Source organism: Primulina tabacum, chromosome 14, assembly GCF_025594145.1.
Source record: "Primulina tabacum isolate GXHZ01 chromosome 14, ASM2559414v2, whole genome shotgun sequence".
Classification (NCBI taxonomy): domain Eukaryota; kingdom Viridiplantae; phylum Streptophyta; class Magnoliopsida; order Lamiales; family Gesneriaceae; genus Primulina; species Primulina tabacum.
In genome coordinates, this window is record NC_134563.1 from 7,648,706 (window position 1) to 7,709,653 (window position 60,948).

General features: G+C 35.5%; 1 protein-coding gene across 1 annotated transcript; it reads left to right on the top strand.

Annotated features, from left to right (window-relative positions):
- The first annotated feature begins 24,983 nt into the window (after nucleotides 1–24,983).
- On the top strand, nucleotides 24,984–60,457 carry LOC142524668 (agamous-like MADS-box protein AP1). Its single transcript, XM_075628723.1, has 8 exons — nucleotides 24,984–25,379; nucleotides 37,553–37,631; nucleotides 38,063–38,127; nucleotides 38,311–38,410; nucleotides 38,537–38,578; nucleotides 38,756–38,797; nucleotides 59,769–59,896; nucleotides 60,099–60,457. Exons 1-8 carry the CDS (start codon nucleotides 25,195–25,197, stop codon nucleotides 60,196–60,198), a joined length of 741 nt encoding a protein of 246 aa, XP_075484838.1. The 5' UTR covers nucleotides 24,984–25,194; the 3' UTR covers nucleotides 60,199–60,457.
- Nucleotides 60,458–60,948: the final 491 nt, after the last annotated feature.

Genomic DNA, 60,948 nt, shown 5'->3' on the forward strand with positions numbered 1-60,948 from the left:
CGGTTTTGGTGAAGAGTTTGATGATTTCCTTCCAAATAACCAAGCAATTAATCCTTACAAAATATTGGCATTTAACCTAAGAGATTTCGAAAATATCTAGCTTTATTCATGCCTTAACTCTTTTAATTGTGTGATATTCAATTCTTGAAAAAAATTCCTTCCCAAATTTCGAAATTTGCTTGTATAGTATCTTGACATTGAGGACTTTCCATTCAGACAATTCCAATAATAAGATTAACAATATAATTGTCATTTATCCCAAGAATCCAATCCTAATAATTCCCTTGAAACAATGATTTAGATTGCTTAAAAGATCTGGTTCTCACATCCCTCCCTCCTTATGAGAAGTTTCGTCCTCGAAACTTGAGTTGGCTTGGTCACCAAATAGGTAAGAATATTTCTTGCGCATATTCTCTTCCACTTCCCAAGTTGCTTCTTGCTCAGTATGGTTAGACCACTGCACTTTGACGTAGGGAATGATGCGTCGCCTGAGGACTTGTTCCTTGGTATCCACGATTCTGATAGGAACTTCTTCGTATTTCAATCCTTCTCCCAAGTTTCCTTCGGTCAAGAGTGGTTCTATTTCTAAAACGTGACTTGGGTCTGGAATGTATCTCCTCAGTTGGGAAACATGGAACACGTTGTGGATCCTTGACATGTTCGGTGGCAGTGCCAGTCTGCATGCTAGCGTGCCCACTTTTTCTAAGATTTCAAATGGTCCAACGTATCGAGGGTTCAATTTCCCGGCCTTACTGAATCAGACAACTCCTCTCATAGGCGAGACTTTCACGTAAGCCTTCTCGCCCACGTTGAACTCTACAGGCCTTCTCTTAAGATCTGCCCAACTCTTCTGTCGATCTTGAGCTGCCTTGAGCTTTTCTCGGACAATTTTAACTTTGTCCACAGTCATTTGTACTAGCTCGGGTCCCACTAAGGCTTTCACTCCCACTTCGTCCCAATAAAGTGGTGATCGAAATTTTCTTCCATAAAGAGCTTCGTATGGAGCCATGGCGATACTGCTGTGATAGCTGTTGTTGTAAGTAAACTCAATTAAGGGTAGATGAGTGCTCCAGTTGCTACTAAATTCCAGGGCGCATGCTCTCAGCATATCTTCTAAGGTCTGTATGGTTCTCTCAGTTTGTCCATCGGTTTGCGGATGATAGGCTGTACTTAGGGTCACTTTCGTTCCCATGGCTTCTTGAAAGCTCTTCCAAAAGCGCGAGACGAACCTTGGATCCCTATCAGATAATATGCTAACTGGTACTCCATGCAGTTTCACGATGTTGTCCATGTACAGTGAAGCCAACTTGTCGAGATTGTATTTCATGCGGACGGGTACGAAGTGTGCAGTCTTCGTGAGTCTGTCTACTATCACCCATATACCGTCGTGGCTTTGCCTAGACTTTGGCAATCCTACCACAAAGTCCATGGAAATATGATCCCACTTCCATTCAGGAATTTCCAAAGGTTGCAGTAATCCTCCAGGTCGCTGGTGTTCTGCTTTGACCTGCTGGCATACCTGACATCTGGAGATGAATTCCGCTACATCTCTTTTCATGCCATTCCACCAGAAACTATTCTTGAGATCTCTGTACATTTTTGTACTGCCTGGATGGACTGAGAATTTTGACTTGTGCGCCTCTGCCATTATCTCTCGGCGAAGGTTATTACTGTCGGGCACACACAGTCTTCCTTTCATCCACAATATTCCTTTGTCATCAATCTGGTGGTCTTGAGATTTTCCTTCTCTGACTTGATCTTTAAGTTTGATCAGTACCGGGTCTTGATCTTGGTTTAACTTGACGGTCTCCCGTAGGCATGGTTGGGCCGAGAGGGAGGCTAGAGTCACCTTGCCTGGGCCCTTCCTACTTAGCGCATCAGCCACCCTGTTTGCTTTACCCGGATGGTAGCTTATGGTCAAGTCATAATCTTTCAGAAGTTCGATCCATCGCATTTGCCTCATATTAAGTTCCTTTTGGGTGAACAAGTACTTGAGGCTCTGATGGTCTGTGAAGATTTCACATTTAGCACCATAGAGGTAGTGCCTCCAAATCTTTAAGGCGAAGACAACCGTTGCTAGTTCCAGATCATGAGTAGGATAGTTCTGCTCGTGCGGTTTCAACTTTCTTGATGCGTAGGCGATCACTCTTCCTTCCTGCATGAGCACGCATCCTAAACCTTCCTTAGATGCGTCACTGTAGTTGGTAAAATCCTTATTCTCTGCAGGCAATATTAACACTGGTGTGGATGCGAGTTTCCCTTTCAATGTCTGGAAACTCTTCTCGCAATTTTCATTCCAGATGAACTTAGAATTCTTCCGAGTGAGCTTCGTCAGTGGTACGGCTATGGAGGAGAACCCTTCGACAAACTTCCGATAGTAGCCTGCCAATCCAAGAAAGCTTCTGATATCGGTGGCGTTCTTCGGTCTCGGCCATTCTGTGATTGCTTGTACTTTCTTTGGATCCACTGACACTCCTGCTTTCGAAATTACACGTCCCAGGAAGGACACACTCTTTAGCCAGAATTCACACTTGCTGAACTTAGCATAAAGCTTATTCTCTCTCAAAGTTTGCAACGCAAGGTGAAGGTGTTCTTCATGGCTCGTCTCGTCAGGAGAATAGATGAGGATATCGTCGATGAATACCACTATGAACTGATCCAGGAATGGCTTGAATACTCTGTTCATCAGATCCATGAACGCTGTTGGTGCGTTGGTCAGACCAAAAGGCATCACGGTGAATTCATAATGCCCATACCTGGTTCGAAAGGCTGTCTTGGGGATATCTTCAGCCCCGACCTTCAACTGATGGTAACCTGTCCTCAGATCCAGTTTAGAAAAGACGGCGGCTCCTCCTCCGGCTCTTCCTCTTGCAGTAGCTCCACCATGTGGGTGAGCTGGGCATTCTCTGCATTAAGCTGGGCCACCTGCGTCTTCCACCCCTGAACATCTGCCTCTGCCTCGTCCAACAGATCTATGGTACACTGGTGGCGCAGTTCGTACCCCCTTTTATTCTCCTTGATCTTGTTCTTCAGCGCTTCACCCTATTGAGTCAGTTCATGGTTCACCTTGGCAATGCAGCTTATAGCCTCACTCAAATTTTCCAGTCTCTTTTTGCTCCTGTCATTCAGCTGTTTTTCTTCCTCCAATTCTTTTAGGTACCGGTCGATATCTTCTTGCAGCTTTTTCTCTCGATACAAGCCATGCTCTATGCCATCCCTCAAATCCATGTTATCGCCTCTCACTAACTCACCCTGATAGATCGATTGGTTAAGGCAGACCTGAATCTCCTCTTTCTCAGCGGCTAAGGTTTCGACCTCACTCCTCCTCTCACTCAATCTGGCTCTAAGTCGTCGAATCTGACGGGACTGATAGTGAAGGGCAAGCTCCTTCAGACGAATGGCAGCTTGGGCACGGGTGTGGGGTCGCATAGGGGTAGATGGAGCCATTTCCTGAAATAAAAAAAAAAATGGAAAATGCTCAGAATCCGAAATAGACAGTATATAACAAGTGAGAATATGCAATATATATGAAATTCTCGAAATTTAAATAAATATATAATTTTTTCCAAAAATGGAAAGTTTGGAATTTGACATATGGGTTCGAAGCATATGTCGAGAGGATTCCGGAACAATTGACGGAATCGAATTCGGAATTTCCTACGAGAAGTTATAGGGTCTACGAATATTTCCTAAAACGGCAAAAACGACGCTTCGGAGGCCTAAACGGAGGAATTTCGCGATTTCAGCCCCTGCCTCACGACTTTAGAGTGGTGAGTCTCGATCGTTGGGCCGTTTCGGAGGGGATAGAGTTGGCCTCGAGTCAAAATTCGTCCGAAAATTTTTCGTTTTTTTTTCTTCGAAAATCGATTTTTTTCCACTCGGATTATGAACCTGACGGCTCTGATACCACTTAAATGTCACGCCCCGAAACTCGGGATTGACACCGGCGTTGTTTAACAATCACACAATCGAAACAACAAGCTTTTCGTAGTACAGTATAAACCGAACCAGTTTATATATCATAATTTCCACGAAATAAACATTGTCTTTACAATAACGAAATCCAACGAAATAGTAAATAATGCGGAAGCGTCTTACAATTCTTTAAATCAGAAAAATTCGAAATAAAGCCTATTACTAATCTGGCAAATCACCAACCCCAAAATTTTTCCGACTCTTCGTCCTCACTCTGCTCTTCGGACTTATCTGGGAGGGAGAGTAAGGAGGGTGAGTATTTTGGGAATACTCAGTAAATGGAGGACTTTGAACACAACATAACCAATTTAATAACATTTTCGAAACATATCATAAACGTACATCATGCTTTTCATAATCGTAACGTAAATATCATAACTTAATGACACTGCGATTTTTCACCTTTAACGGTTTATTGACGTCAGTCCCTAAGTTTTAATCCTCTAAGGGGGCGAGGCCATAAAACGGTTCTATCCCACCGTTGAGGGCCATATGTTGGAATTCCACCAATTTTCAGGGAATCCTCACAGTGTCAAACATAAACGTACCAAAATTTCGTAAAACGTATAGACAAAACGACGGTACTCGACCGTATTTTTAAACCAAAAAAAAAAACGAAAATCACATATGCATAGAACCGAATTTATAAGCAATTAAAACAGCCCACTTACGGTGTTTGGATGTACAAAAAAAACGTGGAGTGTACGGCTTGGTTTGGATCACTTCGCGTTCCTCGTCCGGGTAGCGCTCCGGCTCGATTTCTAGCTTATACTTGGGACGATTTTTGGGCAGAGTTTCGGCTAGGGAATGCTGCTGAATTTCGTGGCTTTCAGCTCTAGGATTTCGAATTTTAGGGGTGGAGAATGAGTAGGGATGGTGTGGTATTTATAGGTGGAGGAGATGGATCTAAATTTGGTACAAGAATCCTATCAAAATCATGCCAAATCTCTCAAAATTGGCTCCAATTCTCTTGCTGATTTTCGAAAATATTGCTACTAAAGTTGGGAGATTCATTCTCTAATCCAATGCTCTTGATTAATTCAGAATTTAGTATTGCTAGATCCAACGGTTTTGGTGAAGAGTTTGATGATTTCCTTCCAAATAACCAAGCAATTAATCCTTACAAAATATTGGCATTTAACCTAAGAGAATTTCGAAAATATCTAGCTTTATTCATGCCTTAACTCTTTTAATTGTGTGATATTCAATTCTTGAAAAAAAATCCTTCCCAAATTTCGAAATTCGCTTGTATAGTATCTTGACATTGAGGACTTTCCATTCAGACAATTCCAATAACAAGATTAACAATATAATTGTCATTTATCCCAAGAATCCAATCCTAATAATTCCCTTGAAACAATGATTTAGATTGCTTAAAAGATCCGGTTCTCACAAGTTTTGTCCATAACTGAACTGATATAAGCCAGAACTGATCCATGTAATTTTCAGTTATGGACAACCTTGCTAATTGTACATTGAATAAAAATTAATATATAAAAATAAATTATTTTTTTGGGCCACTCGGGCTACAGTCTAGTGTGCTGATGCCTTCACCATGAAAATTTCACGTTTGAGATCGACATTTATAATTGTTGTCACGTTTTTTTTAAAATAAAATATATAAAACAAAACACCGATTATGTTAAATTAATTGAGAAAATATGAATGGAATCTCTACTTTCTTTCCTCTCTCGACTATTCTTATTCTCCCAAATCTCACTCCATTACCAGAAAAAAAAATGCTAATGTAGTGCCAAGAAAATTTAATTACACTAGTTATTTTATACACGCAATACATGTATGTACAGTCTTTTTTATCACTATCGATGGACTAAAGTGAAATTTGACAAATTATGGAGGGACTAATTAATATTTGAATCGTTGAAATAAAAAAAAAATAAAAGTGTGTGTTGAAATTAAAAAAAAACAAAAGTGTAATATTATTATCAAGGGTAAAGTTGGTGTCCTTCCTAAGTGGTTACTATCATGTTCTCAACTTTAATAAAATAGAATAGATAATACCACTATTTGGCCAATTAGATGACCACAATCAAAATTAATCCAACTGACATTAACATTAAAAAAATTATTTTACCATGTTTCAATATTCTTTTATCATAAACAATCAAGCAGAAATAACTTATTTTAAATAAAAACTTATTAATGCATACATTAATTTACATAATAATATAATATCCCAATATCATTTAAAACACACAATTTATGCGGCGGCATCCATAACTTATGCGTTGATGCATTTATTATTTATGCAACCATACATGTAGTAAGAACCATTTACTGATATTTAAAATATATAAAAAAAAATTGATATTTTATATATAGAAAAAGTTTCAACATTAATCATGTAAATTTGTTTATGATATATTTAATCATTTATGTTGTCAATGCTCAATTTCAGTCTTTTATCTTCATTTTATGGTAAATTGACGTATTTAATGGGTAACAGTGATGTGGTAATGAAAGTATCAGTGTTAGATACGCATCAGTGTCACATTAACCTTGGGCAGAAAAAAATAATTAAAATTACACACATAAAAAGAAAAATAACATTCTAAAACTGAAATTTGACAATATAAATGATTAGAATAACAAAGATATAAATATACAAAAGTAAAATGGCAATTTTACATGCTCCACACACTGGATGGATATTACAGAAGCAGCTATCTTCACTATTAAAAATTAATGAGACACCTCACACATGCTCGATTAAAGTTAATATACAGGGACCTCCTCTTAATTGATTTAAAATTACTTGGAAAATAATAGTTTCTAAACACGAGAAAATAACTTTTTTTGTCTACTAAATTTGTTTATTTTGGGTTTTGGTTCACTTAGTTTTTAAAATTTGGTTTTGATATATTAACTTTGAATATTTTTTTGGCTTGATTGTCGATGTAACACCAGAAAATATTGACGTGAAATCAGAAAATGTTGGCTGAAGTGACATGAAAAATTATTGGCTTGTCTAAGGTTACGTCAACAGTTAAACCATAAAAAATTAAAAGTTTATATATATAACTAATTGTCAGATTTGTCCCCTACCCCTTTTATTTTATGGGTTTCATGTCCGCGGCCATATCTTTCACTTCGCTTTCGTTCGAAATTAGATCGAAGTACCCATCGATATTCAAAATATGGAACTGAGATTAATTCCTCAACGGAAAAGTTTGTAAAATGAAAATTGATTTGATCCTATAAACCATTATCGCGGAAAATGAAAGCTTGTGCGATTAAGTCTATTTTAATATAATGTAATAAGATTGGAAATTATATCGATGCATTTAAGACAATGTATACTATTTCGATTTCGATTTTGATTTCGATTTAATAATTACTGATTTTCATATATGTCATGAATAGTCTCCATCCACTCTTAGGTACATGCATGTGCATGCGGGTGAATTGCCATTTACGTCCCCAAATATCACGCAGGGTGGTATGGGTACAAAGCACCCTGTTTTTTTAAAAAAATTATTATTATTATTTAAAAAATTTATAATAATTATTTGCATTCATCTTGTATAACAATATTGACTCCAACTACTAGATAACTTGATAGTATGCCATTCTAATTTCTTGCAAGATTTTTCTACGTTATTGTGAAGTTTGTTTGACTCATTATGATCGAAGGGCTTAGATTGCACAAGGATGCAATGTATTCATCCAACGGTTGTAACTAAAACCTGGGAAGTCAATAGATTAAAGAGGGATGAGTTTGTGAAGAGTGGTTAACTCTGACAATGGGAAAGTAATCTTCTTCTTCTTCGTTGAGAACTCTCTGGATTGCGGTGAACTTTTTCTTAACTCCTGTTTCCTGCAATCTTTCTTTCATCTTTATGATTCTTATTCCAGATTGTAGAATCAAGGAAGGTCGAGTACTACATATATACAATCTTGATACATGTATATAGGTTGTTTTTCAGAACTCGGTGGAGTGATTTTCAGATAGTTGTAATCTCGTTTAACAATTCGTTTTTAGTGAATTCATAAAGGGGTGTTCCCAAAACCTTGGATGTAGGATTGTTCTTAATCCGAACCAAGTAAATCGTTGTTGTTGTGCTTGATTATTGCTCTCCAATTTTCTTTGAGTCATCCATAAATCTCAACAAATTGGTATCAGAGCCAGATTCATTCCTTACTCTTGGATCTTGACTGATAGAGAAGCTGTTGAACAAACTGCCCGACCGAAATTCTTGAGTTGATTTCTTATGGATAGTCTACTGGCCAGGAGCAAATCTTCAATATGTCGACATCAAGATTCGAGGTGGAGAAATTCGATGGCAGGAACGACTTTAACTTGTGGAGGGAGAAAATGATTGCACACCTGGGAAACTTAGGGCTGGATGAGGCTCTCAATGGTGAATCGAAAATGCCCGACACAATACATAACAAAGCCGAGATCCTTAAGAAAGCCAGAAATACAATTGTTCTGAGTCTAAGCGATCAAATCCTCAGAAAAGTGGTGAAAGAAAAGTCTGCTTGTGAGATATGGACCAAATTGGAGCAACTATATATGACGAAAGCACTCCCCAACAGAATTTATCTGAAACAACGATTCTGTGGATTCAAGATGGAGGAAAATAAGTCCATAGATGAAGACATCAATGATTTCACCAAGTTACACTCTGATCTTGAAAACATAGAAGTAACGATTGATGAAGGAGATCAAGCCATTTTCTTGTTGAACTCCTTGCCGAAGCAGTACGATCAATTGAGAGATACTTTGAAGTATGGAAGGGATACTCTCACTCTTGAAGAAGTCACAGGTGCTGCCTACTCGAAGGAATTGGATCTCAGGGCTGCAGGAAAGCAATACAAATCATCTGGTGAAGGCTTAAATGTAAGAGGCAGATTAATTGAAAGAAGAAACTATGGGAACAAACAAAGACCTCAAACCAGATCGAGATCAAGAACCAAGAAGACCTGCTGGACCTGCAAAAAAGAAGGTCATTTTAGGAGAAATTGTCCTCAAAGAAAGTCCAATCAAAGGACTGAACTAATTCCTGGAACCGAAGAAGTAAATGTACTCCATGGATATCAAAATGCTGAAGTTCTAACTCAATACAAGAATTTTTTGATCAACAACACACATACAACAACGGTTTTAACTAAAACCGTTGTTCTTTTGAAGGAAAAAGGAAAATGGTTCTATAAAACCGTTGTCTTTGAGCATTTATGACAATGGTTCTGTGAACTATTGTCTATTAGCGTGTTTTTGGACAAACGACAACGGTTTGTGTAAGTTGTTGTCATATTTAGCGACGGTTTGCGAAACCGTCACTAAATTTGGCGACGGTTTGACTTACAACCGTTGCTATATTTAGCGACGGTTTGCGAAACCGTCACTAAATTTGGCGACGGTTTGACTTACAACCGTTGCTATATTTAGCGACGGTTTTACTAAACCATCACTACATTTAGCGACGGGTAAAGGCAAACTGTCACATGTTTTCACTTAGCGACGGTTTTACTAAACCCGTCACTAATATTAGCGACGGTTATAGCTTTATAAGATAAACCATCGCAAAATTTAAATTTTGAAATACCGCCATAATTAGTGACGAATAGCGACGGTTTAAGCAATAACCTTCGCAAAATTTTCTATAAATACCGCCACTTTCGATCCATTTTCTTACACCTACCTCACAACACTTAAAAATTTTCTCTCACCACTTCACAACACTTAAAATTTTCATTTTTTACACGATTTTAGTTTCGATTTAATGTAAATTTTTTCCTTTTAATTTTTGGTAAATTTTTAAGTGTTAGTTAAGATCAGGAATTATGTTATCATAGTGATATTTTAAGTTTTTTTAGATTTATTAAATTATTAAAAGTAAATTTTTTTTTATTTTACCGAAAATATTAGCGACGGAAATTATGATACAACCGTCTCTAATGGTAGCGACGGAATGCATGAGCAAACTGTCGCTAATTTTAGCGACGGTTACTTAATTCCGTCGCTATATTTGTAGGCGACGGTTTTTTCAATCCGTCGCTAAATAGCGACGGTTTTACATAAATCCGTCGCTAATTTTGTAGGCGCCTGTTTCTCACAAACCGTCGTAAATTGTAGCTACAACAAAGGAAAAAAATCGTTGTCTTTGAGCGCATCCTTTAACAACAGGGGCTTTAATAACAGTTTTAAAAGACCTACGACAATGGTGAAAAACCGTTGTCATAGGCCTTTTTTTCTTGTAGTGACTATATCAACTGATGATCCAAAAGAACAATGGATCATGGATTTAGGGTGCACCAACCATATGTCTCCCATAAGAGATTGGTTCTTTGACTTCGAGGACCTAGATTCTGGGCAAGTGCTAATGGGAAACAATCAATCATGTAAAATTCATGGTGTCGGCTCAGTAAAGTTGAAAATGTGGGATGGACAGTGAAAGTGATCACTGAAGTCCGATTCATCCCTGACCTAAAAAGGAACCTAATATCTTTAGGGACACTTGATCAAAAAAAGGGGTTCAGTTATAAAGCACAAGGTGGTGTCCTGAAAGTCACAAATGGATCCTTGGTGATCATGAAAGGAAATCTGAAGCAGGGGCTGTATGTTTTACAAGCAAGCACCATCATTTCAGAGACAAATGTTATTGTACCTGAAAGGGATAAAACAACTCTGTGGCACAAAAGACTCGGGCATATGAGTCTAAAAGGAATTCATGAATTAAGCAAGCAAGGTCTTCTGGATTCAAAACAGATCAACAATATGGAATTTTGTGAGAGCTGTGTGTTAGGGAGGAAGGCTCATAGACTGAAGTTTAACACGAAAACTCACAACACAAAATCAACCCTTGACTACATCCATTATGATCTTTGGGGATCTTCTAAGGTATCATTCTCACTCTCTGAATCTCAATACTTTATTTCTTTCATTGATGATTATTCAAGAAAAGTGTGGATTTACTTTCTGAAAACAAAGGCTGAGGCATTTAATAAATTTGTTGAATAGAAAACCTTGATTGAAAATCAAGCAGGGAATAAAATAAAGAGACTAAGAACAGATAATGGGTTAGAATTCTGTAATCAGCAACTTGACAATATGTGTGCAAAATCTGGAATTGTTAGACATAGAACATGCACATACACACCACAACAAAATGGTGTGGCAGAACGAATGAATAGAACCATTTTGGACAAAGTAAGATGCAAGTTAAATGAAAGTGGCTTACCAAACAAGTTCTGGGCCGAAGCTGCCTCAACAGCTTGCTACCTAATAAATAGGTCTCTCCATCTTCTGCCATAGAGTTCCTAGTTCCCGAGTTGAAATGGTCTACAATAAAACCTGAATATGATCACATTAGAATCTTTGGCTGTGTAGTATATGTTCATGTTAGTCAAGGTAAACTCAACCCTAGAGTGAAGAAGGGAACATTCCTTGGATACCCGAGTGGTGTAAAAGGTTACAAAGTATGGGTATTAGATGATCTCAAGTGTGTGATAAGCAGAGATGTAATTTTTAATGAAATTGAGTTTTATAAACCTAACATGAGCATTCCAGAAATTTCCAGCTCCAAACAAGCTGAGCAGGACTTGCAAAAACAGGTGAATCCTCAAAATCTGGAAGAAAAAACTGAAGCAGTAAGCACTAGAAACCAAAATCCATCTTGTTGGAACTATACTCAGCCTGAAAACACCTATAACATATGTCAAAATCAGACTCAAGTGGATCCTCATATTAATGACCAAGAAGTCCAGAATGATGAGGAGGCTCAGATTGATAATGATAATGCTCAAAGGCTAGAAGGCTATGTTTTGTCAAGAGATCGCATTAGAAGACAGATACGAATTCCACCAAGATTTGCAAATGCTGATCTCAAAGCATTTTCTTTGAATGTGGCTGATCTATTTGAGCTTGAGGAACCAACCAACTATAATGAAGCCAGAATGAGCAAGGATTGGCCTAAATGGAGGAAAGCCATGAATGAGGAACTCGAGTCATTGCATAAAAATCACACTTGGACTCTTGTTGATAGACCAAAAGAAAAAAGGGTCATTGGCAGTAAGTGGGTATTCAAAAAAAAAAACCAGGGTTTCCAGGGGTAGAAGCAGCTAGATTTAAGGCCAGATTAGTGGCAAAAGGGTTCTCCCAAGTCGAAGGCGTGGACTACCATGAAGTTTTCTCTCCTGCAGTTAAGTACACTTCAATTAGAATTTTATTGTCGATTACTGCTGTGTTTAACCTGAAATTAAAACAATTGGATGTCAAGACTGCCTTCTTATATGGCAACTTAGAAGAGGAGATTCTAATGTCATAACCCGAGGGCTTTGTACAACAAGATGAGGCTGGAAAAGTCTGCTTACTACAGAAGTCTCTTTATGGACTCAAGCAATCTCCTCGGCAGTGGTATAAGCGGTTCGATGACTTTATGCTAAACCAAGGGTTCCATAGATAAAAATTCGATAGTTGTGTTTACCACTCTACATTACCAGATAAGTCATACATATATATTCTAATCTATGTTGATGATATGCTCATTGCCTGTAAGGACTTAAGGGAAATACAGAGATTGAAGGACCTGCTCAATTCTGAATTCGAAATAAAGGATCTTGGCCCAGCCAAGCGTATCTTAGGCATGGATATCATCAGGAACAGACCTTCAAGAACCTTAAGCCTGTCCCAAGAAGGATACATATGTAAGCTGTTGGACAATTTCGGTATGAAAGATGCTAGGAGTGTTAACACTCCCATTGGTGCACACTTCAAGCTAAAGTCAGTTAAGAAGGAAGATACTGAATTAGAACATGCTTATATGAAGGCTGTAGGAAGCAGTATGTACACTATGGTATCAACAAGACTTGACATAGCATACGTATTGGGTTTAATTAGTAGGTTCATGAACAAGCCAAGTAGGGAACATTGGCGGGCTGTGAAGTGGCTGCTAAGATACTTAAAAGAGACCAAGAAGCTGAAATTAGTTTACTCTAGATCTCAACAATCAACTTGTGGAGTCATAGGATATTGTGACTCAGATTATGCTGCTCACCTTGATAAAAGAAGGTCACTGTCCGGGTATGTCTTTATGGTTGGAGGAAATTTTGTAAGCTGGAAATCAAGTTTGCAACATGTGATAGCCTTGTCAACAACCGAAGCCGAATATATATCTCTCACTGAAGCTGTAAAGGAAGCCTTGTAGATTAAGGGCTTGGTCACTGAACTAGGATATGAACAGAATTCTGTTACGGTCTTATGTGATTCACAGAGTGCTATTCACCTATCTAAGAATGCTGATTCCATGAAAGAACAAAGCACATTGATGTTAGGTTACACTTTGTAAGGGATATCATTTCAAGGGGAATAATTTGTGTAAAGAAGATCAACACAAAGATTAACCCTGCAGATATGTTAACAAAAGTGATACCAGTGAACAAGCTCAAGGATGCATTGGGCCTGCTCAACATGGCGGAATGACTGTCAGGTCTTGTCCCTGGGAACATCCTTTTGGAATCACTGAAAGGAGCCAAAAAGGTGAAGAATTGTGAAGTTTGTTTGACTCATTATGATCAAAGGGCTTAGATTGCACAAGGATGCAATGTATTCATCCAACGACTGTAACTAAAACCTTGAAAGTCAATGGATTAAAGAGGGATGAGTTTATTAAGAGTGGTTAACTCTGACAACAGAAAGTAATCTTCTTCTTCTTCGTTGAGAACTCTCTGGATTGCGGTGAACTTTTTCTTAACTCCTGCTTCCTGCAATCTTTCTTTCATCTTTATGATTCTTATTCCATGTTGTAGAATCAAGGAAGGTCGAGTACTGCATACAATCTTGATACATGTATATAGGTTGTTTTTCAGAACTCGGTGGAGTGATTTTCAGAGAGTTGTAATCTCGTTTAACAATTCGTTTTTAGTGAATTCATAAAGGGGTGTTCCCAGAACCTTGGATGCAGGATTGTTCTTAATCCGAACCAAGTAAATCGTTGTTGTTGTGGTTGATTATTGCTCTCCAATTTACTTTGAGTCATCCATAAATCTCAATAGTTATATGCAGGGATGGAGTCAGAAAAAGAGATTGAGGGATTTTTTTATTTTTTTATTTAATTTTTTTTAGGGAAGGCAAAAGCAAATATTAGGGAGAAAAGTGAAAATATATAATTTTTTTGACGCCTATTCGATAAAATTTAGGGAGGACGATTGCACCCATCTACCTCTATTAATGGCTCAGTCCCTGGGTATACGATGTTGCATTGGGACAAGGAACTAGTGTTAGGTCGGAGGTGGTCGGTAATTCGAAAATTTTAAATCGGATATAGACATGATTGAAACTTAAAAAGTTGCACAATAAAATTGAATTTGATTTAATTAAGCTCTGTTTTTTTTTGTTAGCAAACTCTCAGTTCTTTCTCTTCTTTCTTTTTAAATTTAAGTTTGTATAGTTTGAAAAGTTTAGTTAATGATTATTTTTTACAAAATTAAGTTTCCAAAAAACTTTCATGTACGAGTCCAAATCTCTTAAAATCGGTTAAATTCTTTACAATATAATATAAATTTAGAATTAATTTGAAAATGAGACCCAAATCGGGCATGGATCTAGAACCTCAAGCTACGGTTTGAACTGAAAAATCCGGATCCTTCGACCCACCCGATTCCTACTGGGAAATCAATTTCGTTCTACATATTCAAGATATGTATATGATCTTGTATATGTCAGAGTAGGTGTCAATGGCTTGGGCTTTCATTGATTCTAATATAAAACGATATTTATTTTAATAATATATTACGATTTTATCTAATTATGACATTATGATTTATCTGTATACTCATGCAAACTACATAAATAAAGTCTTTGAATATATAATAGGTATCATAAGATTTGTCTCTTAACGTAAGATCATGAAACTCATTAAGAAGTATACCGTATATTCTAAACAAGTTTCTAGTCAAATCAGTCGCCTAAAATAAGGATAAAGTTCGCTTGAGCTCGAGACTGGTATATGTGATAGTAAACATCATGTTTCATTGATAAGGGAGTGGAGATGTGCATTCATATAGATGAGTAATCATAGGATGATGCATTGAACAACCCTCCCTCGGACTATCCAATTGATTCCCAGTTATCGAGTGAAATAGCCCGCAGTTATGGTTGTACACCATTAGTCATTTGACCCGAGACAGTGTAGGGGCTATGTGTACTAGCATGCAATTTGATTCGTTTACTAACTCTATTGAGGGTCATCAGGTGGCAAGGTTGGGTGTAGTTTCTAAATACGTATGAGCAAATGCATTGTAATCGGGGGCTTACAGATGAAGATATCCTATCTAATCTAATGAGTTAATAGTGCAAAGCTTATTTGGCCAGAGCAAGAAATGAGCTTTAGGAAAATGTGTTTTCTTAGTTGCGCATATCATACCACTATTAATACTCAAAGATAAATCATATCATTATTGAATTCATACACAACTCTAGATACTAATGGTTGCAGATTGATAGAGATATACGTATTGAAGGGATCGTACTGTACACTAACCATAGCTTAAAGTTCTTGCAGGCACTATAAGCAATACCTAGGGAATCATGATGTTAGAGTACGTGCCCGTCGAGCCAAGTGTTGGTCGAGGGTTCATGTTGAAACTCTATGTATAAACAATCTTTATTTTAATAATATTTGAAATTATTTTTTTGGCACATCTTTATCTGTATACCCATGCTAGTTGCATAGATAAAGTCCTTGAATATACAAATAGTAGAAAGAATATGAGATGCTCATACGATGAGTATCATGAAACTCATATTTGTAATACTGTATATTCTAAACAGTTCCTAGTCGATTCAGCCACCACTAAGAAGGATATAGGCCGCTCGAGTTTGAGACTAGTATCTGCGATGTGAGTACCATGTTTCATTGGTAGGGGACATTGTGATGTCCGAACATGCAGATAGGTGCTCCTTGTAGAGTGCACTGAACAACCCTCCATAAAGGACTTTCCAAGTGGTTGTTCTCACTTATCGAGTGGAGACGTCCTAGTTTATGGTTGTCCACCATTAGTCCTTATGACCCGAGACAACATTGAGACTCTATATGCTAGCATTGCACTTTGACTTATTTACCGACTCTCATGGGGTCATCAGGTGGAAAGATTGGGTGTTTTGTCGAAACATATAGGAGTCGATGCATTGTAGTCGGGGAGTCACTGCTTACCTTCGGGTATGGATATCCTATGTGTATGTAGTTTGAAATCTCTTATCAGAGTATGGTTGTTATTAAGAAAGTGGTTTCTTAGATTACACCATTGATGAAACTACGACATGACACATAGTATCGATTTTTTGACAGCTCTCGATATACCAATAGTTGTCGAATCGGTCGGGATATATGAGATGAAGGGACCGTACTGTACGCTAACCATAATTGAATGGTTCTTGCAGGCACTATCATTTGATACCTATGAAATCATGTAAGCGATGCTGCTAAGCGTTTAACATGATTGATTGGGTACTATCAAACTTGAGTTCTGACGTTCTTATTATCAAGGAGTTGATAATTAAGAATGGAGCAATTGGGGTATGCTCATATAAGGACATGTTTAGTCTCGAATCTCATTAAGATGTGAACCCACAGCTAGTTGTATCAATGAACTATTGAGGGTCACACAAGTGCTAACTTTCTAGATCCCGTTGAGAAGGAAATTAGTTCAATGTGTTGAACGGCTCATAAAGGAATTTATAAGCACAAGGAAAAATTAGAAGTATGACTTCTATAATGGGAATGTAACTTTTAATTTGTGGAAGTGTTCCTAAATTAAAAGTTGGCCAAGTGAATAATGTATTTGAAAATTGTGATTTTCATAAACATTGTTATGGACTAAATTAAATTAATTCAAGTGTTGAATTAATTAAACACTAGTGGACCTAGTAGAGTCCAAATAATTAAATTAATTCAAGTGTTGAATTAATTAAATAACATTGGGTCTTGTAGAGCCCAATTAGAGATAATTATTAAACTAGTGAGCTTGAGTAAAATCAAGTAAAGTTTAATTAGTCTCAAATATGTTTGAGACATTTAAATAAAAGTCCATGGGCCTTATAATTGTTACAAGCCCAAATAGAATTGCATGCATGTGACATGAAGGGTTGGAGACTACTTTTTCAACATCCAAGGCATGACATGCATATGCTCACTTTTACTTTTTCATACACCAAGAAAAACACTCCTCCCTCTCTCCTAAAAAGGCTTGGCCGAAATTTTAGAGTAATTCTCCTTCATTTTTGCTTCTTCACTTGTTGATAAATGGCACCATCTTCTCAAAGAAAAATTCTCCAATTTTTCTAGTGCAAAATTGGAGGGGATCTTCCTTGTTGAGGTTGGCTTAATTTTTTAGCAATGTGTGCTCTTGGAAGCTTGAAGATTTGTCTTGCCATTGAAGAGCTTAGTTGTTTGACAAATAAGTTGGAGTCATCATCAATCTTTTAAGATTGATAGGTAATATTTCTTAAAACACTCTATGAATGTCATTTTGTGTTTTATTGTATTTGCTACACACTATAGTTTAGGGTGCTCAATTTTCTTGCTTGAAAAATAATTTTGAAACTTCTGTTGCGCAAGCAAGCACCTTAATCGATCCCCTTTCATATGAGATATTGCTACTAGACTCTCTTACTATGATCCGATGGGTACAATGAGAAATGAGTTCTGATATTCTTGATCAAGGAGTTGATTAAAAGAATGAGGCTAATTAAGATAAGCCCAAATAAAAATTAATGTTATTATGAATCACATGAAGATGTGAACCCACGGCTAGCTGTATCCTTGAACCATTGAAGGTCATAAAGTATCGAATTTTGTGTTCCCGTTGAGAAAGTCAAAGTTCAAGGAATTGAATTTGGCGACTATATTTTGATTGAAATAAAACAGAATACTTATAAAGGAGTTTAAAAGTTGATTACATAAGCTGAAAGAAATGAAAGTTAACTTAATTGCTAATTGGGGAAGGAGAGTGAAACTGCCTATTTTGGTGAAGAAGTTCACTAAACTGGTATCTGCTCAATATGGCAAGTGAAAATTTTGATTTTCAAAACTTTTGATTTTCATTATATGAACAAGACTTGTATTCTTATACATCGTCGGTGCCAGATAGTCGATCGGGGTTATAATGAGTTCAAAATCATTTATTTGGTGAATTTAGAATTTAGTAATTAAATGATGCTACTAGTAGTGAGAACTACTAATATGTACAAATTCTCATAAAATATTCTAGAGGAGTCTATAATTAATTAAATAATTATTTACTTTAATTAAATGTCTATGCATGTATTAAATGTGTACGTATAAATGTATTAATGTTTATATATATACATTTTATATAGAGATATAAAGATATGTGTACATATATATATATATATTATTAATATATTATGTATTATCAAAAGTTGATAAATACATGATATAATAATAATTTGAGAATTTTATTTAATGAATATTAAGAGTTTTGGTGAGACAATGATTAGGAATTCTGATGGAAGAGTGATTGCTGATGAGATCATAAATCATGCTCTATAAATATACCATAAGGGGGCAAAAACATATCCCGAGTTTTTGCAAACAAAAATTATCCAAAATCATTCCTCCTCATCCAACAAATTTTCGGCCATCTGGTGAAAAAAATTTCGGTCAACTTCTTCCATTGCCGGCCGAGCCCCTCACAGCTGCACCGACTCCGGATTTTGGAAATTCGGACGATCCAGTCTCAATGCACAAATCATTTGACTTCTCTATTCCGATTCAAGCGTGGAACACATTATGTCAAAACAAAATTTTTTAAATCTTCTCAAGACGCGAAAAAACGATGCCCCAACAATATCACCATGTCCCACACAGAATTAGTTTAGTTTCAAATAATTTAATTATATTGCCATCTATAATATATTATTTTGTTTCCGGGCAGGTGTTTAATTAGGTATAAATTTTGCATACTTAAAATAAATGAAATAACACAATCAACGGAATTTATTTATTTTAAAGATATATATATATATTTGTTACACAACAAATTCGGACCTTAGATTTTTTATACATGAGGCGAGAATGGTTCCCTTAAAAGCTTAATATTCATATATTTTGTCATCGATAAACATGATAATATAAATAACATAAACTCTAAAAAGAAAATATAAACAGAATATATCATCCAAAAACAATATGTCATAAACAAATATTAATAAAGTCATGACCATCGAAACAAAATATCAAATTAATGTTTCGAACCACTACATAGTCATTTGAATAATCTCGCAGTTTTGAAACGGATAGATAGACTGATAAACTGAGTGATAGTGAGCTTGTTTGTCGTAGAATAATGAATGATTTATTTTTTGGCGGATACTCACGAGGTATGTATATTGGATTGATTATCGATTTTTGTTGAATATTTATGAGCAAGATTAAAATAAATGAATAGATGGTGAGACTTCAAGTTTTCATCATAAACCTGTGTCTATTAATAATTATTTATGAGATGAGCTCATGAGTTAACTATATTATATTATACTCGTAATTTTTTTTTAGATTTGGGGGCTCGAAACACTTGCCTCAAATTACACAATAATTGTCTTGTAGCAAATTAGTTACATCACAAACAGTACGTACTTCAAAACCAAAAAAAATAGTTACAACACAAGTGGTCCATGCCATTAGTTGCATTCACTATGTGTACTCATTTTTTTTATAAGATCTCACAAATAATTATAATGTAATTTAATTTCATAGGTTTCAAAATAATGATAAAATTATTTAAGACACTTTGATTACATGCCGCTCAATAAATGTATAAATGTGGACACAGTTGTCGCGTAACCATAACAAATGAAATTTGCAAAACAAGGAATTTTTGGTAGAGATAAATATTATTGCATCCCAATATTTTGTGTATACAAATTTCTCACAAAAAATTGTTTATTCGAAAATTAAGGTTTGATAAAATAAAATAGCTATCTTAAATGATTCCCAATACATTAGATCATCACTCAAACTTCCCAGATCTTTAAGTCAAATTCGATAAAAACTAATTCGAAGCCAATATAGGTCAGACTATTATACATGTATCCTGAGGTGCTCTCACAATACTTTATTTCTCAATTCTCTGGACTCAAATGTGATATCGTAGATAAGAGGAAGCAAGCTCTTTATCAACCGTAACAAAACATTTTTCGTTATGTTTTCATTCGATTCACGGCTATATATAGTCTACTAATTTGTACATTTTTTTCAATTTTAGTCATTTTTTTAACAGAATAATGACGTGACATCGGACATTGCTTGAAAGTCGGACATGTAGCAATGTCCGAAGTCACTTCAACAATTTTCAATGACATAATCATTTTTTGACTCACGTCAACATTTTGATGAAAAACTAAAATTTAAAAAACGTGCAAGTTAATAGCGAAGATCGTAAATTGATCGAAAATAAAGCCAAAATGAAAAATGTGCCAGTTATAAAACAAAAAATATATTCCCTCTAAGTTGTATAATTGTTTAGACTTGGTATCAGTCCCAAATCAAGCCTAAATATGCAACCACCCTACATATGACATTTATTGATAATCAAATAATAAGTACTTAGAAGTTAGAACTGAAACCTCTATCATTAGCGTACGATATCTTCTGATGTGTAGAACAATATTTAATTTAATCGATTGTGAAAACAATTAATTATCATGCATTTATGAGTTTAGATAGTAAAATTAAATCACATTTTTGACTTAAAATTCCATTTTTGGACTTTCTTAGAATTCTATTATAGATAAATAGTATTTGAATATATATTGATAAATATTTGACATTATAAAATAGAGAATCTGTGATACAAATATTGACACTAAATAGGGAGAAGTCATTTTGGCTTAATATTATAAGGAAAATATCAAAATATTGCCCACATTTATCCTTGACTTGGTAGAAAAATTTAGTTTAAAATTGATAATAAATGAAATTTAATTTACATATTTTTTAAATTTTATCACGGGAATAACTACAAACTTAAATGCAAGACGTAACGTTGTGTTTCAATTAAACTTTATAAAATGTAAACTAATAAATCAATCCAGAACAATTTTCACGGCTACAAATTAACTTTAATGCAAGACGTAGTGTAGTATTTCAAATTTTAAAGTGTCATTACATATAAAAGGACAGTTAATGAAAAATTAAGCTGCTACTTAAGTCAAGCTAAATGTGCAAAAAAAATTAATAAAACCAACTTATTGCAGTGAAACTAAATTTCGACCAATTCGACAACCAAAATTCCATGTAGTTAATAAATTTACAAAATTATTTTTCAAAGTGTAAAACTTGTGTGAGATTGTCTCACAGGTCGTATTTTGTGAGACGAATCTCTTATTTGGGTCATCTATGACAAAATATTACTTTTTATGCTGAGAGTATTACTTTTTATTGTGAATATTGGTAGGATTGACCCGTCTCACAGATAAAAATTCGTGAGACCGTCTCATAAGAGACCTACTCATGTATGTATGTGTGTCATAATTAAGATGTGAAATAATTGGGAAATTTAAATTGGGCAATGTAATTATTGTATATATTTTATTGCTTGAGACATATATATTGTACACAAGGAAAATATTAATAAGGAAATTAATCCTTGCTATTAATGGATTCTCTTTTTGGTTGCCAATAATGTAGTCTTTCATTATTTAAATTTAAACCCTTTTTTTTTTGTCTTTCCACCCATTTTTAATTTTAGCTAGACTTTTCAAAATTTTCTTGGTGAGAATCGTGGGTTGAATATAATATAAGAATTATATTATTTACGAAAATTTAATTTCATTAGTTAACTATGTACTATATTATCTGCTAAAATGCTTTTGCAGAGCCAAAAAAAGACTGGCGAACTATGGCAATATTAGTATATATATTGAATGAAGGTAGTGGGGATCGGAAATGCTATTACAAAATGTAATAAATATATATCACAAATGCACTTAAATATAAATTAATTGGGAAGTTAGTGTGAGGAAAAAAATATTGTAAAATTTATAGCCTAATTAATTCGTAAAATCATCAAAATCTTAATATATGAAAGTCGAATTTTCCAACTAATATAATTATTTGTTGCTAATAAATAAATATATAAAGAAAATTCTAATGGAATCGTACAAGGAAAATATAACATGAGATAAGTATTTTGGATACTAGTGAAATGACAACCTTTGTCAATTTACTCTTTTCCTCAATGAATTTGGGAAAAAAAATTGACACATTAAATTTATAGATTTGTTAAATGACAAAAATATTCTTTGTTCAATATGTAAAATTTCTCATTTAAAATCCCTTGTTACTAAAACCATTTTAGTTGGTCTCTTGTGAGACTATCTCACAAGTTTATATCAATAAGATGAATTTTCGATTTGACTTGACTCAAATCATGAAAAAACAATATTTTTCATTAGTTAGATCAGTTCAAAGATCCGTCTCACAAAATGACTCGTGAGATAGTCTCATAAGAGTTTTTGTATTTAAATTTATCTCATTCCCTCCATATAGATATTTTTTAAAACTAAAAACTATATTTTGTTCACACTGTCTGTCAATTCATGATATTAATAAACTATTTTGTAATTTTTTTAGTATTAGGCATTTTTACCGAAGTGTTGATGTAGTGTTGGAAAATAATGATGTTAAGCTGAATTTTTTTATATGAAAAATGATTAAAATTTTAAAAAAAATTAATCGACTAACATTATGAATTTACCAATAACAAGACCAAAAATGAAAATCATGTTACCAAATCAAAAGTTTAAATTCCTTCAAAAAAAAAATGAAAATCATGTTACCAGATCAAAAGTGCAAGTTCCCTTTAAAAAATGACACTCAATGGTATTGCATTCAAGTCACCGATATATTTTTTAAACAGGTATCAAAATATCGGATATGGATAACTACTCCCATATTCTAATCTTCAATGTTTGTTTTATCTTCTCAAATTATTAATCCTTCCTCCACAAAATTATCAAAATCACATGTTAATTATCTACATCAAAGGAGTAGGTCTTTTGTGAGACGGTCTCACGAATCTCTATCTGTGAGACGGGCAGGGCCGATCATAACAATATTTGGGTCTGAGTCTAACTTTAAAAAGAGGCCTCTGAATCATAATGTCGTTCATGTTTTTTTAGTTCCATAGCAATTTTTCAAATTAAATCAATACGTTAAAAACAATATAAAAAACTAAATGAATAAAAATATCAAACATGTCCAAAATGATCACTAAAAAACAACCCGCCTAACAGTTTTAGAGCTAAAAATACTAATCAAGTCAGTATAATCAAGTTGTTCAGTAATTTCTTTATCAATCGATAGCATAGCCAATTCATTCAATCTTTCTTGTGACTTGGTTGATCGGAGAAAAGTTTTGATGATCTTTAACTTTGAGAAACTTCGCTCTGCACTTGCTATTGTGATCGGGACAGTCAACAAGATTTTATAAGCAATATGAGCATTTGAGATTCTAAATGCAATCATTATTCATATGAGTATCACATAAAAAGACGCTGATGATCAAGCGCAAACAATCTTTAGCCACATTAATAGCTTGAATGAATCTTCCACTTTTTACACAACTAAATAACTGGGAAATGCTGTCTTACTCACCAACCGAATTCAACATCAAATATATATATCAGTTACAACCAATCACCACATTCTTGATACGCTCCACATACAAATTTTCAACTTTTCACTTTTGAATTTTGATCTTAGCTGGACCTGATATGGTGAACGAATGGACTGATTTCATGGGGCCTTTTTTTCAATTTTTCATCTCGTTATACTTTATATATATTGATATTTGAAATTTTGAATACATTAAGAAATATTTGGGTTTTTCTATGCACTCTCAAGCAAAGTTTCATAGCAAGAGATTTCATGATTTGAAACTTTCTCATGTATATATTACAAAAGCAAAAACAAAAGGGAAGTCTCAAATCTTGAATCCCCGCCTCAGAAAGAGTGAATATATCATTAATTCGAAGTTAATATATGATTGATTCTCTTTTTCTGATTTGTTCCGATTTTTATACTTGTCCTTAATCTGCCATGCTTCCCACCATTACTCCACCCCGATAAAAAAACTAGACTCGTTTGGTAAATCGTACCAACAACTTATTGCCAGCTAGATTAATTCATCAACTCCTAACTTTGATTTCGAAGAGGACCGATAATTTCTTAAAATTTTACGAGTCATTTTTTTAATAATAAAATTCATGTTTTGGCCGCACTAATTCTTCACAAACTGGATTTTTTCTTTCGCTTTCATAGATGCATACGTGGGGGCTATCTAGTACTATATATAATAATTTTTTTTAAAATTTTTGGGCCCCAGAAAAGGGATGGGCCTGAGTCATTGGACTCATTTGCCTCCAAATAAGCACGGCCCTGGAGACGGGTCAAGCCTATCGATATTCACAATAAAAAGTAATACTCTTAGCATAGAGAGTAATATTTTTTTCATAGATGACCCAATAAGAGAGCTGTATTACAAAATACGACCTGTGATACCGTCTCACACAAATTTTTGCTACATCAAAGAACTCTTAGGCCAAACTTTAACAAATCATATAATAGAAACGACTGAAATAAATAAATAAATAAATAATTAAAATCTATCTTTATTTATGAACATCGAACTAATCAAGTGGATCGATCGGCTTGAACATAAACAAAATTGAACACATAAATCCAAATTCGTATATATCCCCATCGCATGCCTTATCGTACGGTCATCCCTCTCAAGAACTGTGAACCCCATAATCCACCAGACAACCAACATCCACACCCATCGCCCAATGACAACTCGACAGCACATCCTTAAAAAACCACCTGGTTTCCCCTCCCCGAAACAAGAAGCGGTTTCCAGTTTCACATCCCATCAATCCACAACTGTACTTGCTTTACGAGACAACATTGTTGAATTACCCCATCTATGAACAAACCCCTCATTCTTTTTTAACTAAAGGGAAACAAAAAATATTGAGAAAGAAGTAATGAAAACCGAGCTGTTTCTTTTTTCTTTTTTACCGCGATTGATACATCTTAATCTCATTCTTCATCTGTCGAGGTGAAAAAATACACGTTACATTTCAGGGTTTCCTTTTGTAGGCCTTGTTTCTCCTAAATTATTGGGTTTGCTTCGTTTCATGAAAGAGAGAAAATTTGGGGAAAAAAATAACCAATGGGGAGAGGAAAGGTACAGCTGAAGAGAATCGAGAACAAGATCAACAGACAGGTTACATTCTCAAAGAGGAGAGGGGGTTTGCTGAAGAAAGCTCATGAGATCTCTGTTCTGTGTGACGCAGAAGTTGCTTTGATTGTTTTTTCCCATAAGGGAAAGCTTGTTGAGTATGCCACCGATTCTTGGTAAGTGTTCTACATACCCTTTTGATCACTTAACTTTTCTCTGAACTGATTTTGTGAAATTGATCTTATTTTGGACATGGGATCTGTGGGTTTTTGTGGAAATGATCAGCTTTAAAACTAGGGCTTCTTTTTTCTTCTTCTTTTATTATTTTTGTTTTGTCTGCTTTCAATGAGTTTATAGGCTTCTTCCAACTCAAATTTTAAGATTCGGGTAAGGTCCTCAACAAATCATCACAAATATGTATTTTCATAAAATTAGACTCCGACTTCCGAGTCTTCATTCTTTCCAAAAACACAGTCATTTCTTGTTTTATTCTCTACTTTTGGCCAAGAAAAGACCTAGATTTTCTTTTACATAGCATAGAGGTACTCGTTTGTGTAAATATTATGCAAGTTTAGGTGAATAATCTCAGCCAGTTTGGTTTCTATACAATCTTTCTTCCACTTCTTTTCAATTATTACACAGTAAAAAGCAAAATTTTAATTTCAGAAAAGCTTTCCCGACAGATAGCTTAATGAGCTCTTGACAGATCATCTTATCCCGCTGACGTTTTATCCAGTGTATATGTACATAATCTATCCTGTAACGCCCTCGGTTTCTGCTAACAGCTGACACCATTCGTATATATACATAATATATATATATATATTAAAAAATAGATTATTTAGTAATTGACACGAGTTTTCAAGATTGTTTTTATAATTTTTGGATCTTGGGACTTTCCAATAATATTGATATATCATTGATTGAAAGAGAAGCTAATTTGCAGTGAAAAAATATTAATAATTATAGCTTTGTTATTGAAAGACCGTGAAGTAGATGTTTGTTCGAATGATTATAGAAGGGATTATTCCATCCTACCCCTGCAGGCAATGTCTGCAGGGTACATCCAAGGGCCAGAATTTTTTTTGGCCCAAATTTTTTTTTTTAATTTTTTTTTCCCATGAAATGGAAGTCCAATATTAGTTTTTTAATTGTTATATCACGCTGTGGTTGGGAAAATTCGAATGGTTGGTTGGCCTTTATAGATTTTGTATTCTTATCGATAAAATGTGGTCTTACTACAATAAATTATTTTTTTGCATATTAGTTTGATCTTTACTGAAGTTCTAATGTTCGAAAATGTGTATGTATTTCGACAAAAATCAAATAAATATAAAAAAACAAATTTATATTATTAAGATCGAATTTTGACTACTCGGGTGACCAAAATAATGTCTAATTTAATTTATTTTTGTCTTTTTTTAAGTTAAAAAAAATTCCATATGGTTGGATTAAGTAAGGGTACATGGCATGACATTAGAAAACTACTTTCACTCCATCTCTTATGGGAAAAAATTAATAATAAATAAAGTATGGATGTGATGTTTGGTTTGGATTTCCATTTGACATTCTATCTCTCAGAAGTTTTAAAATAATTTTTATGAAACTTGTAAAAATGTTTGAATCGTGATTTTGTCACTGAAATGTGCCTCTAGTTTAGCTTTTAGTACAAATGAGATATATTTTAAAATTGAAATTTACTTTCAGATCGATATATGTTTTGAGAAGAGAGAGATTTAACTTTTTATTTTTTTTGGAAGGAGAGACATTTACTTTTGAAAGTATACAAACTGAAGTTGATTTTGAAGATAATAAATGTCCTATATTCAGCTTTTGAGCAGTGAATCTCCACTGAAAAATCAAACAAAGAATCCAAATAAATTTGAAGGAAAAATACACATCGGATTCAAACCCTTTTTTCACAGTGGATGGATATATCGTGCGTTATCAACTTTGTTGGCTTCATCAGACAAATTATTAAACACATATAATGATTATTTGACAAATTTAATTAACTAAGGAATAATAAATGCCTTCCATTAAAGAGAAATAAAAAGTCAGGACAGCCTTCTGTTAATTTTAATAATATAACAAATTGTCTTAAAACCACATAAATGCCAAATATAACATTTTTGTAAAGCTTATCCAACTGCTTCTGACTTGTGGCTACACAGTTTTTGTGACAAGGATTTATGCATTGCTGGTTCGTGGGATGTGATGATAAATGATGTGTAATATAGTAATGATAAATGATGTGTACGTGTAACTTATCATTTCTAAAACTTGAAAAATACATGGATGAAACAAAGATGTGTAAACATTTACGCAGCGTTTGGTTTGGGTGATTAGGTGGGTTTATTTTTTTTAACCCACCTAATCACATGTTTGGTACGTTTTTTATTTAACCAAGTCAATTCTTCCTATGAATGATTATGTTATATTAGGTGTGATAAAATAATCACTCCTCACCCCCTATGATTATTTATTCCACTCTTAATCCATCGTATTTTTCCAATTTTACCCTTCTCCTAAATCCAAACTCACAACCACTTCCCTCCACCGACCGCCGGACGACCACCCCCGCCCGCCGCTGACCGTTGCCGCCAGTCGACGACCGTTGCCGACCGTCGACGTCGACCACCGCTGCTGCCGCCGACTACCGCCTGACCGGCCGCCTCCTCCTCCTGTCGGCTGATAGCTGGACCGCCGTCGTTGTCGCCGCCGACCCGCCGTTGCTTCCGGCCGGCCGACCACCGTCGACGACCGCCACCGCCGCCGTCGACCACCGCCACAAAACTAGAAGGGCAATTTTGTCAATTCATCAAAAGATTATTATTTATCATATTCTTAACAATCATACCAAACTTAATATTATTTTATCATTATCTACTTCAATCATTCTTTTTATCATTTCTCTCTTAATCATTTCATTATTTTATCCTCCAAACCAAATGTAGTCTTAATGTCTTACCTTTAGCACAAAACAATGATAACAAATAATGAGTTTCCAACTCATGAAACAAAAGTACATAGGGTGTCATAGTCATACAACAATATCAGAAAGCAGTTGAAAATTTATGTGATTTAATATTTTCGAGAACTAAAAGATCAGAGCTTATCACATTTTATTAAAATTTATTGTAAAGTCTGCGCTAATCCTTACGAATCCACCCACAAACACACTATAGTTTCACTTGATTTATTTCTTCATTTGACTTGATCGCATCATATCAGAAATTTTACTCTCCTCTGTTGGGGAAGAAGTATATATGAGGCAGAAAACGTAGAAAATGAAATGAGGAAAATTGCACCCTGGAATTCATGCTAATATCAATTATTTCTCAAATGACAATCCGATATACATATGTTATTTATAGAAAAAGACCATAAAGCAAATAAAAACAAATATTTTAACCACTAAGCACCAATCCCATGATCCTACCACGAAGCCCACTAATTTTTTTTTTTAACCAAACTGACTAAAAAATGACACATAAATTCAACAAACTTTGACCCGTTCTTCAATATTCTCCAAACACCACGTAGAGATCTAAAGTAGACAAACTTATCTTTTGGCAAAGACTTTGTCAACATATCTGTTGGTTGCTCCTGAGTGTTAAATACTTCAACATTATCTCCTCATTTGCAATCAAATCACGAATAAAATGGAAACAAATATCGACATACTTCGTTCGAGAATGAAATTCCGGATATTTTGTCGTAAAGATTGTTTCTTTGTTGTCAAAAAAAATCTCAGTTGGTCCGTTATGTTCTTGTTGAAGTTCAACTAACATTCTTCTCAACCAATTGACTTGACATGCTACTGTAGTGCGGGGTCCATCAAATTTTTTAAAATCAACGGCCCAGATCTTGTGGGGCACTGCCCCCATAGGTAGCATCGACAGAACCGTCAGTCTCCGAGGAAGATAATGCTACCGTGACTTGCTTCTTTGAGCTCGGAGTAATTGCTCCAGTTCCAAGAATAAAATTACTTGCTGAAACACTTCCTCAATCATCCAATGAACTTTCTCAGTCACTGTAAGTGACCCGCATAATTAGAATTTGGGAACTTTTGATTACCAAATTCCATAATCCATGGTTCCAGCGATGCTACGTAAGACCCGCTTTGATGCTCCAAAACGAGTCTTTGAAGGATGATGCATAAACCTGGAAATCATAATATAACAGAAAATGCAATATCAGGTCGAGTGCATGTTATATAAATCAAACCTCCAACTGGGCTGCTAAACCTTTTTGCATAATCTATCTCTATCCCTTCTTTATGCTCAATTTTTCATTGATATTAATTGGTGTGACAATAGGTTTACAATTCATCATGCCAAATTTTATAAGATCATCATAATATTTTTGTTCAGAAATAAAAATCCCATTTTCTGTTTGTTGAACTTCAAGTCCAAAAAAATGATGTAGTAAACCCATGTCCGATGTTTCAAACTCATTTATCACAAGTGCTTTAAATTCATCCACAAGAGAGTTTGAGAAGCTTGTGTAAATGATATCATCAGCGTAAAGGCAAACAATGATAAAATCATTTTTACCTTCGTTCTTCACATACCAAATGAGCTCATTTTCATTTCTTGTAAAACCCCTTTTTTGGAAATGTGCACTAATTTTTCTATACCATGCCATATGAGCCTGCTTGAATCCATAAAACGCCTTTCTCAACCGATACACTTTGGTTTCTTTGCCTTCAACAATGAAACTTCTAGTTGTATTACACAAACCTTATCTTGCAAATTTCCATTTAAAAATGCAAACTTAATATCAAAATGATACACATGTCATTGTAATTGAGCATCTAATGCCAATTGCCAAGATGATTCTCACCGTTCTAAAACAAGCTACCAGAGAAAATGTTTCTTTGAAATCAATGTCATTTTGTTATGCATATCCTTTTGCCACTAGTTGGGTTTTATGCTTTTGTATGCTACCATCTGCATGAAATTTTGTCTTGAATACCCATTTCAGACCAATTGAACTTTTTCCTTCTGGTAAATCAACCATCTCTCATGTTTCATTCTTTTTAATAGAAAATAGGATCTGAAACAGTAAGAGCAAAGTGACAAGATTCATATATATCATTTAAAGATTTAAACCTTCTTGGTGGTATCTCATCCCAAGAGCTTCGACTTTGCGATGTGCGGGTAGAATTTATTGATGTTGAAGATGATGAAATTTGTGAAGTTATAGAAGCACTAGCTAATGAATTTGTTGAAGTTGGCTCTTGAATTTCATTTGAAGATAATTCGTTGACCCAAGGAACATGTTCCTTCACTTTCTCATTCCAACCCCAACTTGTAATTTCATCCAATAATACATCTCTTCTCACCAAAAACTTTCTATTAAAAGGGTTATATAATCTATATTCTTCAGATTGAGTACAATAACAAATAAAAATACATTTTTCAGATTTTTCATCAAGTTTTTGACAAACTTGAGAATTCACTAAAGCATAAGCTATACAACCAAAAACAAACTTGAGAATTCACCGAAGCATAAGCTATACAACCGAAAACTCTTAAACGACTTATATGGTTTTGTGCCGCACCAAGCTTCAATGGAGTTCAATTCATGACATCTTTTGGGGAAGAGATATTCATTTAATGTATTGGTGTTGCCATGACTTCAGTCCAAAAATCATTTGAAAGCCTTTTTGCCTGCAACAAACTTCTTGCCATATATACAACAATTCGATTTTTCTGTTCGGCAATGCCGTTTTGCTCCGGAAGTGTAAAGAGTGGTCAAAACTGCTTGTGAATACCATTTTCGTCATAAGAAAAATCAAATTATTTGGACAAAATTCTCTACCACTATCCGCGAGAAGAAATTTGATGCAATACTCATCTGTTTCTCAACTTTAGCTTTAAAGTGCTTGAATTTCTCAAATCTTTCTGACCTGTATTACAAAAAATAAACCCGACTCATGCGATTACAATGATCAGTAAAAAGCAAGAAATAACAACTCCTACCAAAAGATTTGGTCTGCATAGGTCAAAATAAATCAGCATGAATTAATTCAAGGCATTTTGATTCTCTCCAAGCCTTTCCAAGAGGAAATGACTTTCTGGTTTGTTTTCCATATATGCACCTTAACATAAATTGATAAAACCAATTTTAGGCAATCCAAGAACCATACATTTATTTCTTAATAATCTCAGACCTTTGACATTGAGATGCTCATTTAATAATGGTATAGGATCAAGTCATTTTGTTCACTGGCAGCAAGAACAATCCATGCGTGAGACTTCAAATGGGAACATTTTGTTCGGCGTCATGTTAATGGTGATCAAAGTATTTCTGGACTTCTTTTCCTAAGAAAATTATATCCCAAATCGGGTACAAACTGAACATAGTGCAAAAACTTTAGTTTACCATGGGTTATTTCAATGCTTATTGTACTTTTCCCTTCAACTTCCACATCTTTGCCATTCGCAACCTGCACCCTCACTTTTCGTGTATCATCAAGTCTTTAAACATAGATTTTGTGCCTATCATATGGTTTGAGCAACTGCCATTTACAAACTACACACCTTTTGAATAGACTGAGCCATAAAAAGCTCATTTTCCTCTTCATTTTCTGCTGCGTAATTCATTTGTTGGTCTTTGTTTGGGCAGTAAGCTTTTACATGACCATATCCCTTGCATTGATAGCATTGAATACCATTTTTGTTGTTTCTTTGCACACTAGTGTACTTATGTTGCCAATCGGATCTATCTCTGCCTCTTCCTCTACCAAGACCTCGACTACTGACCACCACCACTGAATCCTCCTCTTCCATGACCTCTTGTTGAGATTTCAATTTCTCAAAATTTTGAGACTGAGACTTTCACTTGAAATGTTTTTTCTTCATTTTTTTTTCAAATGACCTATTAATTCTTGACTCATGGGCTCGCTAAGACCCCATTAGTTCATCAAATTTAAAAAATTGAAAAATCCTTAGATTCCTATTGCAACGTCAACATGATCAAATTTTGGAGTAAAACTTCTCAGTACCTATTCAACGATGGTCTGATAAGTAATCTCTTCACCATAAGATCACATTTGACTAATTAATGCCATTGCTCTTGACAAAAAAAAACAACAATTCATTTTCCATTGTTCCAAATCAAGGTTTCAAAGTCGCGTCGTAGTGACTGCAGTCGCACCAAGATAACTTTTGAATTTCCTTGAAATTCCTTCTACAGAATTGACAAGCTTGCTTTGATGTGATCGCAGATGCGAATCTTGAGAAGATGCAGTTATGAACAGCCTGCTGAACAATCACCATTAATGTCTTTGAATCTTTCTTCCTGTTCTCCCTCAACCTACTTGTGCAGCATCCATAACAGAATTACCGTTGGCCATGAAATTTTCTCTCAAAGTGTATCTCTCAACTCAGGTGTTTTCACTCTACTTTCTCTCAAACCTGGCTCTGACGCCATAAATGTTGGTGAAGAAGTATATGTGAGGCAGAAAACGAAGGCAATAAAATGAGGAAAAGTGCACACTGGAATTCTCGTGAATATCAATTACTTCTCAAATGACAATCTGATAAACATATGTCATTTATAGAAAAAGAACAATAAGCAAATAAAAACAAATATGTTTTCCACTAAGCCACTAATCCCATGATCACACCACAAAGCCCACTAAATCTTAACCAAATTGACTAAGCAATGACACATAAATTCAATATAGTTTGACTCATTTTTCAATATTCCCCAACAAGATTGACTAGATAAATGCATGTGAGCTCGAAACTGTGCAGTACATATTTGCCACATTGCGTATATTGAAAATTATCTTATGGACGTTTATTCTAGGTAGTACTGAGTTCAAGTTGGTATGAAAATTAATTACTCTTTAATTTCATTTTCATATGTGGCTTCAAGGGCAGCAGTTGTTATGCATGCCATGTCCCCTATTCTGTGGCATGCATGACAACGTATGGATTCAAATAGTCGTCCAAGAATCTTGCTTTAGTCATGCATGCCACAGAATAGGGAACATGACATGTACTTAGTTCGGTCAGCACCTTGTGCCTCACGAGAAATCTGATGGATTTTGAACATACAAAAAACAGATATCTGATTGATTTGTTATATAGTGTTTTTGTTACCGATAACTAAATTATAAATTTACTTCGAAAATATAAATATAATATTTGATACTCGAATTTAGAGATATTAGAAATCTCATACCAATTGAACAAAGAAATCATCATTGATTCAAACTCAGTCAACAGACGAGTACAACAATTGAGAGAAAAGAAAATATCCTAACTCAAAAGAAGAAGCCACGGTAACTACCAAGCTCCTATTTATATGTGCAAGTGTTGTTTTGTACATACTAAAAACGTGTTTCTTTCCTCTAACACTTTTAATACTCCCCCTCAAGATGGAGTGTGAATGTTGTGAACACTCATCTTGGTAAGCAGCATGCAAAATCGAGATGGCAATAGGGACTTGGTGAACAAATCTGCAAGCTGAAGATGGGAGGAGACATGCAAGACTTTGATGAGACCACGCTGCAACTTCTCTCTAACAATATGACAATCAATCTCTATGTGCTTCGTACGCTCATGAAACACTGGATTAGAAGCAATGTGTATGGCTGATTGGTTATCACAGAACAACACCGCAGGTTCATTGTACGGGATGCATAAATCTTTAAGTAATGCAAGCATCCAAATGACCTCACATGTAGCACTAGCCATTGATCTGTACTCTGCTTCAGCAGATGACCTAGAAACCGTGTGTTGTTTCTTAGATTTCCATGAAACCAAAGACTCTCCAATGAGAACACAAAAGCCAGAAACAGAACGACGCGTATCTGGACATGTTGCCCAATCTGAATCCGAAAAAAAACTGAGTTTTAGATGTGATGAAGAGTTAAAGAACAAACCCTGTCCAACAGTGCCCTTCACATACTTAAGGACAGAATACACGGCTTGTAAACGTGGTTCTCTTGGGCAGGCAACAAATTGGCTCAATCTGTTCACCGAATAAGCTAGATCTGGCCTAGTGATGGTGAGATACAATAGCCTTCCTACCAATCTTCGATACAACGAAGGGTCAGTCAACAATTCACCATCTTCACTACTCAACTTTAGGTTAGCATCCAAAGGAGTTGAGCGTGGTTTGCAACGTAGCAATCCTGTTTCTGTAAGAAGTTGCAGAGCATAATGACGTTGGCATATTGATATCCCAGTCGAAGACCTTGCAACTTCAATACCAAGAAAGTACTTAAAGTCTCCAAGGTCTTTTAGCTTGAAACAGCTGTCCAAAAACACTTTCAAATCCATGGCCTCCTTTTCGTCATTGGTGGCCAACACAATATCATCTACATATACTAACAATGCCAAGAATATATGACCACGAGTGCGAACAAACAAGGAACTATCAGCGTGTGACTGAACAAACCCAATCTGAATTAATGTTGAGGAAAATTTGGCAAACCACTGCCTTGAAGCTTGTTTAAGGCCATAGATAGACTTGTGTAGTTTACACACTGCATTGCTAGGAAGAGTCTCCCCCTTTCGGTGATAACCAGGAGGCAGAGACATATAAACTTCCTCAGAAAGGTCGCCATGTAAAAAAGCATTATTAACATCAAGTTGAGTTAAAAACCAGCCCCGAAGTGAAGCCAATCTTTGTAACCACTTGGATATCCCAGAAATACAGATTTGATGGCACGAGGGAAGAATTTTGTGCGATGACTCAATAGAGTAGAGCCATAGCACAAGCAACCAAAAACTCTCAAATGACTATACAAAGGTTTCTTATGAAAAATAAGTTCAAAGGGAGTTTTATTTGAAAGTAAAGAGGACGGTGTGCGATTGATGAGGTAAACTGACGTAAGCACACAGTCGCTCCAATAGGGCAATGGAATGTTGGATTGAAACATCAAAGATCTTGCCACATTCAAGATGTGTTGATGTTTTCTTTCCACAACAGAATTTTGTTGTGGCCGTTCAACACAAGAATGGTAAGGAATGATTCCCTCGGATTTATAAAAGTCAGAAAAATTAAGTTCAGGAGCATTGTCTGATCGAACAGACCGAATCTTATGTCCAAATTGAGTCTGCACCATCTTGCAGAAGGTCGGAAAGACAGTCAAAACATCTGATTTAGACTTTAACAAATAGAGCCATGTAAACCGAGTGTGATCATCAACTATGGTAAAGAAATACTTGTATCCTTCAATGCTCAAAGGGGAAAAAGGACCCCAAACATCAATGTGGAGTAACTGAAAAGGAGCATTACACAGTGTATTTTGTGAAATAAAAGGTACTCGTTTTTGTTTGGATAGAGGACAAATTGAGCAATGCATTACATCATCGTGTCCTGAAGAACAAATTCCAAAATCATTATTCAAAAAAGACAGCTTAGGAAAAGAAGGATGACCCATTCTATAATGCCACAATTTCAGTTTGGAAAATGAAACATTACAAACTGTTGGAGAAGGCGGGCAGGAATGACGCAGAACATATAAGTTTCCCATTCTGCTACCCATCCCAATCATTTTCTTGGTGGTAAGTTCCTGAATAAAACATGAATCAGAAAAGAAACAAACTGAACAAGGAATCTTACTAGTTAGTGAGCTGATAGAAAGCAGATTGAAAGTAAATTGGGGTACGAACAACACATCATCCAAACATAAATCAGGAGACACCTGCACAGAGCCAACATGTGTAGCCCAAACCACAGAGTTATCAGGTAGAGTAACCTGTGAAGAGCATAACTTGCTGGAAGATAAAAGGTCCAAGGAGCAACAAATGTGATGAGTTGCCCCTATGTCTAATATCCAACTTGAATTAAGAGAAGGATTAGGACCAAAAGATAAGGAGGATAAGGAATATGTACCACTAAAGCAAGAAGCAGAAGGTTCAAGCTGTTGCGTGGCCAGTGTGTTGGAATGACCAAGCTGAAGCTGTGAACTCAAGAAGGTAATGAGTTGTCTACATTGATCAGAACTTAGATAACCTGCTGCTGAGTTTGCTGAGTTGATTGAGGGAGCAGGGGAGGTGGCTGTCTGATTGAAGTGTATCTGTCGACCACTATTCCATTGTTGTTGTTTATACCTCGGATGCCCAACCGGATATCCATGAACTTTGTAACATTTGTCAATGGTATGGCCTTTAAGATGACAGTGGGAACAAGTCGGTTTATCACCAGTACTCTCCTTAGTGTACTGATTCTCTTTGCCAGATTGATTCCCTTTCGCATTCTCTTTACTGTATTGATTCCCCTTTGCCACAGCCACCACAAAGGGTTGTTGAGGGAAAGAATCCTGATCAGTAGATAGGTTCACAGAAGAGCTTACAATGTCTTTATGTATGGACCGCTGCCTTTCTTCTTGAACCACCAACGAGAAGATTTTAGAAATCACAGGGATTGGATCCATCAACAATATTTGAGCACGGATCTGTGTATAAGATTCGTTCAGTCCCATCAAAAACTGCATCACACACTCTTGGTTCTGATAATTGACCCAATCTATCATTGATCCGCAATTACACACAGATACAGGTTGAAAGTCCTTCAATTCATCCCAGAGAGTCCGCAATTTGGTGTAATATGCATTAACATCCATGGATCCTTGATGTAAAGCGGTCAGCAGCTTCTTGATTTGGAAAATTCTCGGAGCATTACTCTGATGAAACCGATCTCTTAAATCAATCCAAATTTCAGAAGCCGTAGATATATACATCAAGCTATCTGCTATTTCGCGACTGACAGAGTTCAGAATCCACGAAATTACCATGCTATTACAGCGATTCCAAGCTCCATATAGCAAATCATCCAGTGTAGGGCGCAAACAAGTGTTATCAACAAAGATGAGCTTATTTTTAGCTGTTAACGCCATCAACATAGCTCGACTCCAAGTATTGTAATTAGTACCTGTGAGTGGATGCGAAACTAACATCAATCCGGGATGATCTCCATTCTGAAGGTAAAACGGACTGGCTGAATCTTCAGAAACCGCTCGGCCACTTGAATTATTCACAGCTTGAGAAGAAGTCGAAGCTTGATTTCCCTTGGCCATGGAAGATCGGAACGGAAGCTCAGTGAATTATTTGCTCTGATACCATATTAGAAATCTCATACCAATTGAACAAAGAAATCATCATTGATTCAAACTCAGTCAACAGACGAGTACAACAATTGAGAGAAAAGAAAATATCCTTACTCAAAAGAAGAAGCCACGGTAACTACCAAGCTCCTATTTATATGTGCAAGTGTTGTTTTGTACATACTAAAAACGTGTTTCTTTCCTCTAACACTTTTAATAAGAGACAACTGAATTTAACTCGTGTAATTAGCTGATTAGTTTCTTGGATTGCAGCATGGACAGGATCCTGGAGAGGTACGAAAGATACTCATTTGCGGAAAGACAACTAACTCCAAATGAGCCTCAGTCACCTGTAAGCCCTGAATTTATATACATATATATATATATATATATATATATTATGTATATTTATATGAGCATGAAAAATATGTATTCATTTAATTTATTTATTCTTAGAATGAACATAGACGTGGAAGGATAGCTGTTCTATTTTTTTTTTTCCATATATTTCCTTTTAAAATATTATGATTTTTATTACTAAATCACCCTAGGAATTTTTTGTATAACCTCTTTTAAAAAGTATCAATCTATACTTATTTTTTGAATACGAGTCCTTCACTAAAACAATTAAAGCACAATTAAACAACCAGAAACAGGAAAATGATTTAAACAAATGAAAAACAAAATATTAAAATATATTACCTTTCGTATATTAAAAATATCGCTAATGCACGTAATCCATGGTATATAATGGTTTTCTGGAATTACTTTTGAAATGCTCAGGCAAATTGGAGCCTCGAATACAGCAAACTGAAGGCTAGGATCGAGCTCTTGGAAACAAATCACAGGTAAAATTCCCTTATATTAGTTGAAGGGATTACGAAGAAAAAATGCAAGAGGATATATATATATATATATATATATATATATATATATATATAAATGCATGCATGACATACTTATTTTACTTTATTTATTTTTGGTTCATGCTTCTTGGTCGAATATTTGTGTTAATTAATTTATTGAGCCAGACATTATGTTGGAGAAGATCTTGATTCAATGAGCCAGAAAGATCTTCAGAATCTGGAGCAACAGCTTGATACTTCCCTTAAGAGCATTCGAAACAGAAAAGTAATTATCTATCCATTTAATCATATTTCGATTAGTTTTTACGTTTTCGATCTCTCTATTTTTGTACAAACAATCTCTAAGCCTGAGTCGTGATTGCGCACATGTGCGTATTCTTTTTTCTAACAGAACCAGCTCTTGTATGATTCTATTTCTGAGCTGCAACGGAAGGTTAGGTCTTTTAATTAACCTAAAAGTTTTATTTCTTTTTTTACTAAAATTTTCTCTGTGTGTGTGTCACTACAATTCATGTTGTCACTTGTGAAGAATATTTTAAGTATATGCAGTATTTTTGGTCCACATAAATTTGATAATCTTGAATTTAAAAATTAATATATTTTTGGACAGGAGAAGGAAATACGAGAACAAAACAGCATCCTGACAAAAAAGGTGATTACTTATAAATGCATTATATTGTCAGAAATTTTCAGATTTATATTTTGATTTTGACATTGTAAGTCCGAACATGAAACATATTTAGAAACTGACTTTCTATTTCACTCTACATTTTCTAAAATTTTTCAACTCCCAAATCTCCGGAAGAGAAATTACTTGCACATTTCTTCTCTTCTTTCATAGATAAATCAAAATTCAAATGGCAGCCCAAACTCCCGCATTTCTCTTGAATGATGTTGCAATCAATTTCGACTCCATATTCACTGTCAAGGATGAAGCAGTTATCAGGAGTATTTCAGAAGATTAAAGCGTCTAGGCTTCGAAATTTCTCGGGGCTGGTTACTCAAGAAATATATTCATCAGAGGTCCTATCTATCTACGAGTCTAGCTCGGTATCTGATGATGGGAAGATTCAGATGAAGATCAACAATCACTCTATGATTGTTGATGAAGAATTTTTCAAGAATCTGTTCCAACTACCAGCTGAAGGACTCTCAAGCTTTTCAAAAGTAGATGCTTCTGATATCGAGGAGATGCAATCTCTACTCTCAGCCAGAGGGCAAATGATCAAAGTTTCATATGCTAAGAGAGAACTGAAGCCAGAATATCAGTTGCTAGTAGATATTGCATCCAAGGGCATCTTGGCCAAGGCTGGTTCTTTTGCCACATTGACATTGAAAAATTTTCAAGTGATGATCGCAATAGTCAAAGGAATCAAGATGAACTGGTCAAATGAATCAAAATGAAATGGTCATCAATTCTGTTCAACATCTTGAAGAACACGGTGCAATCGTCAAAGAAGTCGAAGGGATTTGCGCCATAGCTGAGCAAGCTGATTAGTAATCTAGACTACCTCTGAAATCAACATCAACAATTACTAAATTCAAGATCTACAATGCCACAAATGTTAAATCGAAGAAGGCTGGAGACAAGGAGGCATCTAACAAACCCAAGAAAGCTGCTAAGTCCAAGGTAGCTGCTCCTCCTAAGTCAAAGCAAAAATTGGTTCTGACAACCAGTGATTCCGAAAAGACTCCCCGTACGTAGCTGATCAAGAAGCCACGGTCTCAGAAGACCAAGCCAGTTGATGCTCCAGGAGCTCTACCCGAGCTTAGATTACTTCCATCTGGAGCTAAGGCATCAATCTCTGTAGTGCCCATCCAATCAGTCCAACCAATTGCAGAGTTTGAACCAAGAACCAGGGAAGACTTCACTCAAAAGATAGTAACTGAATCGGGGGGAACTCTGAAGCTAACCGGGATTCCAGCTACTCTCACCGCAGTCGTCCGCCCAACTATTCTCACTCAGGCACTGCCAAAAGGCATGTTAATTAGAGAAATAATGGACACAACTGGTTCTGGATTAGATCTCCCTCACGCCCTAATTGATCCGAAGGGTAAGGGAAAACTGATTGTGGAACGAAGGCCGCACAATTATATTCAGATTCATATTGATCTTATAATAGAACAAATCAATGAATATGCTGAGCTGAAGATGTAACACTTTGATGAATGGGTACAATTTAGAACTGTAATCCTTGCCAAGAATGCTGAAGAAGAAATCAGTTCTCAAGCGCTTCATCTAATTGGAGTCTACATTAATGAAGGTAGTAAAGGCTACATCAGTCACCCAGGCTATGGAAAGAAGGGCCTACTTCTATTTAATGAGAATCAAGAAGCTAACTGAAATAACTGCTGAACTGAATAAAAACTATGATCTAGTTGGACCAACTGTGCATGCCGACATGGCAGTATTTCAGCAACTAGACTATGATCTCGTCACCCTCCAAGTCAAGGTCAAGAATTGGGAGATGGGACAGAAGCTACACATTCCAGTTGACACATGCAGTCCGACTGAGGAGTTTATCACAACTATTGCTGAGTCTGCCATTGAACCATATGATTTGGAATCAGTTCAGGAACAATTTGTCAAAGAAACAACAGAGAGTGCTCTTCCATCAGTTTCTGAAACAGCTCAACCCTCCTCCTTCATAGCTTTAATCATTCTACCAGTTTTTGAACCAGCAACTCAACTGAACATACACAGAAGAAGAGCTATCTTTAGCCAATGTAGATGAGCTGTTGTTATCATTTGCGGATGAAAAACAGCAGGAGCATAAGGAAGACCAAGCTGCTGATGAATATATTGTCGAACCAGTGGCTGAGGAAGTCCATGCACCAGTACTGCAGCTGAGATACAAACTGAAGAAGTTCAATTGGGAACTGAACAGATTACTACTGTTGAAGAAAATCCAATATTCTAGGAACCATCATTTTTACCAGAACAGATCTCCACTAGCTTGGTGGTTCCTGAGACTTTCTTTATTTCAAAAGCTTCTCGCAAACTGATCTCTTCAAAGAAGACAACTGATGCACCAATCTGCTCACAAACTGCTTCTGAGTTTATTTGTACAAGAAGAGGCAGTCAATGAGGTAGCGGAAGATGTTGACCAAGATGCTGGCCCTGGACAGTTAGCAGTGGTGGATTTCACTAAAGGGAAAGCCAAGGCTATTGCTGAAGATCTCTCCCCTGAACTACCACTTGCATATGAGGTGATGCTGGACAGCATATTGTCGAATCTGACAGATCTTGGTTCAAACATCTCTCAAGTAAAGTCAATTCAACTGCTGCACACTTTAAGTCTGGATACTCTCAAGGAACATGCGATGGACTTGAAGAAACTCACTAAAGAGGTGTCTGCCTTATTCTCGACTATTGAAAAAATGAAAAGATATATAGTCATCCACTCCTAAAAAGATCGCTTTCCAGGAACTCCAAAGCTAAGTGTGCTTGACTTGTGGTAATTTTGGGATAAGTGATCCACTGAGAAGTTTCTTAGGGTACATGTGAGTGAGAATATAAGCACGCTGAAAAGACTCGTATTGGTACAGTGTGGACAATCGTTGAATATGAGGAGTTACAAGAACGTCCAAGCATTTGCATGGACGAAGGGGTGGAAAATTAAAGTGAGGAGGAAGAGAGAAGAAGAAAATCCAAGGTTTATTTTTCTGGGGTTGTATTATTTGTGTGTATGTATAATATCAACTATTTGATAACATATATAAATACAATATTTTAATCTTTCCACATTTAACCTTATTAGGATTCTATATATTTTTTATTTAAAATTCTCATATGGTATCTTCTATTCTTAAAATAACTTGACTCTTGATAATACATATATATATATATATATATATATGCCAGTTTAGTGAACACCTTCACTAAAACATATATTTCCTCTCTTTTCACTTAATTTGCAGTTAAGCTAAGTCCCACAAATTTCAATATATGAAATCCACTCATGAACTCCTTTATAAGCAATTTTTTTGGTCTTTATCAAACTAAAGTCGCCAAATTTAACTCATTGAATTCGACTATCTCAAAGGAAATACATGATCTGATATTTGTGTGATTATCAATGGTTCAAGGATGTAGCTAGCTATAGGTTCACAACGTCATGTGATTCAGAGAAACAGTTGTTCTTATCCTAGCTCACCCTAATTAACTCCATTCTATTCATCATTCCCTTGATCGAACGTCAGAACTTAAGTCTTATTGCACCATCATATCGTGCTAAGAGCGTATAGCAGTATTGTCTCATGATCTCCTAGGTATCACTGATAATATTTCTAGTAACCTTAAGTTATGGTTAGCACTACAGTACGATCTCTTCAACTCGTATATCCTAATCGAATGTGCAACCATTGGTATGTCGAGTATTTCAAATGAATTTGATAACTATGTGATGTATCCTTGAGTAATAATAGTGACATATTATTTGCAACTGAAGAAATACATTTCCAAAATGAACATGTCTTATTCTGACCAGAAATTCCTTACACTATGAACATATAAGATCAAATATGAATCCTCGACTACAATGCATTGAATCCCACGTAATTCGAAATTACACCCAACCTCGTCACCTGATGACCCCTCAATGGAGTCGGTAAATAGATCAAAATGCATGTTAGTACGTAGAGCCTCCACGTTGTTCCTAAATAAAAGGACTAATGATGTACAACCAAAATCGCTACTTTTCACTCGATAAGTGATAACCACTTAGAAAAACCAAGGGATGATTGTTCAATGCATCATCAAATGATCTCTCATTTGTATGAATGAGTATCTCCATGCCCTTACCATTAAAACATGGTGTTACATCACGCTTGCTAATCTCAAGCTCGAGCAAACTTTATCTTTATTTTAGGTGGCTGAATCGAGTAGAAACCAAATTAGATTATACAATGTGCTTCCTAATGAGTTTCATGATCTTACGTTGAGAGACATACATCATGATACATATTTCATATTCAAGAACTTTATCTATGCAGCTTACATAAGTATACATATAAAGTAAATGCCATAATTGGATAAAATCATCAAATATTATTAAAATAAAGATTGTTTTTACTAAAGAATCAATAAAGACCAAATCACAAGTTAGCTCGCCGGGCACATACTTTAACAATCTCTCGCTTACCATATAGCCAACTATTCATAGATCTCAAATTCATTGTTTCACAATGCTTATCAAATAATGGTCTTGGCAAAATTTTCGTTAGTGGATCATCAACATTATCTACAGAGAAAATTCTTTCTATTGATATGTCTCTTCTTCCTACAATCTCCCAGATTACATGAAACTTGCCCAGCATATGTTTGGATTGCTGACGAGACATCGTTTCCTTTCCTTGCGCAACGGCACCGATTTTGTCTCAGTAGACCGGGAGTGGATCAAATCCTTGAGAAATGAAACCCAACTCTTGAACGAAATTCCTCATCCAAATAGCCTCATTTGCTGAAACTGATGCATCTATGTATTCGGCCTCAATGGTTGAATCCGTTCTTATGTCTTGATTGGAACTTGTCCAAGAGAAAACACTTCCATTGAGATTCAATACAAATCCAGATGTTGATTCCGAGTCATCCACATCTAATTGGAATCTAGAATCAGTATAACCTTCCAATTTTATTATCCACTCTCGTAAACCATGAACAAATTCTTAGTTATCTTAAATATTTAAGAATATCCTTAACGGATTTCCAATGCAATGTACCAGGATTCGACTGATATCTGCTCAACACTCAGTACAAAGGCAATATATGGTTGAGTAGATACCGTACCATGCATAATACTGGCAATGACAGACACATATTTGATGCATCTCATAGTTTCTATCTCAATCTTAGAGCACATAGATTTAGATAGAGTCACACTATGACACATTGGGAGAAATTCATCTCTTGGAATCCGCTATAGAGAATCTCCTCAGTATATTGTCGATATAAGTGGATTGGTTGAGCCTTATCATCTTTTTTATTATCTATTACTATAGATCTTTATTTCTTATACATAAAATGTTTAACTCATGTCATTCATAGAGAATTTACTCGCTAACCATACTTTAGTTAATTACAACATCCTACATCATTCCCAATAAGTAGTATGACATCAACATAAAATATTAGGAATGTAACTGCACTCTCAATAACTTTCATGTATACACAAGGTTAATTAAGATTCTTAACAAAATCAAACTATTTCATAGTGTTATTGAATATAAGGTTCCAATTTCTTGATTCATGTTTGAGTCCATAAATGAATCTATGAAGTTTGCATAGTTTTTGTTCACTTCATATGATGTGAATCCTTTAGGTTTAAACATGTAAATCTCTTCCTTAATTTCACAATTAAAAATGTCGTCTTCACATTCATCTACCATATTTCATAGTCATATCATATTTCTATGGCTAAGGATATCCTAATTAACTTGAACATCCTCAATACTTTGTCCTTGGGTATATCTTTATGCTATCAATCTTGCATTGACGAACATCATCTTCCTATCCACGCCAAGCTTTCTTTTCTAAATCCATTTACATCCTATAGGAACAATCCCCTTAGGTGGATCTACTAAGGACCATACTTGGTTCATATACATGAAGTCCATATTGTATTGCATGGATTCTAGACATTTGGATGAAACAACATATGATAATAGTTCTTTGAAGTTTCTTGGATCGCATATAGGAATAAGCTAATTTTGGCCCTCTTCAAGAAGCACACTCATCCTCTTAGGTGACCTTGAGACCCTTTCGGATATCCTAGGAGCTTTTAGCTCTTCAACTAGCTCTTGGGGTGTGGGTTCTATTATTTTAGGAGTAAGCGTTTCTCATATCTCCTCGAGTTCCATCATCCCACTTTTTATATCTAACAGAAATTATTTTTTTAAGAATATGGTATTATAAGAAACAAACACATTTGTTTGATTGGGATTGTGGAAATAATATCCAACATGATTCTTTAGATATCTCACAAAGTATCACAAATTGGCTCTATTATTCAATTTGTCTTGCACTGCCTGCTTACATAAGCAGGACATCTCCATATGCTTAAACCGTCCATATCTCATATGCAGGTTTATCAATTGCCTTTTTATGGGCTTGGTTCAACAACATTGCCACAGTCTCAACCGCAAATCCCCAAAAAATGGCGGTAATTCAGTTAATCTCATCATAGAGAGAAGCGTGTCAATCAATGTCCAATTACGACGTTTTGACATACCATTCAACTGGGGTGTGGTAGGTAGAGTCCACTGTGTGGAAATCTCATTCTTCTTAAGGTAGTCTTGAAATTCAGTTCTTAAGTATTCTCCACCTCGATTAGATTGAAGCTTTTTAATACTCTTTCCTAATTGCTTCTCTACTTCAACTTTGAATTATTTTAACTTTTCAAATGCTTCAAACTTGTATTTCATAAAGTACATATACCTATACCTCAAGAAGTCCTCAATAAAGGTAATGAAGTAAGAATGCCCATGTTTTGCACCAACACTCAGTGAACCACACACATCAGTATGGATCAAATCTAATCGATAGTGTTCACGTTCCACTTTGTCGAGGAAAGAGGCTTTGGTCATCTTTTCTTTCAGACAAGGTTCACATGTATTAAGAGAGTTTATGTATGAGTCAAACATGTTATCTCCCACTAGTTTGTGCAATCTTTTTTGAGAAATATGTCATAGCTTAGCATACCACAAGTGTGCTTGATTTAGAATATCTTATTTTTTTATTTATTGTTAAAATCGTTTGGACATTAAATTATCATTTCCAAAACATTGATGGCACATATACTTCCTTATGTTTGTACTTCTTTAAGTGAAATAAATATGTTTCGACTTATCGGGCTTTGTGGATCTTTTAAGCAGTTTAGAGATCACGCTTCTTATTGCACTTGTTTTTCTTTAAAGGTGCATAACTATTCTTTCCCTTATTTTGAAATGTCATTTTCATTCCAAACAAAGAAACTGTCAAACAAGGAATGAGTGATAAAAAGACGACATCGTCATGGAACTCATTGAGAATCATCGATTTCGGGCCCATTACCATCTTTATAAGCCCAATCATGTGTACATGATGCTCATGAGCTGATGTCATATCTTGCACGCATGTAATCATGAGCTTCTTGAAATTAGTGTGCATAACAATACGAGTTTCAGAATCGTACAACTCTTGAGTGTGCATTCGAATGTTAGCAACATTCATTATTTTCTCAAATTATCTCTACAGTTCATTTGACATAGAAACGAACATATTACACTTTAGCTTGCATACTATGGTCTCACCATCATGCATGCTTTGTCAATTCAGCAAGACTGATATTAGTGCGTATATCATTTTTATCTGAATTCAGAATAATTTTTCTTAGCCAATCTTGAAAATTAGGGTTCAGTTAGCTTGTTTTAATCGAGAATAACATAAATGGATTATGTGACGAAATTGTGAATATACTGAATATGAAACAAATAATCATTGCCGACTATTTTAAATATTTTATAAGGCATAAAATAAGCACTACTATTTTTATGAATTATCTTCTACTATTTTGATATTTTCACCACCCTCTGATGAAAATGAGAAATCCAATTTTTCTAGTAAGTACGCAAGACCCTGTTGCTAATTGATCTAGAATAAAATCAGTCAATCTTAATTTCCAAAAGGTAGAGTCCAAATGCAACCCTTGCAACCATCTTGTATGTTTCCTCACATTTGATAAAAACCCAATAATATGATTTCATTTTTTTTAACGTGTCGAGCTCAACTCGTCAATGTTGAACCTTAGTGGACAGTCCAAGATAATATGATATGAAGTCATTGGGAGTTTCACGTAGTTTACATCAAGTATGTTAGTGGAATTCACAACTTTCCGGCATCAATGGCTCCCCAATAATATGAGTCCCACACTGGCCGCAATTAGTGTTTATCATGCAACCACCTTTGATGGAAGGTAAGAAGTTTGAAACTATGTTTAATTTTTCTTTTATGGGCCTGATATACATTTTGAATCTTATCCAAAATGAGTGATTTTAATTTTGAAAATTTTTCTCATCATAAATTTTAAAATCTTGTGCCCTCTTTGTTTATATATTTGTCGTATTCATTCAAATATCGTTATTATATTAATAATAACAGACACACTAATTATTTATAATATATCACATGTATTACAAATAATAAATGATGATTGATAACTGATAGTTAATTCATGCATATGAGCCGAATATGGATTCAAGTCCAAAATCTAGGTAAATACAGGGATGCAAATGCAATATTATATTAGCTTTCAATATTTTACATTTCCTCAATCTTAAAAACTCTTGAGGATATGGGCCATCATCTTTCAAATCTCGATTTCCTCCTAAATCTAATATTTATATAAAATTTTTATAGCACATTGAGATTAAATTTAAAGGGTGAAAACGGGCCATAAGCCATATCCACTTTAAATAATTATCATATAATTAAAAATATAACATGTAAAAATATCCTAACACACAGATAGCAAATCGGTCACAGCTCTCGATCATACTTTTACCATATAGTAACATATATTATATAAAAGACATAATATCACATATTATCAATAAATCATGTATCTTTTAAATTTATCACTAACAACCATAATTTTTAAAAAATAACAAATTAAAGAAACACTTTAATTTAGTTTTTATTAATTTATTAATAATTTAGAGTAGGTCTCTTGTGAGACGGTCTCACGAATCTTTATCAGTGAGACAGGTCAATCGTATCGATATTAACAATAAAAATTAATACTCTTAGCATAAAAGTAATACTTTTTCACGGATGACTCAAATAAGAGATCTGTCTCATAAAATACGACACATGAGACCGTCTCACACAAATTTTTGTCAATAATTTATTGTAAAATTACCTTTTACCAATAATAAATAAAATACAATTATGTATATTTATTTTACAACAAATATCCTTGATTTTATCAAAAATTATTTCAATGGTAAATTTTATCAAAATTTCATAAAAGATCAATTTGCCCAATAATTTTTCAAAAATTAGAAAATCACATTTGGACCCAATACCATATCGATCCCTTGGGCTAGGGATTGCCGAGTTCAACTCGTGCAGACCTAACCCTCACACCACCTGAGGCTCGAACTCGTCGGGCAACAACGCAGGCTGTCTGCGTAGACCTAGCTTGTGCCAATATTTTTTTTTGAAAATTTGCATTGCCCTTCACCCGTAAAAGGGGTAGCGCTGCCCACCGAGCAGCCGTTTCCCCGTGCATGATGCCCAAACTATTCCGTGCATAGCGTGTAAAATTAATTTTTTTTAAAAAAAATTTCTGAAAACGATTTTTATGACGCTGTGATTTTTTTGGAAATTCTTATGTGGTTAGAAATAATTATATTCAAAATAATTTAAAAAATAAACAATAGAAAATCATAAGATTGAGAGATCTAGGCTCTGATATCAATGTTGGCGTACCATTTTCTCGAAAAAAGATGCAACAGAAGTTTTAATTTTTTTTGACGTTCATAACATTCTTGGACGTCATCTGTTTTAATTAAATATTCATAGGGTATTTAGTTTAATTTATTTTTGCATATTTAACCATGGCCTCAACTATCCTGATGTCTAGGCGGTAGTTGCTCTACTTGTAAAAACTCTACTGTCACGCCCCGAGACGGGGGTTGATTGACACAGGCGTTGCTCTCAGATTTACATTCGAAAAAAACAAGCCTCAGAAGTACAAAATTCAGAAACCAGTCTTTCTATTCATAAATACTGAATATCTCATTGTCTGATACAAACTCAAATGTTTTACAGTGGAAATGTAAAACCAAACATAATACTGTCTTAACAGATGCAGCGGAATCCAATTACATAATTCAGATCTGGGAAAAATAACAATCTTCTTCACCAGCCCCAGAACTGATGATGTTCTTCTTCTTCTAACAATTCTTCTTCGCTCTTATCTGAGATGGATTTGGTGGGTGACTGATATGGTTGTCACTCAGTAAGCGGGGGCGGGAATAACTCCCAGTTTTCAAAATTATTTTCATACAAAAACAGTAATACGAATAATATACATAAATTCTTATTTTCATAACAGAAATCAGTATTCAGTATTCAGAAATTATTAATCAGTATTCAGTAATCAGAAATCAGAAATTTAACAAGTAAGCACTAAGCACGTAAGTGAATTTCACGACTAAACTGATATCACTCCCCTATATATTTTCTTCTCTAAGGGGTGAGGCCAATAATCAGTAATCAGTAATGTTCAGAATATATATTCCTACCATTAGTTCACTAGGTTTCAGTGCTTCAAAATTCAGATATCAAAAATCGATCATACAGAAACTTTGCTTTAAAACATAAATCATCAACTGGATTCAAGGTACTTATATATAAGCCCACTTACTGTAATTTGCTTAAAGAATTTCGGTTGAAGTCTGGAATTCTGCTTGCCTCGCTACTGGATTTTACAGCTTCGAAAAATGCACTCTCTCAGTTCTAATTTCAAGTGATAACTCAAGATTTTGGTAACAACAACTTCAGAGATTGAGGGTGCTATTTATAGGCCAAAATCTGACTGTTAGCCTTCCAATTAATTACCATAATCTAACATTAACAGCCTTTATTCCATGTTAAATGCTTCAGTTACAAGTTCTGGGCAGAATCAGTAGATATCTGCTGGAATCTTGCTACTGAATTCTTCTGCTGCTGGATTCTATCTTCTGGATTTTGTCTGCTGGAAAATGTCATCTTCTGAAATATGAGTTGCTGCAGGAATTGTTAGCTTCTGCTGAAATTTGCTAGCTGCTGCTACTGCTGGAATTTCAGGTTCTCACATTCCTCCCTCCTTATGAGAAGTTTCGTCCTCGAAACTTGGCTATACATGATCTTCAAAAAGATAAGGGTATTGTGCTCGCATCTTTTCTTCCAACTCCCAAGTAGCTTCTCTTTCGGTATGGTTGGACCATTGTACTTTGACATATGGAATAGTTTGTTGCCTCATTACTTGGTCTTTGAAATCCACAATTCGAATCGGAATTTCTTCATACTTCAGCTCTTCATTTAGATTGCTCTCAACCAGAAGTGGTCCAGCTTCCAAAATGTGACTTGGATCAGAAATATATCTCCTCAGCTGCGAGACGTGGAATACATTGTGAATCCTTGACATGTCGGGTGGAAGTGCTAATCTATAAGCAAGTGTTCTCACTTTCTCAAGAATTTCAAATGGTCCGACGTATCTGAGATTCAGTTTCCCAGCCTTATTGAATCGGATTACACCCTTCATGGGTGACACTTTCACATATGCCTTTTCTCCAACTTCAAATTCCACGGGTCTTCTTTTCAAGTCAGCCCAGCTTCTCTGTCGATCTTGTGCAGTTTTCAATCTGTCCTTAATCACAACAACTTTATCCATTGTTTCTTGGATTAGTTCGGGTCCAACGATGGCTCTTTCCCCTACTTCATCCCAATACAGTGGTGATCGACACTTTCGTTCTTACAGAGCTTCGTATGGTTCCATTCCAATACTACTGTGGTAACTATTATTGTAAGCGAACTCGATTAAGGGCAGATGTTCGCTTCAATACCCACTGAAGTCTAGAGCACATGCTCTCAGCATATCTTCTAGAGTTTGAATTGTCCTCTCTGTTTGGCCATTGGTCTGAGGGTGATATGCCGTACTAAGAGTAACTTTTGTCCCCATAGCTTCTTGAAAGCTCTTCCAAAATCGAGATGTAAATCTAGGATCTCGGTCGGATAGTATTCTAGCTGGAACTCCATGTAATCGTACGATCTCATTCATGTACAATGTGGCTAGCTTGTCCAAATTATAGTTCATGCGGACAGGTAAGAAATGTGCAGATTTTGTGAGTCTATCTACAATTACCCATATTCCATCATGACCTTGTCTCGACTTGGGTAAACCAACAACAAAATCCAAGGAAATATGTTCCCATTTCCATTCCAGGATTTCTAATGGTTGAAGAAGTCCACCAGGTCTCTGGTGCTCTGCTTTTACTTGTTTGCACACGTGAAATTTAGAAACAAACATTGCCACGTCTTTCTTCATTCCACTCCACCAGAAATTTTTCTTCAAATCTCTGTACATCTTGGTACTGTCAGGATGAACTGAAAATTTTGACTTATGTGCTTCAGACATTACTTCTTGTCGAAGGTTATCGATGTCTGGTACGCACAATCGTCCTTTCATCCACAAGATTCCTTTGTTGCCGATCTCAAAATATGGTGATTTCCCTTCTTTAGTTGCTCTTTCAATTGCATCAAAGCGGAATCTCTATCTTGACTCATCTTGATTATCTCTTGAAGACATGGTTGTGCTGAAAGTGATGCTAGGATTACCTTACTTGTATTCTTTCGACTTAAAGCATCCGCTACCTTGTTGGTTTTGCCTGGATGGTAGCTTATCGTCAAGTCGTAATCCTTCATGAGTTCAATCCACCGTCTTTGTCTCATATTTAGTTCTTTTTGAGTGAACAAATACTTGAGACTTTGATGATCGGTGAAAATCTCGCACTTGGCTCCATAAAGATAATGTCTCCAAATTTTTAGTGCGAATACCACTGCAGCTAGTTCAAGGTCGTGCGTTGGGTAGTTTTGTTCATACGGCTTCAACTGCCTTGATGCGTATGTAATCAGCCTTCCCTCTTGAATGAGTATACATCCTAAACCTCCTTTAGATGCATCACTGTAGATGGTGAAGTCTTTACCTTCAGTTGGCAATACCAACACCGGAGTGGAGGTAAGCTTCTTCTTCAAAGTCTCGAAGCTTTGCTCACATTTTTCACTCCATTGAAACTTAGGATTTTTCTGTGTGAGCTTGGTGAGGGGTATGGCTATTGAAGAGAATCCTTCAACAAATTTTCGATAATAGCCTGCTAGTCCCAAGAAGCTTCGAATTTCTGTAACATTCTTTGGTCTCGGCCAATCTGAGATTGCCTCTACTTTCTTAGGGTCCACAGATACTCCTGCTGCTGATATTATGTGTCCCAAGAATGTGACGCTCTCTAGCCAAAATTCGCATTTCTTGAACTTGGCGTACAGTTCCTTTTCTCTCAGCTTCTGGAGGGTGAGACTAAGATGTTTTTTGTCATCTTCTTCACTTGACGAATACACTAGAATGTCGTCGATGAATACCACAACAAACTTGTCAAGAAACGGTTTAAACACTCTATTCATGAGATCCATGAATACTGCCGGGGCATTTGTTAATCCGAACGGCATCACCATGAACTCATAATGTCCATACCTTGTTTGAAAGGTTGTCTTCGGAATATCGTCTGTCTTGACCTTGAGTTGGTGGTAGCCTGACCTTAAGTCGAGTTTGGAAAAGACCGTAGCTCCCTTGAGTTGGTCAAATAGGATACACAATCTCATGCTTCTGTCCTTCTTTTTAACAAATAGGACAGGAGCTCCCCACGGTGATGCGCTTGGTCGTATCTGCTTGTTATCCAACAACTCTTGAAGTTGCTCTTTGAGTTATTTCAACTCTGCTGGAGCCATTCAGTACGGTGCTTTTGAGATTGGTGTAGCATTGGGCACTAAATTAATCTCAAATTCCACTTCGCGGTCGGAAAGTTCGTCAGGGAGTTCTTCAGGAAAGACAACCAAAAATTCTTGTACTACCGAAATCTCTTCTAGTGTAAGTGTGGTTTCTTTCTTTACCTCGCTTAGCATGGCTAGGTAAACTTCTTCTCCACTTTTTATGGCTTTCCAAGTCTGGCAAGCAGAAAGAAGAATCTTTTGTTCTTTGGTCTTGCCATGAAATAAAAGTTTCACTTGGTGTGGAGCTTGGATGGTTACTGTCTTTCCTTGACAGTCTACTAAAGCATGATTCTTGGCTAACCAATCCATTCCAAGAATTACATCGAATTATACCATGTTTAGTTGAACCAGATTTGCCTTGAAATTCTGATATTCTATGAGAACACTAGTATCCCGATATAGAGTGCGAGTTTCTAAAATTCGATTTGCAGGAGTTGCTACTCTATATGGTTCTTCTAAATTATCAGGCTTAGCTCCTAACTTCTTCGCGAATCTCTTAGATATGAATGAATGTGTAGCACCACAATCAAATAACACATAAGCAGGTATATTATTGATTAGAATGGTACCAGCTACGACATCATTTGAGTTGCCAGCCTCTTCTTGAGTGATAGCATAGACTCGAGCATTTGGCTTGTTCTCTTTTTGCTTATTTGGAGTTGATCCGCCTGCTGGGCCATCCCTTGGATCTGGAAAAGGACATTGATCAATGCGGTGGCCCATTTTTCCACAACGGAAACAAGCTCCAGAATTCTTACGGCATTCACCAGTATGAGTGAATCCACAATTTTGGCACTTGACTCCCTCTTTGCTTGATGGAGAAGAAGTGGTTCCTTTGGGTGGATCACTAGTGAATTGGTTGTTTGAAATCCTAGGCCTCTTGAATTGTTGGCCCCGATTGGTACTGGCTTGGCTGAGGACGTTTGAGTTTGTTCTCGTCTTCACGCCTCTTAATGTCATTTTCAGCCCTGATGGCGGCTCCCATCAATTCATCAAAACTGTTGGGTTCTATAACGGCAAGAGCAGATTGAATACGGCTATTCAATCCCTTCTTGTAGCGATGTATCTTCAAGGCCTCGTCTTCCATGATGGTTGGGGAGTAAGTTCTTAATGAGTGGAACTTGGATGAATACTCCACCACTGTCATGTTTGGTTCTTGAACCAAGCTTTCAAATTCTGACAGCTTCTGCACTCGAACTGCTGTCGGGAAGTACTGCCTCAGAATTGCCTCTCGGAACCTTTGCCAAGTGATAGGTCTCGCCCTTACCATAGCTGGTGAGACTCCTTTCCACCATTTGGCTGCTTTATCTACAAGAAAAGGTGTAATCACATCTACCTTGATCCCTTGTGGAACCTCAAGTAGTCGAAGATGGTTCTCCACCTCTTTGATCCAGTTTTGTCCGACATCAGGATCAGAGCTTCCATCGAAGTTTGGGACTCTTGCTCTTCGTAGAGACTCAAAGTGTTGCTTAGTCCCACTCTGAGCTGGAGGTGGTGGCGGTGGCTGGTTAGCATTAGGGTTCACCAACCCTTGTAGCGTGATTGCCACAATCATGGCTATAGCCATCAAGTCCACCTGACTGAGGCCAACTGCTGGTGGTGGTTGTGGTGGTTGTTTTGCATCTTCCTCATTGCGGTTGTTATTGCGGTTATTGTAACGAGGATTGTGATTGTTTCTCACTGGTCTTCCGTCCATATCCTACAATTATGAAACTTCTAAGGTTGATTGATGGCAGAATAGAGACTAAACAAAGGAAGCACAGTGATTGAGCAATTGCCCAAAATTTAAATATGAAATCAATGGATAGAAATAAATTTTATTGATTTCTCATAGAAGTGCAAATGGAACACGTGTTATTACAAATAACTACTACTGAATGTCTAATCTATAACTTCTCCTAATCCCAAATCCATAGGATTCTCTTCAATTTCTTCTTCTTCTTCTGGATCCCCCTCAGGTTCATCTTGGTTGGCTATTACTGCTTGTAGATGTTCAATATGACCATGCAGAACTGCATTATAGTCACTAAGAACTTTAACAGTGTCCTGCAGCTCTTGAATCTGAGCATCAGTATGTTCACTATACTGATTATGCTGGTGTACGAGTTGGTGATTTTGTTCCTTAAGTATTTGGATCTTCTCAACTAATGTATACGTAACTCGATGAACTCTGCTACAGTCTCTTGGGAGGTTTCAAACTCTTCTTGAGCCTTCCTACTCCTCTCTTCTGCTTCATGCAAATAGTGAGCATAACGTTGAACATCACTTCTCAAGTGTTCTGCTCGACGCTCTAATTCATCTTTGTCCAGCTCTAGACAATAGTTACGTTTCTTTAGTTTCGCTAGTTTCTTCTCTAAGCTCTTAAGGTAGCTACTCTAGTCAGCCATATCCTACATCCAAAACATGGAAGTGAATGTTCAGAATTGATTTATAAATACAGGTCAAGTTATAGACGAATACTGGAATGAACAAAATCAGTACTGCCTATGCATTTAATAGAAGAAATAGCTCAAAATTTTTCGGTCTTAGAATTGCGTGAAAATTTTTCTAAAAATCCTTCACATCAAGAATATGAATGGTACCAAGTTTGGTATACAAATACTGAGCCGTTTGGAAATGAAAATTTCTCAAAGTTTCAAAAATTTGGAAAATTTTACGGAAATGAAGATATTCCTATCTAAATGAAGGATTTTGGGGTTCGTCGGCGGTGTTAGAAAGAAAGTTTGAATCTAAGTTAGGTTCTCCTCGTCGAGAGCTTTCCAACGCATACTTTTAATAGTAAAAATTTCTCCTGGATCAAAAGTTATGGCCGTTTGAAGTTTGCGCGGCAAACACCTCAACTTCCATGCCATTTGCAAGGTCTACTGCATGCGCTTGCTGGAATGCACTATCTACTGCAATTCTGCAACAACTGCAATCAATTCTGCTGATTTCCAGCACTGTTAGAACCAGTCTGCTGCATTCCTGGTCTACTGACCAAGTCTTCTGCATTTAGATCTACTGATTCTCATCTACTGGTTCTGTTTCCAGACTACTGGTCTGATGCTACTGTTTTCGGTCTACTGGTTTTGGTCTACTGTTTTTTTTCCTACTCATTTCAGTAGTCTATTACAGTAGCTTAATTTCGGTAGTCTATTACATTAGTTTATTTTCAGTAGTCTATTTCAGTAACTTTCAGAACTTATTTTCAGAAGTCTCTCAGAACTTATTATTTCTAGTTTCTCCTCCCCAGATTATGAAACCTGGTTTGCTCTGATACCACTTCAATGTCACGCCCCGAGATGGGGGTTGGTTGACACCGACGTTGCTCTCAGATTTACATTCGAAAACAACAAGCCTCAGAAGTACAAAATTCGGAAACCAGTCTTTTTATTCATAAATATTGAATATCTCAATGTCTGATACAAACTCAAATGTTTTACAGCAGAAATATAAAACCGAACATAATACTGTCTTAACAGATGCAGCGGAATCTAATTACATAATTCAAAACTGGGAAAAATAACAATCTTCTTCATCAGCCCCAGAACTGATGTTGTTCTTCTTCTTCTAACAATTCTTCTTTGCTCTTATCTGAGATGGATTTGGTGGCTGAGTGATATGGTTGTCACTCAGTAAGCGGGGGCAGGAATAACTCTCAGTTTTCGAAATCATTTTCATACAGAAATAGTAATACGAATAATATACAGAAATTCTTTTTTTCACAACAAAAATCAGTATTCAGTATTCAGAAATCAGCATTCAGTAATCAGAAATTTAACAAGTAAGCACTGAGCACGTTAGTGAATTTCATGGCTAAACTGATATCAGTCCCCTATATGTTCTCTCCTCTAAGGGGTGAGGCCAGTAATTAGTAATCAGTAATCAGTAATGTTCAGAATATATATTCCTACCATTAGTTCACTAGGTTTCAGTGCTTCAAAATTCAGATATCAGAAATCGATCATACAGAAACTTTGCTTTAAAACATAAATCATCAACTGGATTCAAGGTACTTATATATAAGCCCACTTACTGTAATTTGCTTAAAGAATTTCGGTTGAAATCTGGAATTCTGTTTGCCTCGCTACTGGATTTTACAGCTTCGAAAAATGCACTCTCTCAGTTCTAATTTCAAGTGATAACTCAAGATTTTGGTAACAACAATTTCAGAGATTGAGGGGTGCTATTTATAGGCCAAAATCTGACTGTTAGCCTTTCAATTAATTACCATAATCTAACATTAACAGCCTTTATTCCATGTTAAATGCTTCAGTTACAAGTCCTGAGCAGAATCAGTAGATGTCTGCTGGAATCTTGCTACTGAACTCTTCTGCTGCTGGATTCTATCTTCTGGATTTTGTCTGCTGGAAAATGTCATCTTATGAAATATGAGTTGCTGCTGGAATTGTTAGCTTCTGCTGAAATTTGCTAGCTGCTGCTACTGCTGGAATTTCAGGTTCTTACATCTACGAACGTTCTAATCAAATTAACAATCAGCGACTTTGTTCCTCTCCTAGATTGCATTAAAAAACTAGGAGAAATTTGCATCGATATCAACAATGTCCATGGCCAATTCTTGATCAAAACAGACCGAGTCTTGCCTTTTGATTCTTCATCAAGAATGGCCGAAACATATTTTGATATTTTTCAAAAAATTTGGCCCAGAAGTTGATTTGATTGTTCAATCATAATTGCCTAGAATTTATTTGATTTTCTTCATCCAAATTTGCCGAAAAGCTTTAGGTTTTTTCAATCTAAAATTGCCAAATCATATTTTATTCTTCATCAAGAACGGCCGAGAATTTGCATGGATGAAGGTGCCGAAAATTAAGCGAGGAGGAAGAGAGAAGAAGAAAATACGATGCTTGATTTTCTTGTGTTGTATTATTTGTGTGTATTTATATTATCTACTATTTGATAATGAGTAGGTCTCTTGTGAGACGGTCTCAATCCTACTGATATTCACAATAAAAAGTAATACTTTTATTATAAAAAGTAATACTTTTCATGGATAACCCAAATAAGAGATATGTCTCACAAAATACGACCCATGAGACCTTCTTACACAAGTTTTTGTTTTGATAATATATATAAATACAATATTTCAATTTTTTCAAAATTCTAACCTTATCAAGATTATATTTTTATTATTTAAATTTCTAATACATGTCAACTTTTGATAATGTATAATATATATTTATATCTTTATATATAAATACATATATATGTATATAGACATATATAATTAAATAACTTTTATTTAATTACTTGATCAATTTTTAATTTAATTAATTTTAGAATCCTCTAAAATATTCCATTAGAATATTGTACTTAGTAGTCATCACTAATTTATTATTTAATTAGTATGCTTAAATCAACTAAATAAATAATTATGAACGTATTATAACTATGATCGACGATTAGACAGCATCGATGTATCGAAGATATAAATCTTGTTCGTATAATGTAAAATGAAAATTTCGAAGACCAATGTTCCATTTATGTCAGTTGTCAGTTTTGTGAACTCTTTAATAAAACAGACAGTTCCCCTCTCATCGTTTAATTTGCAGTTAAACTAAATTCAACAAATTCCGATATATGGAATCCATTTATGAATTCTTTTATAAGCAATCTTTTTTATTTTCATAAAATTAAGTCTTCAAATTCAACTCCTTGAATTCGATTATCTCAACAAGAACACATAATCCAATAATTGTGTCTCTCATTGGTTTATGGATACAATTAGCCGTGTGTTTACTATTTCATGTGATTCAGAACAACATTTGTTCATAACAACATTTATTCTTATTCAAATTCACCTTAATTAGTCTGATTCTTTTCATCAATTCCTTGATGAAGAATGTCAGAACTCAAGTTTGATTCCATCCATCGGATTTTAGTAAGAACGTCTAGTAGCATCGCTCCATAATCTTATAGGTATCACTAATAGTGTCTACAATAACCTTAAGTTTTAATTAACGGACACTACGATCCTTTCAACTCATATATCTCAATCGAATATGCACCATTGGTAATCGAGAGTTGCAAATGATTTTGATAACGATGTGATATATTTTGAGTAATAATAGTGACACGGTATGTGCAACTGAGGAAATACCTTTCCAGAAATGCACATATCCTACTTTGGACAAAGATTTCTTATAATATTAACTCATCATATCAAATAGGATATTTTCACACGCAGGTGAGCGATGAATTCCTGAGCACATTGCATTGACTCCTACGTAATTTGAAATTACACCCAATCTCATCACTTGATGACCGTCAATAGAGTCCGTAAAAGGATTAAAATACATGCTAGTACGTGGAGCCATCACGTTGTTCCTGGTCAAAGATCTAATGGTGTACAATTTTAACCGCAGACTATTCCACTCGATAAGTGATCATCACTTGAAAAGCCCCAGGAATGGTTATTCAGTGCATCATCAAATGATCTCTCATCTCTATGAATGAACATCTTTACGCCTTTACTAATGAAACTTGACATTTACATCACAGATATTGCTAGTCTCAAGCTCGAGCGATCTTTATCTTTATTTTACGCGACTGAATAAAATAGAAACTGGTTTAGAATATACATTACGCTTCCAAATGAATTTCATGATCTTACATTGAGGGCATACCTCATGATACATATTGTATATTCAAGAACTTTATCTATGCAGCTTGTAAGTGTATAGAGATAAAATGAATGCCATAATTGGATAAAACTATAAAATATTATTAAGATAAAGATAATTTTTACATAAAAGTCAATAAAGTCAAAGACACAAGTTGGCTTGCTTAATGGTGTAATTTGAAACATATTTTACTTTGTGTGACTAATGTGCAAATATGTGAGACATGAATTTAAGATTTGATATATTGTTTCATTATTTATAATAAAACTATAATCAAAATTTATGAATTTTAAATCCATCTTATAACTGCACCCTCAGTATATATGCGAAAATCAGTCTTGATCGAAAAATGCATATGTTTGCAACATCACATATTTCATAACAGCGCCCCCTTTCACCTAGACTGAAACATGTATTGTTCCATGAATTTCAAAAAGATCAAGGACAAGGGGAAGGAAATGGTACAACCTATGCAATGGGAGCGGCAATACGGCCCTAATGCACCACCACCACCACCACCACCACCATTTTTAATGGCTCCACAACTTCCTTGTTTAAACATCGGGTGAGTATTTTCTATTCTCTCGTATATTATATGTTTAACAAACAAAATAATAGAAAATGTTCTCGAATCCATACTTAGATTACATGATTCCAAATGATCCATTGCGTTGGCATGGCACCAATTAGTGAGATAATATACAAAGACCAAATGTTTGGAAATGGTAAGTGTAACCTACTTCGCGTAATTGCTTATTTGGTCGCAGAGGTGCGTTAGAAGGAGAAGCTGCAGAAGCTAGAAGGAATGAGCTAGACCTCACTCTCGATTCGCTCTATTCGTGTCATCTTGGATGCTTTGCTTCCTGAAAATCACTGTCTATTACATCTAGGAGATAATGCTTCGTCTCTTGACTGCTAGAGCACAATGTTCCAAGTGTTCATGATCTTCTAGTCCAAAGCGTATAATCTCGAAAAATATTTAGTCATTCCAAGCATGAGTTACTCATATGATTGTAATTATGGAGTCTTGAACTATTCTAGTAACAGAGGAACAACTCGTGGGAAATGGTAATGTAATGTTTTATATCTCTACGCGATCTGTAACGTTAATATTCGTATCATACCATGTATGCGTGAATTTATTATGACAAAAACTTGTGTGAGACGGTTTCACGGAGTGTATTTTTTGAGATGGATCTCTTATTTGGGTCATCTATGAAAAATATTACTTTTTATGCTAAGAGTATTACTTTTATTATAATATCGGTAGAGTTGACCCGTCTCACGGATAAAGATTCGTGAGACCGTCTACCAAAAAACCTACTCATTTATTATTTATTGTAATCTTGCATGAGTTCTCCGAAAAGTATTATACTCTTGAGTGCCTTAAAAATGTAAGGTCAAAATATATCCTCACACTCTACATGTAACAATAAATGCTCCCAAGGCAGTCTCCAAAAAATTGGAAGTCCTAGGCTATACTTTAGTAGAAAGTAATAATTAAAATTTTTAAATTAAAGTTATTAATCTAATAAATGATAAAAATTTTGACATTTTCAAAAATATTTATTTATTGTTTAAAATTTGGATACACAAATAATATATGATTTTTTTAGA

What these genes read in the sequence shown, in the direction of transcription:
- LOC142524668 (XM_075628723.1), top strand. Translation starts at nt 25,195, where the DNA reads ATGGGGAGAGGAAAGGTACAGCTGAAGAGAATCGAGAACAAGATCAAC. An exon ending in TTTCTGAGCTGCAACGGAAG is followed by an intron (nt 38,579 to 38,755) that starts GTTAGGTCTTTT and finishes ATTTTTGGACAG; the next exon opens with GAGAAGGAAATACGAGAACA. An exon ending in CTTCCTTGTTTAAACATCGG is followed by an intron (nt 59,897 to 60,098) that starts GTGAGTATTTTC and finishes ATTTGGTCGCAG; the next exon opens with AGGTGCGTTAGAAGGAGAAG.